Source organism: Hibiscus syriacus, unplaced genomic scaffold, assembly GCF_006381635.1.
Source record: "Hibiscus syriacus cultivar Baekdansim isolate YM2019G1 unplaced genomic scaffold, ASM638163v2 tig00111772_pilon, whole genome shotgun sequence".
Classification (NCBI taxonomy): domain Eukaryota; kingdom Viridiplantae; phylum Streptophyta; class Magnoliopsida; order Malvales; family Malvaceae; genus Hibiscus; species Hibiscus syriacus.
Genome location: NW_024063173.1, coordinates 1,963,212 through 2,032,573, shown reverse-complemented (window position 1 = coordinate 2,032,573; position 69,362 = coordinate 1,963,212). Strand labels below are relative to the sequence as shown.

The 69,362-nt window shown below is 35.2% G+C and overlaps 1 protein-coding gene, 2 non-coding genes and 2 pseudogenes across 3 annotated transcripts; 3 read left to right on the top strand and 2 right to left on the bottom strand.

The window, feature by feature from the left end:
* The first annotated feature begins 9,275 nt into the window (after window positions 1–9,275).
* On the top strand, window positions 9,276–16,641 carry LOC120170088 (annotated as a pseudogene).
* Window positions 16,642–24,113: 7,472 nt separating this feature from the next.
* Window positions 24,114–25,901, bottom strand: LOC120170087 (annotated as a pseudogene).
* On the top strand, window positions 25,859–26,020 carry LOC120170177. The gene has a single exon (XR_005520740.1). It is a non-coding gene; the product is annotated as a U1 spliceosomal RNA (small nuclear RNA).
* A 260-nt stretch (window positions 26,021–26,280) lies between these two features.
* On the bottom strand, window positions 26,281–27,890 carry LOC120170086 (probable glutamate dehydrogenase 3). The gene is made up of 4 exons (XM_039178110.1): window positions 27,885–27,890; window positions 26,774–26,845; window positions 26,507–26,611; window positions 26,281–26,388 (listed from the first exon to the last, which is right to left on the bottom strand). Exons 1-4 carry the CDS (start codon window positions 27,888–27,890, stop codon window positions 26,281–26,283), a joined length of 291 nt encoding a protein of 96 aa, XP_039034041.1.
* LOC120170180 lies at window positions 27,551–27,711 on the top strand. The gene has a single exon (XR_005520743.1). It is a non-coding gene; the product is annotated as a U1 spliceosomal RNA (small nuclear RNA).
* Window positions 27,891–69,362: the final 41,472 nt, after the last annotated feature.

Below are 69,362 nucleotides of genomic sequence, written 5' to 3'. Positions count from 1 at the left end.
AATGTAAAAAATATAAATTATGTTCATACATGTTTATAATTGAATACAAGATGTGGAATAAATGAAGGAGTCAGAATAAATGTCAAGTTAACTCCTAATCAAGGATCTCAGACTTTTGTTGCTAGCCGATATGTTATGGTATGTTTGACACTTTTGATATTTATTGAAAAGTTTATTTTATTTTAAAACTTAATTATTATTTTTAAAATCATGTATCGCAAGGATTATCAAGAACCAAATAGGATGGATTTTTTCAAGGCAACTCATTATTCAAATGACAAAGGATTGACAACATCTGAGACACAAACAAAATATGTAAGACCTTGCAAAAATAAGTATTAACTTTTCTAGGAGAAAATTGTAGAGTTGCAATTAAATCTAGTTGAAGGAGCAAAGCCTAAGACCAATGATGATATAGTAGATGAGGTACGTGGTACGAGATCAGGATACATTTCGGGGCTTGAATATGGGCCAAAGCCTAACAAAAACAAATTCAAGTGTAGATACAATCAAAATTAAAAAGCATTTGAAGAATAAAAAAATATAAACTTAATAACTATAAGTCAAATTTTGAATTGATTCAAACGCAAATGGAGGCCATGAGATATGTTTTGTTATCTACCGGAATTCAAGTGCCATCACTTAAGTTTTCAGGTAAACAATATAGTTAGTTAAATAAAAATTATTATATAATTTTAATTGTAGTAGCTAATTTTAAATATTTAATTTGCAGCAAATTATTCTACAAGTCATATTATGGTGATATTATTTTTAATTTGTTTAATCATTTAATTGTTTTTATATTTATAAAAGTGGAACTATTATGTTTTTTTAGTACAATATTTGTTTAAATTTTACTATTTTGCAATAAGTGAATTATGTTATTTTTTTTGTTTAGATGAGTATAAATAATTATATTTTAATATATATTAATTATTAAAATTGTGATAATTCTTTATTTGCCACCATATTGATGACAATTGTATAAGGTGACATTATGCATAATCATCATTTATAATATTATTAGGTAACAATGTATTACGTCATTAAAAATGTGGCACTCTATCTTTTGGCACATATAAGTGGATTTTAATGCATTATTCATGACAATATAAATTATCAATTACGAAAATTTATATAATTTGGCGACGTAACTGATTATCATGGAATATAAATTATAAACTGACGCTATGCATAATTGTCATTCATAATATTATTCGGTAACATTTATGTTACTTCACTAAAAATGTGAGAATACCTCTTTCGTCACATATATTTGTTGATTTTAATGTATTATTCATGACGATATAAATTATCATTAATGAAATTTTATATAATTTAGTGACGTAACTAGTTGTTCTGAAATATCAATTAAAAAGTGACATTATATATAAACGTTATTCATACTACTATTAGGTGACAATATATTATGTCACTAACAATGTGACAATTTTTTATTCGTTATGTATACAATGAAATTATTGTATTATTGGTGATGATATGATTTTTAATGACGAAAATGTACATCATTTGGTGACAAAATTAATTGTCACTAAAAACAAATTAAAAGGTGACGTTATCCATTATTATCATTACATCTTTAACAATACATTACGAAAATAGATATATCATCACGTTTGACATTTAGTGACACACCTAGGGTGACGATTGTCGTGACATTAACTTTTACGTCACAAAATACAATTAGTGATGTAAATGTAAGTTTTAGTGACAATAACCTAGATGTCACTAATAAAAATATTTGTTGTAGTTATAAAATAGACATATAAAGTCATTTCAAATTCCAAAAATAATTGAAATTATCAAGTAAGATATAAAACATTTTATGCTAAATCAATTATAATCAATGGAAAGTTTAACTTACGCACTTATTTATCACAACCTGCACTTTCGAATTCCTTTATGACATAGCCCAAAGTACATAAATGAGAATGCAAGGTATGCGAGTCACTAATAATGCACTTTTAGTGTCAGTCACTTGTACAAGATACCATCAACACTGTATCAATTGACCAATATCGGGAATACCATAGTACCATCATCACTCTACTATATATTGTATCCTAAGAGAACAATAGTATCGACATCACTCTACTATTTACTCAATGCAGCTGCAATACTCTATGACATGCCAACTATACCATGAACTTTCCGTTTACATACAATGAGCATTTCTATTAATTATCACTTCTTATTCAATTATCATAGATAAAAATATATTGAACGTTTCATACAACAACACAATTGGCAGTTCATATCCTACATATATCACTTCCACATAACATGAATATATCATGAAAATATCATTAACCACTTACCTTTTTGACATGTAAACAATATGTCCATCATATGATAAATATCATAATAATCATGCTAATATAATAGATTTGGCTCTTCTCAAGCCCTTACAATGACATACAATATAAGGGTAAAATAAAATGCATGATTTACCACTCAATTTTCTATTCTAGTAGCTTGCACAATCCTTAAAGAATTATTTTTCGATAATAATCTACACTTTGAAATTTGATTTCATTTATTCCACAAGAAACTATATTCGAATACAAATTCAATCATATAAATTAATCTTTCTAATTCAACTTATACAATTTATAGTAAATTTTCTAATCAAATTTTCATAATATGTTATAATTAAAATCTACTGTCATGTTTTCTAACCTATCATCGGTCAAAAATTCATATCTTTTAGTACAAACATCAAAATTAGTCCTTGTTTGTTTTAAACAAAACTAGATTCAAATAAGAATACAACGACATACCATTCACATTCTAAGCATTTTTATAGAATTTCTGGAGATTTTCTGAATCTACTATCTAGATCATAAAATTGTTTCATTATTTTGCATATTTAGCTTATTCACTAATTCTATTAATCTTCTAAATACAATTTAACATAAATGCATAGATCCAAAAGTCGCATAATATTCAAGAGTCACTTCTTACTATAGTAACTCATTCACTTGGTCATCGCAATCCAATGTTTCCATTTTAATATAAATACACCAGAAACATACACTCACCTCGACACTTTATACATCAATGATTAATATAAATATAGCATCACTACCATATAAATATTGGCATAATATTTTCAAAGAAAACACAACTTCTTCCAACCCGAGATCATGAGTTGGATAATTCCGCTCATGAGTTTTAGATTGCCTTGAAGTGTATGACACAATCTTTCCCTTATGCATTAATACACATCCCAAACCATAATGGGACACATCACTATAAGTAGTATAATATTTTCCTAGTTCGATTTATACTAACACAAGAGATTCACATGGTAATGCACTTGGTCTTATGAAACCCGGTCTAACAATTCTTATAATTGGACTTTTAACTCCTAGAGTTCTGTAGGAGTCATTCTGTACGGAGCCATTGACGCATTACTTGGTAAAACTTCGATTCTAAATTCTAATTCTCTATCTGTTAGTAACTTTAGTAGTTCATCCAAAAACACAAATGGATACTCACAAACAATTAGAATACTTTTTAACTTTACTTTCCAAACTTAAGCATATACTACATTACCTAAATAAGCTTGACAGCCTTGTAGCAATAACTTCTTAGCAGTTACTGACAAGATCACATTAGATAGAGAACTTGATCTTTCACCGACTACTATGATCTCAGAACCTTTTAGTTCTTTCAAAGTTAGTCACTTTAAGCGATAATCCATAATAGTATGGTAAATAAATAACCAATCCATACCTAAATCACTTCAAACTTTTTGAAAGATAATACAATCAAGCTTACTAGAAAATTTGATCCCTTGGATCTTTAATAGGAACCACCTACCAACATTATTTACCCCCGTACTCAAATCTAAAACATATACAATAAATTTAAAATAATGAGAAACATCAAATCATACAAGCATTGTATCAATAATCATGACATTCTAGTGACATATATACATTTACTAACTCAAAAGAAACTCATTTTAGGTCGAGAACCAGCTAAACATATAACTATGATACTAATAAATGTAACACCCACTTTCTATATATGTCACCGAACACGAGTCAGAGATATCACATGCATGAAACTTACAAAACTTTACTTCTTGAAAATCAATAAAAATGTTTCTTTAAAACTATGGTTGTTAAACAATAAATCATAATTCATTAAATCACTAAAATCACATTTCTAATTGTTAGACATTCAAACTAAGTCTATTTTAATGAAGCAACCTAGCAGTTCACAACTACAAAGTGTAACCAATATAATTGCTTAAAATAAAATTCATTCGAATACCTGTTTAATCTAGTTTTACCAGATTATTAACCTACAATTCATTTTTTAATACTAAACACACATTAATAAGTCTATTTATCCAAGAATATAACCAATATCTATCATCACCAACGTAAGCTAGCTTATAACTTATTGCAAATTATGCCTGAGCAAAGTTTATATCAAATACTAATAACATATACATGCCAACTAGTAAATCAAATAAATTAGATGTATGTCATTATTGAAATTATATGCATGCTTCTCGATAGGTAATATGTCAAGCACTCCTTACTCCTATCATTTCTCTTTACCTACGCATGAAAATCATCATACGCCAAGTATATACTTAGTGAATCATAATCAATAATTCAAGTAAAATAATAATAATAATAATAATAATAATAATAATAATAATAATAATAATAATAATAATAATAATAATAATAATATGAAACATATCATATGATGCTATACGAATATATAAAATAGACTTATAAAGTCATTTCAAATTCCAAAGATACCAAAAATCATCAAGTCATATATAAAACATTTATGCTAAATCAATTATAATCAATGGAAAGTTTAACTTTCACACTTATCTGTCACAACCTGCACTTTTTGAATTCATTTACAACATAGTCTAAAGTATGTAAAAGAGAATAGAAGGTATGCGAGTCACTAATAATACACTTTTAAAGTTAGTCACTTGTACAAGATACCATCAACACTGTATCAATGTACCAATAGTCATGAATACCAATAGTCACTCTACTATGTACTCAATGCATCTGCTAATACTCTATGGCATGCCAACTATACCATGAACTCTCAACGTAAATACATTGTGAATTTCCATTTTTGATCACATGCTATTCAATTATCAAAGATTACAATATATTGAACGTTTGATACAACAACACAATTGACGATTCATATCTTACATATTTCTTTTCCAAATAACATGAACATATATTGAAAATGTCATTAGCCACTTACGTTTGTTTACATGTAAAAAATATGTCCATCATATGATAAATATCATAATAATTATGTCAATATAATATATTTAACTCTTTTCATGCCTTTACCATGACATATAACATAAAGGTAACATAAAATGCATGACTTACCACTCATTTCTCTATTATGGCATCTTAAAATACCCCTAAAGAATTATTATTTTTTGGTATTAATATGCACATTGAAATTTGTTTTCAATTGTTCCATAAAAAACTAGATTCAAATACGAATTCAACTGTATAAATTAATCTTTCTAATTCAATTTTATATTCATTTTTATTAATCCTTGTTAGATCAATTTTCTTTTTAAATTAACCCCTAACTTATAAGTTTATATTCGATTATTTAGTCATTTTATTTGGTAGTTGTTTTTAATTTTGCCTTTAATTTTAAATATCTTTACATTTAGTCCAATTTTAGATTTTAATTATTAAACCTTTTGATTTAGATTTAGAATATTTTAGTACTAATATAGATTACTTAGATTTTAGATATAGTCCTTAAATTTAGACTCCTTTAAATTTGATCCCTAAACTTTTAATTTAAGAGAATTTTTTATTTGGTCCTCGCCTATGCTCGAGGTTCTGTATTAATTATTCGATACTCCATAATTATTTAAAATCAATTAGGATTAATATTATAGCCTCCATCTTAGGCCTAATTTCACCTTTAGTCAATAAATTAGGAGAATTCTTAATTTGGTCCTCGTTTTTGCTCGAGGTTCCACTTTAATTATTCGAATTACAATATTGATTAAAATTAATTTAAGTTAATATTAGAGCCTCCACTTTAGATTAAATTTTAATTTAGTCTCTTTAATTTAGGGATTAATATGAGTTGGCCCTCGCCTAAATGCTCAAGGCACCATATCGATTATTTGATTCAATAACTGGATAAAATCAAGTAGGATTAATATTAGAGCCTAAATTTTAAAGGTTTATGCCTCTAGGTTCTTTAATTATTCATAATTTGACACTTTAAGCTAGAGAAAGCCTTAATCTACCCTTAGCTTAATTAGAGTTAATAATAAACTATTTGGTTGCATCAAGTTTTAAAACTTAAGGCAATGTTCACTTATTAGGGAGTTAATAATATATCTCCCGCAAGTATGCTTAGGGGGTGACTATTGGTGATTCCCAAAATAGGTCGACATCATTTTCAAGACCGCATCATAACTTATAAAATCTCGAGGTAATATTCAATTATTGAGCACATAAATGATCTCCCACATTCATGCTAAGGGGAGAATGCTATTGGCTTTAATAAACAAATACCCTTTTAACTTTGCATCCGTAATGATTTTTAAATTAGATAAAGTTCAAACTCAAAATTTTTGATTCTAAATAAAGGGTAATCAAGTAGATACAAATTTTTGGGCATTGTGGGGATCCTAATCCTTTCCCAGAAGTAACTGACTTTCGAACCTATTTTATGGTTTTCGCATATCCAAAAACTTGGTATTTTGATAAAAATAAAATGTTTTATTAAAATCACTCAGTTTTTTGGTGTCCCAATTGCACCGTAAAATGATTGGTGTTGACTCCTCACATTTAAAAAACTTTTAAAAAAATCCTAAGTTGTACCAAGTTTTTCCCTATCCGGGCGAAAAACAGTGTTGACAGCTTGACGACTCTGGTGGGGACATATTGTTTTTTAAAACAACTTGAGAGTCGAGCAACGAGTTGGTTACCCTATATTTAGGATTCTAGAAATTATGAGCTCGATCTTATTTAATTTACAGTTCATTATGTTATTTCAAGGAAAAAAAGAAAAAAGATTTTCTCTTTGGTTAATGGTTACAGTTCAGTAAATATTTAGGATTGTTGCATATCATAGATCTAAACCTGAGCTCAATCTCAATTTATTTAAGTAAGGGGAAACATCACACTTCATGGGGAATATTGGGTTTCCTCGTGTGGGTGTGACAAATTAACCCTAGAAAGTATCCTAAGTTGCCTGTCCGGATATCAGTTTTGAGGAACACTTTTAGCGGTGTGAGCTCCTAAGCAAAATCCGATTTGCAAGTCTGTAATGGGCCAGAATCGAAGTCAACCTTAGTAGGTTGTAAAGGTGGCTTGTGAACCCTTTGTTATAACCCAACCTCATGCATAGAATTTAGTAGACCTACACTACTGGAGCCATATGGATAACCTAGGAGAACTAAAGCACATGCAATTATGAGTCTTAATTTCCTTTGAATGCTTTATTTTTTTGTCTCAGCTTTGAGTCATATTTAATTATTTTTGCTAAGATTAATTTTCTTTGAATAACCATTTCAACTAACTTGATACTTTTTGTCTGGTTTCTTCTATCTTGATTTCCTTTCATATTGTCTTGTGCTTTGTTGTTTTTTGCATAAACATGACATATCCTTCAGAGGTATTAATCCCTGAAATAATTGATCTTTTAGAAGGTTCTTGAAAAATAATGTCTTTCATTGGGTTAGTTAGAATTTCAAAGATTCTTTACATAGTTTGAGTAGCGCCAAGAGATAGTCTACCTACTAAAGAAACAAGCCAAACATTTTCCTGCTGAGGTAACAAGTTGGACTCAAGATGATTCAACGCTGAAGCCAGCAGTTGAAGGTCACGAACCAAGTCAAAAATTTCTAAAAGTAGGAGAAGAAGTAGAAGCATTGAAGGTTTTTCAATATCTGATGAAAGACGATGTAGTTCCCAAACTTTCGTAGGAGCTGGACTACTTGAAGGTAGACCAAATTTTCACTTCCCCAGTTTACCTAGATATTGTCGGTTTCTCAAGAATTTTTCAAGGAACAATTACTTTTAGGAGCAATTCCTTTGTTGCATTTGCATCTCACATTTTCTAATCCCATTTATTTATTTTTGCATTCATATGTGCATTTTTGCATTCACATCTATACATCATACATTGCATAATATACATTACATCTCAAATATACATTAATCACGGGTCCTGGGAGTAACTTGTAAGAGAATCTCGTGATATAAGTTTTTAGGTAAATTGAAGTTACCCTATTCGTACTTAGAAAAGGATTGAGAGCTAAGGACGTGATGTTAGCGTCATCTGAAGTTCGAGGCACATCATTGAGATCTTTAGGGCACCGATGAGCAAGGTCCAAATTTGTTTGACTTAGGGGAATTGACCTTTAACGCGTAATGAGATATTTTGGTGCCAATTAAGAAGAAATTGTTCTATCCACTGTAAAACCTTATTGCACTGACATTTGTCCTGTTTGAACGTGTTTGTGTTTTTCTTTATTTTATTAAAATAGCTTGATGGTTGAACTTATGTCATTTTTCAAGTTTATGAGCAATAAATCAAGTTTTAATCTTGTAATTCTTTGAATATCAAATAAATTAAAGGTTCTTTTACTACTTCAATAATTATAGATCTTTTGCAAGTGGCTAGATTAGACCTTTCGTATCTCATCCAAAGCCAAAAGTACAATCACTTGATTATTTACCTTGGCATTACCTCTATATGAGATTCCAAAGTCATACACTTACCTTTTTCGAGACACATAATTCATACTTTTACCTTATTGAGTATAGGCGATCTTTTTATAACACTACCTTTCTCCATATATACTATAAAATGCATTTCCCGTATAAGTTTCGATACACGAGTCACATATGCCACATAACTTTTGAAGTAATTTTTTCTTTGTTTTAAATCGTAACATATGTTAATTTAATAATAAAGCATTCATTAAACTTTAGTATGTAACCAAAACTTAAAGTTAAAACATTTTATCTTTTTACATCATCATAAGTCAAATATTGTTCAGAGCATTATCATAATTCTATTACATTCCAGCTAATATAATATCAAAAGTAGACATAGTTGTCGTACAGTTACTAATGAGGCGACTCTTGATTTGCGATGTCAGTTGCACTCCTTACTTCGATCGCTATGACCTACGTGTGAAATCAACACACGCTAAGTATTTACTTAGTGAGGCAATACTAATAATGAGGTGAAATCAATATATAAGTCTGTAATAGTTATCAAAATACAAATTAATTATTGCAACTCAGTATATGTTTCATGGGGTGCACAATTAGTGCCGATACGGTCGTTCATAGACTTATTATGAATTCTGTGGGTTGCACACTTAGTGTCGAAATGGTCGTTCATAAACTTATTATGAATTCTATGAGTTGCACACTTAGTGCTGATAGTACACATAATACAAATATAAAAATGCAACATATGCATTTAATAACATGGACCTATTATTCTCAATGTACATAATAAATGCACTCACCTGATTTTCCCCACTATTATGCATAGATGTAGTCCGACTATTCTGCTACTTTATCCTTGCCTTTTTATTTGCTTGACTCGGGAGCTTGGTTACAATTTACATAAGCATCCATTATTACACATACTATACAAATGTTAGTATACTCTCTAACATTTATACTTTAATACTACTAAAAGTACTATTATGTTCAATTTTTTATTAAAATTCACCCTATCCAAAAATTTCCAGACTCAATAGTATAGGTACCTCTACTATGGTATCGATACTTTTATACTATTGTAACAATACTCCCTTCAGTATCGATACCATTTTTGCATTCTGGAATCCATGGTATCGATACCTTCCTATTAGTATTGATACCCATAGTAGTATCGATACTAATTGCATCAGTATCGATACTGTTCATCCTATTTCCTCAAATTTACACCTATAGTATCGGTACTGTTCTTCTAGTACCGATACCCTTACCTAAATTTTCCATTTTCCATTTCAATATTTACCCAAATTTCGTTTAAATCTCTTATTTTTACCTCCAACAATACCATTAAACTCATCACTACTAAACCCAACTAATTTTCCTTCAATAATCTTCCTATAACATCTAAAATCTTTAAAGAACACTCCAAACCAAGAATCACACTACTTTTCCATACATGTTTTTAATCACATCCAAGGCTTCTAATATCTCCTCTACTTATTTGACAAGTCAAATTTACTTGTAAACCTCAATAAAACTCATATTTCATCCTATCACTCAAAAACCCATTTTCTTCAATCTCAAATAATTCACTAATCACTTAGTTTTAATTATCCTTGAACTCTTCTTAAACCTCTATATCACTTATGGTTTCAAAACCATTCCATAAACTAAAGGAAAAACCAACTTGAAGAAAACTTACCTTTGGCTATGGGAAAGCACGGGCAACAGGGAAGAAGAAGAAGAAGAAGAAGAAGAAGAAGAAGAAGAAAAATAACTTAGCTTTTAACTTTTCCCCTTTTTCTCTTAAATACCCCTAATAAAATGAATTTTAAATCCATTTCCCTCTAAAGGACCAAAATGGCCTTTCATTCATTCATTCTTACTAATGGGTCTTAATTAAATCATTTCTTATACTTTACCATTTATTCAATTTAATCCTCTAAATTTTAAATCCTTTAAATATAGTCGTTGACTCGATATTTGGGGTATTACAATTCTCTCCCCTAAGAAAATTCGTCCTCGAATTTAAAGAAGTACCTGATACAACAAGGTGTGAAAACTGTTTCCTCATGTCATCCTCTCTTTCCCAAGTAGATTCATCTACTTTGTGGTATTTTCAAAGCACTTAACTAAAAGAATCTTCTTGTTACGCAGTTCCTTGTTTTCTCTAGCCAAGATCCGTACTGGTTATTCCTTTTTAAAATCTCATAAGGTCCAATGAATCTCGGACTCAACTTTCCTCTGCGCCCAAACCGCAATATTTTCTTCTAGTGTGATACTTTCATAAATACCTTGTCTCCTACTTGAAATTCAATCTATTTTTTCTTTAGACCAACATAAGATTTCTGTCGATCAGAGGTTATCTTCATATAGTTTTGGATAATTTTCATCTTCTCCTCTGTTTATTTCATCAAATCCCGGCCAACTAAGTCTCGATCTTTTAATTCAAATCAATTTAAAGGTGTTCTGTTGTTTCTCCCATACAAGGCTTCATACGGAGCCATCATAATACTCGATTGGTAACTGTTATTATAAGCAAATTCCACTAAGGGAAAATACTTTTTCCATGATCCTTTGAACTCAATTACACATGCCATTAGCATATCCTCCAATACCTAAATAGTTTCCTCTGACTGCCCATCTGTCTGCGGATGAAAGGATGTATTAAAATTCAATCAAGTACCCAATGTCGTGTGCAAAGAATTCCTGAATCTTAAAGTAAACGTTGGGTCCTGATTGGACAATATCGATATAGGCACTCCATGCTTCCAAACTATCTCTTTTATATACAATTCCGCATATTTATCCATCGAGTAATTTACCCGTACTGGAAAAAAGTGAGTTGTCTTGGTCAATCTATCCACAATTACCCATATAAAGTCCTTTTTACTAGAGGTCGAAGGTAGCCCTGAAACAAAATCCATTGTAACTCGCTCCCACTTCCACTTAGGAATAGATATCGGTTACAGTAATCTAGAAGACACTTGATGTTCAGCTTTCACTTGCTGACATGTCAGGCATTTTGTAACGAACTCTGATACAATTATTTTTATGCCAGGTCACCAATAACGACTCTGTATATCCTGATACATTTTATTCCCGTCTGGATGCATAATCAAGGGACTATAATGTGCCTCGCAAAGAATTTATTTCTTCAGTTTATAATTATCGAAAATACAAATTCTTCCACGATAATATAAACATCCATCATTCCTCATTTCGAAGTCTTTAGCCTCACATTTTTCTACTTTCGCAATTCCTACCAAGCATTTTAAATCTTTACGTTGCAGCTCTTTTACCCGATCAAACAACATCAGTTTTAACTTAAGCTCAGTAATAAAGGCACCATCTTCCTTAAAAGATATATGCGCATCCAAAGCCCGTAGAGTGACAAAAGTCTTTCGGCTAAGTGCATATGCTACCACATTAGCCTTCCCAGGATGATAATCGATGATCAAATCATAATCTTTTAAAAGCTTAATCCATATTCTCTGTCTCAAATTCAGTTCTTTTTGAGTCAGCAAGTACTTTAAACTCTTATGATCCGTATAAATATGGCACCGCTCATCGTACAGATAATGATGCCAAATTTTCAAAGCTAACATTACCGCTGTCAATTTTTAAATCATGTGTTGGGTAATTTCTCTCGTGATTTTTCAGTTGTCTTGAGGAATAAGCCAAAACTTTTCCATCTTACATTAGCACACATCCCAATCCATTATGGGATGCATCACTGAAAACAACGTAGTCTTTACCCGACTCAGGTTGTATAAGCAATGAAACCTCTGTTACAATCTTATTTAACATTTAAAAACTTCCTTGACATTTCTCCGACCAAACAAAAGGCACATCTCTCTGTAGCAACTTAGTTAGCGGCAAAACCAACATTGAAAAGTTCTTCATAAACCTCCTATAATAACCAGCAAGCCCAAAGAAACTATGAACTTCTAACATATTTTTTTGGGGGTTGCCAATCCACTATAGCTTGAATCTTTTTGAGATCTACTCTTATGCTCTCTGCGAAGACTATATGGCCAAGGAAATCAACCTTAGTTAACTAGAATTCACACTTGTATAATTTGGCATAGAACTTCTTCTCTCGAAGAGTTTGAAGAATGACCCGAAGATGAGTATCATGCTCCTCTCTTAACTTTGAATATACCGAAATATCATCGATAAGTACCACCACAAATTGATCCATATGAGGTTGAAATACTGGGTTCATGAAATCCATAAATACTTCAAGAGCATTAGTCAATCCAAATGGCATTACCACAAATTCGTAATGTCCATACCGAGTCCGAAAAGCTGTTTTTGAAATATCACCCTCTTTAATCTTTAATTGGTGGTACCCCGACCTCAGGTCTATCTTAGAGAACATTGTTACCCCTTTCACTTGATCAAACATATCATCAATCCTCAGAAGAGGATTTTATTATTTATGGTTACTTTATTTAACTGACGATAGTAAATGCATAATAGTAGTATTGACCCATCCTTCTTTTTCACAAGAAGAAACACTGGGTCTAATAAATCCCTTATTAAGTAGCTCTTGCAATTGGGCTTTTAATTCTCTTAACTCTGTTGGAGCCATTCAATACAGAGCTATCGAAACAGGTTTGATACCCAGGTAAACCTCAATCTTGAATTCCACCTCTCGATCTGGAGGTAAACTTGGTAATTCTTTCGAAAAAATATCTGGAAACTCCCTAACCATTGGAATATCATTTAATTTCACTTCCACTACTCGAATATCTATTACGTTATCTAGAAAAGCTATAAACCATTTTGACATCATTTTCTTTGCAGTCATGGCTGATATCACATTGGATGGTGATTTCACTTTTTTGCCAATCACTACGATTTCTAAGTCTTCTGCATCCATAAAAAATAATTGCTTATTGCGACAATCAACCTATATATGAAGTGGAGACAACCAATCCATTCCCAAAATGATTTAAAACTCATCGAAGGGAAACTCCATCAAGTTTGCTGGGAATACAACCCCTTGAATCTTTGTCGGGCATTTTCTACATACCCGAGTTACTCTCGCACTGTGACCCATAGGGTTACCGCTATCATTTCACTACAAATATGTTCTAAAATAATTCCTCTTCATTAGTTCATCAAAACAAACACAGGTTCATCAAAAAGATGGAATGTACCAGTTAAAATCTTTGGGTCATCCCGTGTTGGGATCGTCGGCGCACCCCATGGCACAACGGATACAAAACTCGACGGTCTCACCAGTGATCCAAGTACATAAAACCGAAATCGAGGATGCAAATACTTACAATGGGTTTCTTGAAAAACAACAAAGACAACAACGAGAAGTGATGATCACGAACGGTTCGAATCGTAAGCCTCCACGAAAACATGTCTTGGCCTCTACTTAGTTCACCCGATTGAGAGAAGAATTTTCTTTTCCTCAAAATCTGTTTTGAGGAAATGGCTGAAGGTCGTTCAATCTAAAAAGGTTTCTGCTTTTTAATGCTATTATTTCACCTTTTTTTGTTGGAAAATCAAAATTAATTTGTTAGTAGTAATACACGAATGTTGATACTTTAGGATTTGCCGTTGAAGTGAAGGGCGCTAGAAATTTAGAGAAATTTAAGGAGTACGTAGTTGGTAGAACCAGCGAGGCTACCTTTGACGATGTGTTTGAGAAAAAAATTACCATCTTTAGGTATCTTGGAGGTTGTGATCCAACAGGCGAGGTTTTCTTCTAATTCTACGTCCACAATTATTTTTTTCTTTTTGGTATATTATTATGTTAGGTGTTTTTAATTAAGTGATGAATTCGTTGGTTGTTACTTTTGTTATGTTATTGATTGTGGATTTAGGTTTTATTGACTTTTTGTAGAATCTCCAACTGAGTCATAAGAAAGAAGCTGCAAAGTAGTGTGATTGTACCTTATTGGATGTTGAGAATGCGCTTTCCAAGTTTACTTGGGCTAAAGAAGTGCATAAGAAGATGGTTAAGTTGAAAGAGGAAGGGAAACCAATGCCAAAGAACTTTCCTGAGGTAGGTTTGCCGCTGTTTTGCTTTTTTTTTTGGTTATATTTTTTACCTATTATATGTTGAATGATTAAATTGTATGAACTATTGTCTTGATGCTCATCGTTCAACTTGTCCGGTCTTAAATTCTCTAAGTTAATGCATCATTTTCTTCCTGCTGTTGCCTGGTGGATATATGATATTGAATGTAGTAGGATAAGCTATTTGAAAGAGATAAAGAAGCTATTTGTGCGAGAGGGTATGTGAGTTGCTATTGTTTCTCGTTATCATTCACATTATCTGAATAAAAAAGATGATTATGTATTGTTGTTGCTCGGATTAGGGTGTGAATTTTAGATATTTATATTTGTCTGACACAAGGATGTTGTTAATCATTTATGTTTTTCATGTATTTGGAGTAGCCTTTGAGGGCTGTATCCCCCTATTCATTCTAGATGCTACGGACATGACTACTTTATGGAAAATGAAAAGTCGGAGGAACATAGTTATAGTTTGCTCCTTTTGAAAGTTTTCTGATGCATTAAATCTTTTTTCATACCCTTAAGTTTTTAAGGTGTTTGATCTGCTGAACTGCATAATACTCTTTTGGTTCAATGACTGATTGTTTAGAAGAAAAAGATGTATGTCTTTATTAATTTTTCGATTGTTGAATTTCACATTCGAATTCAAAAGAATGTTTATTCTACAGTTAAAACATCACTAACGAGTATTGACTTATGGGAACTGCATAATACTCTTTTGGTTCAATGCCTGATTGCTTAAAAGAAAGAGATGGCCACCTTCATTTATTCTTCCGATTGCAGAATTTCACATTTGAGTTCGGATGAATATTTCTCCTACAGTTAAAATATCACCAACTGAGTATTTAATTATACGAAATTCCACGTGTTCTATTTTTTCTTTTACAGGTACAAAAGCTAATGGGATAAACACCATTGGATCTTGCCAAGTATAATATGGCAAAGAGTGGCCAAATGATCTGAAATGCTCCTTGTCTATGTGGTTCCAAGAAGAGATGCAAAAGGTACTTTGGCTCACTATTATTCCTCTGTTTTTGGCCACAAAACTTTAATCTCTAGGCTTTTATAATCATAAATTGTCAGATAAGTCAGTTAAATATCATTTATATATACTTTATGTTGCTATTTTGAACCTTAGCTAGCTCTTTTCAAGCAAATTATATTTCATAATAGGAAGATTCTTTTCCTTTCCAGAACCTTTTGGGTGTTCACTTTTGCTCTCTAGATATGTGAATTTTCCTTTTTTCCGAGCTAAACTTTCCTATGTTCCACTATGCCAACATTCTTCTCTTCCTGTGCAGACTTTAATAGAAGGTTTTTCCTGCCAGAGATCAGGCTTTAGATCTTGAAATTTGTTTACCTTTCTTCTTGCTCGACAATTATATAAGACCTTGTGAACAATATCAACAAACTAGAAAGTATGAGCACAACTTATAGATCATTTTCTTTGTGCTCGTCTATGATCATATATTTTGTAAGATCTGCATAACAAATGTCTTTTTCAGTCGTTAATACCTTAACCTGTACCATCTTTTTCTTCCCCTCAATATTTTTAAATTAGTGTCTCCCATTAAGATTAAGTCTTTGTACCCAAGTATTTATGACTCCCGGTAATCGTTTTATCCTCTATTGCGACTATGCTCAAAGCTTCCCTTAGATAGGCCGATTTCTAATCATAACTAAACTCGTATGTTTGTATTTAAATCCTACACTTATCTAGAGTCCGAGTAACAGTTGATATCATCTAGATTCTGGAATATTTTTCATAAATTCTCATATCTTAATAATTTGTTATGTTGTTTCTGGTGGTTTTGTCCTGAGAAGGTGTTGTGGCAAAGATTCATAGATTCAAAGAGAAAAGGGATAAGAAGTGAAGCATACACAAATCCTTGAAGCAATGTTATAAAGAACTGCCATGCAGTTGCCGGTGACATTATTCTACGATTCACTTGGAAATTCATGTTCTCAAACGGCCAACATTGCCCTCTAAGGAGTTTTTGCATCAGAATAAGAGGTTGCTCACGGAAGTAATAATAACAAAGAAAATGATGCATATGTATATATGAAGAAAATGTGAATGGTCCACAGCTTTGATGCCTTACAAATGATAAGTGATTCTTGATTAGTCTGTGGAATGTAGATAGTGTTTTTCATTTGCTTCAATTTCCAAGGCTTAACCCCTCAAGTTTATTCAATATGCTTAACTACTACTAGTACTACTATTATGCTGATATCAGATTTTAATACCTTGAAATTAATATGATTGCTACTATTCCCTTCTTGTTTAGAACCATATAAGAGATAAACAATGCTTACACAATTGTGTTTCTGGTTTATTCATTGAGAAATTTTTTTGCTGCTTAAACCATGATGTTATATATGTTTTGTCATGTGTACTAAAGCACAAATGTAATATCTTCTTCTCCCCTCTTTTTCCAGAGGGCAAAGGAAGCCTGCATTATTTTCTCAAAGCTAAGGGATGTATAACCTCTCTATATGTCGGTGTTTCAGATGATGGAATGCAGTGATCTTCTGTAGCTTATATCTTTAGCATGTTCATTCATCTTACAGATTGTGGTTTGGAAAAGGTAGCATATGTTGTTTCATCTTCTAAGCAAATAAGAGTGACTAAAACTTCTTTAGTGTTTTCACCTTATGTGGTATTACATATAGTTCCATTCAAATACGCATGAAAAAATCATCTCAAATTCCTAGGAGGATATTGGTTTTCTTTATCTTCTCATTATGTTTCTTTAATTGGCAGCTCAATTTTATAATAAAATGTACCTACTCAGTTACTGCTACTGTGATTGTTTCTGTATTTGTGTTTCTATATTGAATGTGCTTATATTTTTTAAGGTTGCTTCGCGAATTTTGTGTTTTTTAGCCACAAAAGTTAATGGTGCTTCACTTTTTCCTTGTAGATATTTGATATCATTGGTTATCTTTATTAATATCTTAAATTATTGCATCAACTTTCCCCTCAAGAATGGATATTTAATGTTGTTTTTGATAAATATAACTAGGAACCTATATTTATTTCTAATTTCTGGTATTTGCTGCTGCATTCCATTAACTATTCCTTTTGTTTCTTTGTTGCAGAAAATTTGCTTGTTTATCCACCAGAACATGTTATCTTTGGGGACTATGTCTATGAGTTATGTGATGAGGAGACGATAAGAAAGATTCTAGGTTTATTCACTCCTAGAAACATGAGAATTGATGTAGTAACAAAATCCTTCAAGCTAAATGGTACCATATTCTGTTCTATTTAGCCATCATATTCTTATTGTAAAATATTGGACCATGTTTCTATGTTCCAAGAGTCTAAGAACAATGACGATCTAATTTGAAGCCATATGGCTTTCTTTATGACACAACTACCAGTTGGTTGGATTGTCCCTTTTACATTGTAAATTCCCATAATTATCATGTTTCTTATGTTATGTTGATTCTGTTTAACTAAAAGGTACTTAATTTCTTTTATTTATACTGATAATTATAGGAAAGCAATTGAGTGCATATACTGATAAATTCCCACAAATGTGTGTCATCTTCATTTATGACGGGGGCTTCAATGACACACAATATAAGTTATACATGTGTGTCATTAATTTATGACACAAAAATGTGTGTCATCTTTATTTATGACGGGGGCTTCAATGATGCTCAATGTGCGTCATAAACGTGTGTCATAAATGCTTGTCATAAATGCGCGTCATAGATTTATAACACACAATTGCGTGTCATCTGAGATTTATGTCAGATGCTTCAATGACGCGTATTTGTGTGTCATCTGCACCCATAGATGGCGTGCAATGAGCGTAATTAATGGGTTTTTTCTAGTAGTGGAGGTACACTTTTAGCAGTGTGATCTCCTAAGCAGAATCCGATTTGCAAGTCTGTATTGGGCCAGAATCAAAGTCAACCTTAGCAGGTTGTAAAGGTGGCTTGGGAACCCTTTACTATAACCCAACCTCATGTATAGAATTTAGTAAACCTACCCCACTAGAGCTATATGGATAACCTAGGAAAACTAAAACGCGTGGAATTAGGATTCTTAACTTCCTTTGAATGCTTTATTTTTTTGTCTCAACTTTGAGTCATATTTAATTATTTTTGCTAAGATTAAATTTCTTTGAATAATCATTTCAACTAACTTGATTCTTTTTGTCTCGTTTCTCCTATCTTGATTTTCTTTCGTCTTGTCTTGTGCTTTGTTTTATTTTTGCATAAACATGACATATCCTTCAAATTTATTAATCCCTAAATAACTGATCTTTAGAAGGTTCTTAAATAACAATGTCTTTCATTGGGTTGGTTAGAATTTCGAACATTCTCTACATAGATTGAGTAGCGTCAAGAGATAGTCTATCTACTAAAGAAACAAGCTAAATGTCTGTATGCTAAGGTAACAAGTTGGACAGAATATGATTTGACGCTGAAGCCAGCAGTTAAAGGTCACAAACCAACTCGAAAATTTCTAAAAGTAGGAGAAGAAGTAGAAGCTTCAAAGGTTTTTCAATATCTGATGAAAGACGATGCAGTTCCCAAACTTTCGTAGGAGCTGGACAACTTGAAGGTAGACCAAATTTTCACTTCCCCAGTTTACCTAGATATTGTCGGTTTCTCAAGAATTTTTCAAGGAACAGTTACTTTTAGGATCAATTCCTTTATTGCATTTGCATCTCGCATTTTACAATCCCATTTATTTATTTTTGCATTCATATGTGCATTTTTGCATTCGCATCTATATATCATACATTGCATAATATACATTATATCTCAAATATACATTAATCATGGGTCCTGGGAGTAACTCGTAAGAGAATCTCATGATATAAGTTTTTAGGTAAATTGAAGTTACCCCATTTGTACTTAGAAAAGGATTGAGAGCTAAGGACGTGATGTTAGCGCCGTCTGAAGTTCGAGGCACATCATTAAGATCTTTGGGGCATCGACGAGCAAGGTCTAAATTTTGTTTGACTTAAGGGTATTGACCTTTAACGCATAATGAGATATTTTGGTGCCAATTAAGAAGAAATTGTTCCATTCACTGTAAAACCTTATTGCATTGACATTGTCCTGTTTGAACGTGTTTGTGTTTTTCTTTATTTTCTTAAAATAGTTTGATGGATGAACTTATGTCATTTTCCAAGTTTATGAGCAATAAATCAAGTTTTAATCTTGTAATTCTTTGAATATCGAATGAATTAAAGTTTCTTTTACTACTTCAATAATTATAGATCTTTTGCAAGTGGCTAGATTAGACCTTTTGTATCTCAACCAAAGCCAAAAGTACAATCACTTGATTCTTTACCTTGACATTACCTCTATTTGAGACTCCAAAGTCATACACTTACCTTTTTCGAGACACGTAATTTGTACTTTTACCTTATCGGGTATAGCCGATCTTTTTATAACACTACCTTTCTCCATATATACTATAAAACCCATTTCTCGTATATGTTTCGATACACGAGTCACATATGCCACATAACTTTTGAAGTAATTTTTTCTTTGTTTTAAATCGTAACATATGTTAATTTAATAATAAAACATTCATTAAACTTTTGTATGTAACCAAAACTTAAAGTTTAAACATTTTATATTTTTACATCATCATAATTCAAATATTTTAGTACTAATATAGATTACTTAGATTTTAGGTATAGTACTTAAATTCAGACTCCTTTAAATTTGATCCCTAAACTTTTAATTTAGGAGAATTTTTGATTTGGTCCTCGCTTATGCTCTATTTTCTATATTAATTATTCCATACGCTATAATTAATTAAAATCAATTAGGATTAATATTAGAGTCTCCATCTTAGGCCTAATTTCACCTTTAGTCAATAAATTAGGAGAATTCTTAATTTGGTCCTCACTTTTGCTCGAGGTTCCACTTTAATTATTCGAATTACAATATTGATTAAAATTAATTTAAGTTAATATTAGAGCATCCACTTTAAATTAAATTTTAATTTAGTCCCTTTAATTTAGGGAGTACTATGAGTTGGCGCTCGCCTAAATGCTCAAGGGACCATATCGATTATTTGATTCAATAACTGGATAAAATCAAGTAGGATTAATATTAGAGCCTAAATTTTAAAGGTTTATGTCTCTAGGTTCTTTAATTATTCATAATTTGACACTTTAAGCTAGAGAAAGCCTTAATCTACCCTTAGCTTACTTAGGGTTAATAATAAACTATTTGGTTGCATCAAGTTTTAAATCTTAAGGCAATGTTCACTTATTAGGGAGTTAATAATATATCTCCCGCAAGTATGCTCAGGGGCTGACTATTGGTGATTCCCAAAATAGGTCGACATTATTTTCAAGACCGCATCATGATTTATAAAATCTCGAGGTAATATTCAATTATTGAGCACATAAATGATCTCCCACATTCATGCTAAGGGGATAATGCTATTGGCTTTAATAAACGAATACCCTTTTAACTTTGCATCCGTAATGATTTTTAAATTAGATAAAGTTCAAACTCAAAATTTTTTATTCTAAATAAAGGGTAATCAACTAGATACAAATTTTTGGGCATTCTGGGGATCCTAATCCTTTCCCACACGTAACTGACTTTCGAACCTATTTTATGGTTTTTATATACCCTAAAATTTGGTATTTTAATAAAAATAAAATGTTTTATTAAAATCACTCAGTTTTTATGGTGTCCCAATTGCACATTAAAATTATTGGTGTTGACTCCTCACATTTAAAAACCTTTTAAAAAACCCTAAGTTGTACCAAGTTTTTCCCTATCAGGGCGAAAAACGGTGTTGACAGCTTGGCGACTCTTGAGGGGACATATTGTTTTTTAAAAGATTTTCTCTCTAGTTAATGCTTATACTTCAGTAAATATTTAGGATTGTTGTATATCATAGCTCTAAACCTGAGCTCAATCCCGATTTATTTAAGTAAGGGGAAACGTCACACTTCATGGGGAATATTGGGTTTCCTCGTGTGGGTGTGACAAATTAACCCTAGAAAGCATCCTAAGTTGTCTGTCCGGATATCAGTTTCGAGGCACACTTTTAGCGGTGTGATCTCCTAGGCAAAATTCGATTTGAAAGTCTGTAATGAGCCAGAATCGAAGTCTACCTTAGTAGGTTGTAAAGGTGGCTTGGGAACCCTTTCCTATAACCCAGCCTCATGCATAGAATTTAGTAAACCTACACCGCTAGAGCCATATGGATAACTTAGGAGAACTAAAGCGCATGAAATTAGGAGTCTTAATTTCCTTTGAATGCTTTATTTTTTTGTCTTAGCTTTGAGTCGTATTTAATTATTTTTGCTAAGATTAATTTTATTTGTATAATCATTTCAACTAACTTGATTCTTTTTGTCTGGTTTCTCCTATCTTGATTTCCTTTCGTATTGTCTTGTTCTTTTTTTTTTTTGCATAAACATGACATATCATTCAGAGGTATTAATCCCTTAAATAACTGATCTTTTAGAAGGTTCTTGAAAAACAATGTCTTTCACTGGGTTAGTTAGAATTTCAAAGATTCTTTACATAGATTGAGTAGCGTCAAGAGATAGTCTATCTACTAAAGAAACAAGCCAAACGTCTGCCTCCTGAGGTAACAAGTTGGACTCAATATCATTCGATGCTGAAGCTAGCAGTTGAAGGTCACGAACCAGCTCAAAAATTTCTAAAAGTAGGAGAAGAAGTAGAAGCTTCGAAGGTTTTTCAATATCTGATGAAAGACGATGCAGTTCCCAAACTTTCGTAGGAGCTGGACAACTTGAAGGTAAACCAAATTTTCACTTCCCCACTTTACCTAGATATTGTCGGTTTCTCAATAATTTTTCAAGGAACTGTTACTTTTAGGAGCAATTCCTTTGTTGCATTTGCATCTCGTATTTTGCAATCCCATTTATTTATTTTTGCATTCATATGTACATTTTTGCATTCGCATCTATACATCATACATTGCATAATATACATTACATCTCAAATATACATAAAACACGGGTCTTGGGAGTAACCCATAAGAGAATCTCGTGATATAAGTTTTTAGGTAAATTGAAGTTACCCCATTCTTACTTAGAAAATGATTGAGAGCTAAGGACGTGATGTTAGCGCCGTCTGAAGTTTGAGGCACATCATTGAGATACTTGGGGCACCGATGAGCAAAGTCCAAATTTTGTTTGACTTAGGGGTATTTACCTTTAATGCGTAATGAGATATTTTGGTGCCAATTAAGAAGAAATTGTTCCATCCACTATAAAACCTTATTGCACTGATATTTTCCTGTTTGAATATGTTTGTGTTTTTCTTTATTTTCTTAAAATAGTTTGATGGTTGAACTTATGTCATTTTCCAAGTTTATGAGCAATAAATCAAGTTTTAATCTTGTAATTCTTTGAATATCGAATGAATTAAAGGTTCTTTTACTACTTCAATAATTATAGATATTTGGAAAGTGGCTAGATTAGACCTTTCGTATCTCATCCAAAGAAAAAAGTACAATCACTTGATTCTTTACCTTGACATTACCTGTATTTGAGACTCCAAAGCCATACACTTACCTTTTTCGAGACACATAATTCATACTTTTACCTTATCAGGTATAACCGATCTTTTTATAACACTACCTTTCTCCATATATACTATAAAACTCATTTCCCGTATACATTTCGATACACGAGTCACATATGCCACATAACTTTTGAAGTAATTTTTTTCTTTGTTTTAAATCGTAAGATATGTTAATTTAATAATAAAATATTCATTAAACTTTAGTATGTAACCAAAACTTAAAGTTCAAACATTTTATCTTTTTTACATCATCATAAGTCAAATATATTTCAGAGCATTATCATAATTCTATTACATGCCAACTAATAATATCAAAAGTAGATATACCCGTCGTACAGTTACTGATGAGGCAACTCTTGATTTGCGATGTCAGTTGCACTCCTTACTCTGATCGCTATGACCTACGCGTGAAATCAACACACGCTAAATAGTTACTTAGTGAGACAATACTAATAATGAGGTGAAATCAAATTTTAAGTCTGTAATAGTTATCAAAATACAAATTAATTATTGAATCTCAGTATATGTTTCATGGGTGCACAATTAGTGTTGATACGGTCGTTCATAAACTTATTATGAATTTCGTGAGTTAAACACTTAGTGTCGATACGGTCTTTCATAAATTTATTATTAATTCCGTGGGTTACACACTTAGTGTCGATACAGTCGTTCATAAACTTATTATTAATTTCGTGGGTTGCATAATTAGTGTCGATACGGTCGTTCATAAACTTATTATGAATTCCGTGGGTTGCACACTTAATGCTGATAGTACACATAATGCTGATATAAAAATGCAACATATGCATTTAATAACATGCACCTATTATTCTAAATGTACATAATAAATGCACTCACATGATTTGCCTCATTATTATGCACAGAAGTAGTCCGACTATTATGTGACTTTATCCTTGTCTTTTTGTTTGCTTGACTCGAGAGCTTGGTTACGATCTACATAAGCATCCATTATTACACATACCATACAAATGTTAGTGTACTCTCTAACATTAGGAGTATCACTTACAGGAACAATCTTCCCACCCTTGTCATGGATGAGGCTAGCAGCACAGGAACCAACGTTTCCGAAACCCCTAAATGGAATTTCTGATACCTTTCAAGTGTATCTGTGTCGGAATTTAAATTTGTTTGGCATCGAACGTGCACATGTATTACTAATTTTTTGTCCAGAGATGGCCTTTACATGGTCATTAAGAAGGGCCTATGTGGCAAAGATGACTCCTCTGACGGTAGCTGCATCTCTGCCAAGTGATAACAACTTGAATCAGAAAGAGAAGTTACGAAGTCAATGCCCTATCTTAATTTGGATATACTTTCAGTCGATTTTCCGGTCACTACAACAGGTGAATAGCCATGGAATTTGGAGTAATCATCTAATATCCATGCCATTGTCTGTTTAACCAAGAGAAACATACCATCATTGATTTCAAAATTCACTTTTTGATCGCTAAAACCAACTAGGTAGAATGAAAACTGAGAGGAATGGCATATTTGAAGCATATGTATGTTGCACCTGTGGACTAGCACTCATATCAGGTGCTGGAAAATCTGTGTGAACCCCAATCGGGCCATTGTTCTTCTGGGTGAAAACTCAAAGGACCACCATGGCTCCAAGAGCTCAAAGGACTGTTCTCCTTTCAGAGCTCATCGAAGAAGGCATTGCATGATGGATAGCTCCAACATGAGTCTATAACCATTCGCAACTGCCATGAATGCCAATCCGATTCCGTTATTACTACTCTTTGGCTCGACCAGGACAATCTTCATCATGTAGGAAGAATAATGGATAACTGGAGATAAGAATAGCAGAAGACAATGTATAATTTCAGTTGCAAAAGTGATCCAACCCTAACATGAAAATTTCCGAATACTAACCTCACCCTCTGCATATAAACTCTAGTATCCCATGACCGAATGTTATGCGACATGGTTTCTGATCATATACCTGTCGTTGAAAGTGGGACAAGGTTCCATTGACTCTAAGTTCGCTGCAATTTGAGCCCCACATCCATCTACAACGTTGTTTAGATTACTAATGGTGTTTTACCAACCAACTGTTCATTTCAAACCAAACACGATTATCAATGAAAGCAAATGTTTTGTTAAATTAAATACAAATAAAAATCCATTAAAGATGAAAATCAACTTACTTCAGTGGCATCTTTAGCAATGGAATTCTAATCTGACCATTCGAAAGAGATTCGATGTCTGATATCTAACTTAGTTAATATGACCATTCGAAATCGAGTCATGTCGATTTACAACCATTTTTTATCAGTGAGATAAAGAAGCAAGGAAACGGATTCTAATCTGTTTAGGAGTCTCATACATTCCTTGTAAATCTGTTTAGGAGTTTCATTCAGCCTCACCAGTCACCAGGGAAATGGAGAATTATGATGAACCACTTATCCCATATCGATGAACAAAGAGGAATAACCACGAGTTGGGGCTAATAAATAAGAGACACCTAGCTATATTGCAACATACTTACCTGGACGGGGTCAATGGGTAATCATCAATATCCATGGCCTAGGCTAGTGACCTCCATTGCACTTTGGAGGGGTGCTCGCCTAAGGTCTCCCCCAAGTGGGAGAGCCTACGTCATAATTTGTGGTAGTGGGGGCTTGCGTTCGCGCAGCCCCCGTTCAATTTTAGTTTCAGTAGTTAACCTTGTATCTGGTACTTTTTTTTTATTATCTTCGAAGTTTTTAGTCATGTATGTCTTTAGCTTATTGTTCGCCTTGTCATACCAGAAGATGCCTTGAATGTTCTTAAGCAGAAAAAATAGCTTCAGAACCGTTAGGTTTTCCTCCTTAATGCAGGTGAATGGCCATGGAATTTTAGTACTCATCTAATACCACCGATCCATTTATTTCGAAATACACTTTTCTAACTCTAGAACCAATTAGGTAGAAGGTAAATTGATAGGAATGATATATTTGAAGCATATATTGGAGACTGCAGTCTTCCATGTCATTAGTTGTGCTAAAGCATTCACTTCATCTGGCTCAACCTATACACAGATTATTTCAAGGATGATCGAAATCCATAGTTAATAAAGATGACAGATCTTTTACTTTCACTCTTTCAAGCTTGTTGCAGATGACTGCAGAGAGCCAAACGAAAACGACCTCAGGGGTGATATCCGATCCTACATTTATGGGCCTTGTAGCATTGTCATGCTGAATCCCGAACCCATCAAAAGTTGCCAAATTGCTCCGTATGGTGCATTCGACCTGCAAAATATGTTCGAAATCAAGAGTATCTGCAGATTAGAGTAGAGTAAATCCACCAGAGACCAGCACTGCTAGATAAACGAGTAGTTGATTTCAAGAGGAATATCTAAACAATCTTTAAGAAAATGAGACAAACGGAGAAACAAGGAGAGATTTGACCACCTTAATTTCCCTGAAAGGGATGAGCGAACTTTTTTCAAGCTTAGAGTCCAAATCAAGAAGGTTGGTTGCTCGCTGCTAAAGCATGCATTGTTTGTTCAGTTTATATAAATTATATCAAAAGTTCAATAACATCAATATAGTCCCTTTGATTTATGTCATCATGCATTAAGATCTGAATAGCTGGAAATCTTATCTGCATCTTAGTACTGACTCATAGCACAATCATTGGGGGGGGGGTTAGTAAGAAAGATTAAGAAGCAATTAAGCAAATATAAAGATTTAATAAATTGTACTTGTAACTTTGCTGCAATTCGAGCCACAAATCCATCTACAACTTTGTTTAGATTACTAATGGTGTTTTACCAATCAACTGTTCATTTCAAACCAAACAAGATTATCAATGACAGCAATTGTTTTCTTAAACTAAACCAAGTAAAAATCCATCAAAGAAGATGAGAAACAGCTTACTTCAATGGCATCTTTGGCAATGAAATTCTAATCTGACCATTCGAAAGAGAGTCCATGTTTGATATCTAACTTAGTTCATATGACTATTCGAAAGAGAGTCATGTCGATTTAAAACCATTTTTGATCGGTGAGATATAAAACAGATTATAATCTGTTTATGAGTTTCATATACTCTTTAGCTTCATTCAGCCTCAGCAGTCACCAGGGAAGTTTAGAATAATGATGAAGCACTAATCCCATATCGAGTAAGACAGAGGAAGAACCACAAGCTGGGGATTATAAATAAGAGGCACATAGCCATATTGCAACATACTTACCTGGACGGGGTCGATGGATGATCAACAAGATCTATGGCCTAGGCTAGTGTCCTCCATTGCACTTAGGAGGGGTTCTCGCCTAAGGTCTCCCCAAGTGGGACAGCCTACGTCATAATTTCTAGAAGTGGGGACCTGCGTTCGCGCAGCCCCTGTCCAACTTTAGTTTCAACATTTTTGAATTTTCTAGCCATTTATTTCTATAGCTTACTGCTCTCCTTATTATACCAGAAGTTGCCATGTTGCTTCAGAATCGTAATTGACATAATAATTGGCCTGTAAAGGCCTGTAATATTCATGCCATTGTATGTTTAACCAAGAAAAATTACCTTCATCGATTTCGAAATCTGCTTTTCGAACGCTAGGACCAGCTCTGTAGAAGGAAGACTGATAGGAATGTGTTGACGAAAACGGGTAAAGAAAATGAAAGAACACGAGAATTTTACGAGGTTCGGCAATGTGCTTACGTCCTCGGTGCCTAGGCGGCGCTAGAATTTTATTCAATGATATTTTAGGTCTAAGTTACATCTCTATTTATAATAGAAAACCCTGGTACATAATTACAAAATTAACCCTGTACCGTACCGCGGGGGCTACGCCCCCGCACCCCCAACCCACATAATTCGTAACCCCACAACGAGACTTTTTATGAGCCATACATAACAAATCTCCACCTTGGCGAATATCCTGCCCCTTGGAAACTTCAATGTGGGTTGGGTTACCTTGCTTCTTTAACAACTCGAAACATTCAACAAGTCCAAGCAATGCTTGAACTTGTCTGTCGTAACTGGCTTGGTGAACATATCAGCGGCATTCTCATCAGTATGTACCTTCTGAAACAAAACCTCTCCAGATGCAACCAACTCTCTGATCTTGTGGAACCTTACATCAATATGTTTAGTTCTAGCACGATACACCTGATTCTTAGCCAAGTGAATAGCACTTTGATTATCACAAAGCAACTGAACTCCACCTTGTTGAACACCCAACTCCTTCACTAAACCAGTAAGCCATAAAGCTTCTTTTGCAGCTTCAGCCGCTGCCATGTATTCAGCTTCAGTTGTAGATAGTGCCACGACAGATTGAACAGTAGACTTCCAGCAATTAGGCCCTCCACCAAGAGTAAACACATACCCTGTCGTAGATCTTCTATTATCCAAGTCACCTGCATAATCTGAATCCACATATCCTACAACCAAAGGATTATCCCGTTGACTCCCAAAAACAATTCCATGTCCCACAGTACCCTTTAAGTACCGAAAGATCCACTTGACTGCATCCCAATGTTGCTTACCAGGTTTAGACATGTACTTACAAACTTGACTAACAGCATGAGCTAAATCAGGACGAGTACATACCATCGCATACATCAAGCAGCCAACAACATTAGAATACGGAACCTTTGCCATATTTTCAGCTTCCTTATCTGTCTTAGGGCACTGTTCTGATGAGAGCTTAAAGTGATTCGCCAATGGAGTGCTAACTGGTTTCGCGCTGCTCATCGCAAACCTTTCTAGCATTTTCTCAACATAACCCCGTTGAGATAGCCGCAGTTTCCTTGAGTCTCTGTCCCTGCAAATTTCCATTCCAAGAATTTTCTTTGCAGCACCTAAATCTTTCATATCAAATTCCCGACTCAATAAAGTTTTCAAACCGATAACATCATCCATGTTCTTCGCAGCAATCAACATATCATCAACATACAGTAATAGAAAAATAAAAGAACCATCATCAAGGCTCTTAACATAGACACAACAATCATACTCACATCGATTGTAGCCAATCTTGATCATATAGGAGTCAAACCGTTTATACCACTGTCTCGGAGACTGTTTTAACCCGTACAAAGATTTCTTCAATCTGCAAACTAAATGCTCGTTTCCAGGTTGAGTGAAACCTTCAGGTTGCCGCATGTAGATCTGCTCCTCTAAATCACCATGCAAAAAAGCAGTTTTAACATCCATCTGCTCTAAATGCAAATCCCAACTAGCCACCAATGCAAGTACTGCTCGGATTGAAGTGTGCCTGACCACACGAGAAAAGATTTCATCATAATCAACTCCTTTCTGCTGTGAAAAACCCTTCGCTACCAAACGAGCCTTGAACTTCTCCCCCTCTTTTTCTGTTACTGCTGGTTTCTTCTTATACACCCATTTGCAACCAATCGGCTTCTTACCCTCAGGAAGGGGAACTAACTCCCATGTGCGATTGTGATTCAAAGACTCCATCTCCTCAACCATGGCTGCCATCCACTTGTCGTTTTCCTGACTAGTAACGGCATCATGAAAAGTAACTGGATCATCACTGCTAACAGTAAGTGCAAAAGATACCAAGTCTTCAAAACCCAATCTGTTCGGAGGCTTTATATTCATCCGTCTCACCCTGTCTCTGGCGAGACTATAATCCTGCAAATCATCCGTAGTGGAACCACCAGAAGTCGGTTGAGAAGTTTCTGGTTTCTCAACTGGAAACTGCTCGAAATCTACCACTGTCGTGTCTTGCTTCTGCTGCAACATAGACTGTTCATCAAAAACGACATCTCTACTAATCACAACTTTCTTCGCAACTGGATCCCAGAACTTGAATCCTTTGACACCTTTCTTGTAACCCAGAAAAATGCACTCCTTCGATTTTGCATCAAGTTTGGATCTCTCATCAGCAGGTACATGCACATAAGTAGGACAACCAAAAATCCTTGGCGATCTGTTGATAAGGTAACACGCCATGTTAACAGCCTCAGCCCAGAAGTGTTTGGGAAGCCCCGCATTCAACCGCAAACATCTGGCTCTTTCATTCAACGACCTGTTCATTCGTTCCGCAACACCATTCTGTTGTGGTGTCTTGCGCACTGTAAAATGCCTCTGAATCCCATGCTCCTTACAGAATTGTAGGAACTGTGAATTTGTGTACTCTGTACCATTGTCAGACCGCAAACACTTGATTTTTCATCCTGTTTGGTTTTCTACCTCAGCTTTCCACAGCTTGAACTTCTCAAAAACTTCAGATTTCTGTTTCAAAAAATACACCCAAACTTTCCGTGAAAAATCATCAATAAAAGTAACATAGTACCTAGATCCACCCAAAGACGATGTCGTGGAAGGCCCCCATACATCAGAATGCACATAATCAAGAATCCCTTGAGTTGTGTGCTTCGTAGTCTTGAAACAGACTTTAGTCTGTTTACCAAGAACACAATACTTGCAAAAATCGAGCTTACAGCTTTTGACACCATGCAACAAGTTTCTCTTGTGTAATTCTGCCATACCACGTTCACTAAGATGAGCAAGGCGCATATGCCACAATTTTGTCGTATCATCACAGGACTCAACAGAGTGAACTCCACCTGCAACGGTACTCTCTAACAATCTGTAGATATTCCCTGCAGTCATCTTGCCTTTCATCACAGTCAATGCTCCTTTAACAATCCGAATGGTTTCCCTATCCTCGTCAGCCTTAGGGATAAAACCATTCTTGTGCAAAGTGCCCAAGGAAATCAAATTCTTCTTCAAGTCTGGGATATGTCAAACACCACTCAACGTCCGAACGGAGCCATCGTGCATCTTAATTCTGACATCACCAATACCAACAATATTGCAACATCGATCACCACCCAAATAAACCGAACCAGAATTAACCGGCCTGTATGTCGAAAATCATTCCCTATTTGGCGTGATGTGATAAGAACATCCAGAATCAAGAATCCAAGCATCCGTCAATTGTGTCGTTGAAATAGAAAGCATATCACCCTCACTGCAATCAGAAGTATCATCCTCGACCACGTTCACAGACTTGGATGAGCCATCACGCTTCTCATCAGTCTGCTTTTTCAACTTCGGACAGTCTCGCTTCATATGTCCCGCCTCCTTGCACTTGTAACAGTGAATCGTCTTCTTATCCCTGAATTTGGATCTGGAATTCCGCTTCCCAGACCCTGCCTTCTCTGGCTTCCGTCCACGATATCGATTACCCTTGACATATAAGCTATCGGCTTGAGAGCTTTCCCCTGCATTCTGCTTTCGCTGGTTGTGAGCCAACAAGGCTGCAGTAATCTCCTCAACGTTGATAGTCTCTTTCCCATATGTAAGAGTAGTCACCATGTGTTCGTAAGAGGAAGGTAACGAACACAACAGAATCATCGCTATGTCTTCATCCTCAATTTTCACATCAAGCCGAGCCAGATCAGAAACGATTTGATTGAAGACATTCACGTGTTGCGCCAAATCGTGATCGTCCTGCATCTTCAGCCCATACAGCCGCTGCTTCAGATACAGTTTTGTCGTTAAGGATTTGGACATAAACTGACTTTCCAACTTCCTCCAAATTTCGTCTGGAGACGATAGATGCATGACGTGATACATGACCTCGTCCGCCAAGCATAATCGTATGGTTCCTGCCGCTCGCTGCTGCAATTCTTCCCAATCTTCCTCATCCATCGACGCCGGCTTTGTAGGTCGCAAAGCCTTCAAGATCCCTTGCTGCGCCAATAGATCCTTCACCCTCGTTTGCCATAATCCGAAGTTACCCTGACCATCGAATTTCGCGACTTCGAATTTTGCTCCTGACATCTGATACCAATTGTTGACGAAAACGGGTAAAGAAAATGAAAGAACACGAGAATTTTACGAGGTTCGGCAATGTGCTTACGTCCTCGGTGCCTAGGCGGCGCTAGAATTTTATTCAATGATATTTTAGGTCTAAGTTACATCTCTATTTATAATAGAAAACCCTGGTACATAATTACAAAATTAACCCTGTACCGTACCGCGGGGGCTACGCCCCCGCACCCCCAACCCACATAATTCGTAACCCCACAACGAGACTTTTAATGAGCCATACATAACAGAATGACATATTTGAAGCATATATATGTTGCACCTGTGGACTTGTACTCATATCAGGTGCTGGAACATCTGTGTGAATCCCAATCAGGTCATGTATCTTCTTGGAGAAAACTCGAGAAAGCCGTTCTAGCACGGATATACTAACTCTACCGGATCACATCCTATCCCCCCCTTTAGCACCATCGTATTATTGGATATCGGCGACTGCAGTCTTCCATGTCATTAGGTATGCTAAAAGCATTCAGTTGATCTGGCTCAACGGCGACTGCAGTCTTCCATGTCATTAGGTGTGCTAAAGCATTCACTTGATATGGCTCAACCAATACACAGATTATTCGGAGGATGATCAAAATCCATAGTAAATAAAGATAACATATCTTTTTTACTCTAACTCTTTCAAGCATGTTGCAGAAGACTGCAAAGAGCAAAACGAAAATGACCTCCGGGTGATATCTGATTCCTCCTTTCATGAGTCCTGTTGCATTGTCATATTAAACCTTGAAACCCAAAGATCTAAATAACATTCCACTATCAGAATAGCGGTCGTTATATAGCGGAGACCAGTATTACTGGATAAATGAGTAGTTGATTTGCAAATGAATGTCCAAACAATCTAAATAGCTGTTTGCTTAAAATTTCTGTTGGTTGCTGCCAGTGAATTCATTGTTGTTCTTAGGGAAAGATTCAGAAACTAAGATATCAGAAAATGATTATCAAATATATATAAAAATTATATATTCTTTGGATAAAGTAGGATATCATGGGGGGAAATTATAAAAAAAATCTAACTCTTAAAATTAAAAATATCTAATCATAAAGGGTTAAAGTCTACTGGAAGTTCCTCTACTACATTAAAAAACCATTTTAGTCCCTTTACTAATAAAATAGACATTTTAGTCCTTGTACGTTTGAAAAGTGAATATTTTGATCTAAAATTAGTTTAACAAAGATATTGAGTTTAAATATTACTTAGATTTCTATCAATTTAAAAATCAAGTGAATTGATCATTCTAAGAAAAATATAATTTCGTCCATATATAATTCCATCCAATCGTTGAAACAGGTGAATAGCAATGGAATTTGGAGTACTCGTCTAATATTCATGCCATTGTCTGTTTAACCAAGAGAAACATACCATCATTGATTTCGAAATTCACGTTTTGATCTCTAAAATCAACTAGGTAGAAGAAAAACTGAGTGGAATGGCATATTTGAAGCATATGTATGTTGCACCTGTGGACTAGTACTCATATCAGGTGCTGGAAAATCTATGTGAACCCCAATCAGGCATGTATCTTCTGGGTGAAAACTTGAAGGACCACCATGGCTCAAAGAGCTCAAAGGACTGTTCTCCTTTCAGAGCTCATCGAAGAAGGCGTTGCATGATGGATAGCTTGGCGAATGATAAGAATAGCATAAGACAATGTATAATTTCAGTTGCAAAAGTGATCCAACCCTAACATGAAAATTTCCGAATACTAACCTCACCTTCTGCATATAAACTCTAGTATCCCATGATCGAATGTTATGCGACATGGTTTCTGATCATATACCTGTCATTGAAAGTGGGACAAGGTTCCATTGACTCTAAGTTCGCTGCAATTTGAGCCCCACATCCAGGAACGTGGTTTACACAGGATATCATTTTTTACTAATAAAATAATGAACAGGCTGCCTTAATAAAACCAAAAATTCTCCCTTGCTTTTGTTCTTAACAAATCTGAAGATACTAATTTTTATCCATTTTTTTTATTATTATTCAATATTATTAATATTATTTTATTTATTATATTTTTATTAATAAATATTATTACAAACAGGCCCATTACAACAAATCCTGGAGCCAATGACCCAATTCAGGTCCAACTAGAACCGGCCCAGATCTGGAGACCCAACCCAGATGGCTCCAGACAAAACCCTAGGGTATCATTACCCTAGGGCCACGCGGCCGCCGCAGCTGCTCCCACCATCTCCACCGCTGCCACGTCTTGTCGAAGGCTTTCAGAAGAGCAACTCCAGCCGCACACGTCTCCCCCAAACGGTGAGTCACCACTGGAAGTCCGGTGACTCACCGAAGAACCCCTTTTGAACCGGTCCGAAGCCATCACCGGTGGTGGCTATAAAAGCCACCGAGCCCCTGCCAACAAAGAAAAGGGAGGAAGAATCGGAGATAACCAAAACAGAGGAGCAACCAACACACAAACAGAAAGCCACGGCAAGAACAGTGAACCAAACAGAGAGCAGAATACGAGAACAAATCGACACCCAATAATCAGAAAGAAGAGGAAAATGAGCATCTTACCATCATAAAAGCCTCCAAACCGTTTGGAACCACCGGAATCGTTGTAAAACCGAAGGTAAAACCTTCGATTTATTTTAGATCTAGAACGATCTAAAGCATTTTAGGACGAGCGGAGGCCATATTCGGCCTTAGGACGAGCGCCGTTGGTGGTGGCCGGCCGACGACAGAAAACTAGAGAGAGGCGAGAGAGTTTTTCTTCTCTCTCAGCTAGAGAGAGAAGAGGAAAGATGAAAGTGAGAAGCTGGCCCTTAAGGGCCGACCTTAAGGGATTTTTAAACCCTTCCCCAAACGACACCGTTTTGGGGAAGGGGTATATCAGTAATTTCTCGCGTGGGTAAACTATACCCGCTACCACCACAGTTTTGTAACTTTTCATTTTGGTCACTGAAATCAAATCTTGAACCTTTTAATTCGGTCTTTCGATTTTATTTAGTTTATAATTTAGTCCTAGCATGTATACTTATATATATTTAGGGTAAATACCGTATTTAGTCCTTACAACATTAATAACTTTTATTTTGACCTCTAATTAATTAATTAAGAACTAATTACATTAGTAACACCTAGTTTTCATAATATTTCAAACTAGAGCTTTTAATCTTGATATGTCATAATTTAGTCACCAATTTTAATTATAAGTTTTATTACTTTTTATATTTAATTTAAATTTTATTTATTTTACTCATTGTTTATTTATATTTTAATTTTATATGTTTAAATTATTATTTTCATAATTATTATTATCTTATTCTTATAAATATATATCTACATTCTTTTAAATAATAATGTTTATTTATTTTCAATATCAAAGAAAAAGGGCAGTCTTAATACAACTGGAAGTCATATTCTGGTATTTTAAAATTAAATATTATAAAAAATTATAATTTAATTTTATTTAAATTATTATATTGTTAATATTTATTAATATCGAAGAAAAGAGCTGTCTTAAGGCACCTAGAAGTCCTTTTCTGATATTTCTAAATAAATAAATATTTTATTAAAATAATAGAATTATAAATTAAATATATTTAAATTTTTTTTATTTCCAATAATAGAGATAATTTATAATTAAAAAGTACCAATTTTGGGCGTTGTAGGGGTGCTAATCCTTCCCTAAACGTAACCGACCACGAATCCCTTTTTATTATTAAAAATAACGAATTTTTGGTTAAAATACAGATCAGTTCATCTTTTAACTGAGGTTTTCTTAAAACTCTTTTAAAAGATAATTTTTAGGTATTCGACCTACCTGACCTAAAAGGCCGATGGCGACTCCCAAATTATTTTATTTATTCATATCACTTTTCTCGCCAAGTAAAAAAAATTTCGTGCCTGGACGAAAACTGGTTACGATAGCTTGGCGACTCCGCTGGGGATCCGGTCATGCTTTGAAATTAATTATAAATTGTCTCTATTAATTAGAAATTAAAAAAATTCATTTATTTAATTTTTAATTCTTTTATTTCAAAATTTTTTATTACATACTATTTTCATATATTTATCATTAATATTTTTTCAAGTATTAATTTTCATTATTTATTTGTTTATTAGAAGTTTGAATATTTCTCCTCACACACAACACTTGCATTGCATAACATAAAGCTCTATAATTGAGTTTGTCCCTTTTTAAGTGGGAGTGAAAGCGACGTCTTCCTGAGAATTTATTCTCCGTGTCAGACCTAGCAAGTAACTTTCGGGGTTCATATGCTCTATGTCTTCGTGAGAATTTATTCTCCGTGTCAGACATAGAGAAGTGTATCCCCTCGAATTGAACTCGATCCGCTAAAGTCTGTAGTGGACTAGGATTGAGGGTTTGACAGCCCAAGGGGGCATCAACAAGGACAGTTCGAGTACCTTTACTCTTAGAACTGAAGCCCTACATATATTAAACCTAAAAACTCTTCCGATCTGAACCCATGACAAAATTTTGTCTAAAATAGGTTTACACAAAGGTGAAATAAGTTCTAGCTTTTATTTTATTTCCTTTTTCCTGAATAAATGCATACGAACTAGAAATCATGCGGTTAGGCTAATTTTTCCAAACAAAGCATGAACTAGAAAGCATGAGGTTAGGATTTATACCTTGATAAATAGATTTTTTCATTAGTTGGTACTAACTATTTTATTTTTTCTCATTTCTTTTGTTTGCATTTCATGATCATGGCATAACCAAAAGGTGTTTACTAGAAAGACTGTTCATCGTATTGGAAAGAAATCGTAAATGGACAAAAAGTTTTATGATCAAACAAAATATGATGCGGCCAAGAAAAGACATCCTGAGGAAACTCCAAGGATAGAAGCAAGCTATGCACCCAAAGATCGTATGCCCATTGAAGAGCAAAAGGAGATACGAGAAATAAGAGAGCAAATGACCAGGATGATGGATATAATATCTTTTTTGGAAAAAGGAAAAGAAATTCCTACACGGAAAGAGAAAGAGCTCAATGAACTTAACCCTGCAATGTCAGATACGCAAGGGACTTCGGATCTTAACCAACTTGAGAAATTACAGTCAGTCATCATTCGTATTCATAAATCGTCTGGAGATACCAAAGAAATGGTGACCACTATAAAAGCTCACAGGGATGAGAAAAAATCATGTAATCTGAAATCATCAAAGTTTAGTCTGCTCCCTACGTCTAAAACTCAGGATCAATCCAAGATAAAATGTGGTTCTCATTTTGATGTTATCCCTATATCATATAAAGAGTTATATGAGAAGCTACTTGAAGCGCGAGAAGTGGCTCCATACTGCATAAAATCGTTCCAATCTCCGTATCTGAATTGGTATGACATCAACGTTTGTGGTGAATATCATGTTGGAGTTCAAGGACATACTGTCAACAATTGTCTTACTTTCAAACATCGAGTCCAAAGTCTTTTGGATCAGGGAATCTTGCAGTTTATGATAAATGATCAAACTAGTTTGGCAACTGAAGATCTTGCCAGATTAACACCAAATGTATTCAAATGTAAGAGCATTAGTAAGGACGTCCAGAAGAAAAAAGATTTGCTGAGGTTCGAAGCTCAAATACGTCAGTTGAAGGATCAAAACAAGGAATTGAGCACCAAAATAGAAAACATGCCGGAAGATTTCCAGAAGGTCAGTCAAGCCTTTCGAAATGCTGGCATAGGAAACACCCCAGAAGAGTGGATCACGGGCACCAAACTGAAAAAGAATTGTAACATACATAAAGGTCAATCCAAGAAGTTTTGTCATGATTCAAGAGTTGCAGAAGAAAGACGCAATACAACTGCCATTGAATTGGGAAAATGTCAAGCCAAAAATCAAATGTTGAATAGTGCTATGACCAACATGGAAGCATCATATCATATCTATCAGCATGAGATTGATACTGAATTAAAAGCCACTATTGACAAGAACAAGACATTAAAGAAATGCTTAGATGATTATGGGAATCTTGTACGACAACTTCTTGAACATAAAGATTCTCTCACAAGAAAAATGAGCAACATTGTTCACAACTCCCAGAATTGACACGGAAGATGAAGGAAAAGGACAATATCATGAAGGAAGTTGCTGTTCAAGCAAACAATGTGGCTCATAAGCTGGTGGACTTAGCTGGTTTCACGAGAGAATTAAAGCAGATAGATAACTCCACACCTGAGTATGAGTGGAAGTTAGTTTGGCTTTTAAAGGAAATAGAGAAGTTAGGAGTGAAAGCTATCCCTTATATGTAAAGTTTTGTTTGATGTACCGAAACTTTTTGTGTTCAATAAAATCTGTTCTAAGATGATCACTCTTGAGTAAACACCTTTTCATACATGCATTTTCATTTTGCATCTTTGCATTTTTCATTTTGCATTTATACTTTTATGTTTGCTTTTGTATTGCATAATTTACATTTTTATGGTTACATTCACATTTTTATATTTGCATTTTTACGTTCGTATTCATATTTTCATTTTTTGCATTTGTATCTTTACATAATTGCATTTTGTTTCAAGTTATTTTACATGCATTTAATCATGAAAACCTGGGAATAATTCGTGGAGGATCCCTGACAGAATTTTTGAAATCAAAATGGAATTAACTTGGTCTTCCTAAACAAGGACAAGAACAATGAATGAGATTTTAGCAAGGGTTGGTAGAATTGAGAAACTGCAAGAGCAACTTATCAAGATTCAACAAGGGATTTGATTCTTACTTGTAGCAAGAACGCTTAGCACAATACAAGAAAAATGCCTAAAGAAACTGAGGATAGGCTAGCCAAAGTTGAGATAAAGCAGAAAGAGACGCAAGAAGAATTGAGAAGCAAGTTGGTACAAGTTGCAGCTAATATCGAAAATTCTCAGATCAATCTACTGAACAAGTTGGAAGAAGTGATTGAGAAGCATTTGACCACTGGGAAAATTCTTGTTGAAAACCCACACATCCTCTTAGTATTACATCTATTCACATTCCGGGGCACACTTCTGCGCATCAGGAAACCCAAGCACCAGTTCATTTTAATGTTAAAGACCCACAATATCAAGCTGAAGCTTCATTCCCCGCTGATTGTCCTATTGCTTCTGAGTTAAAGTCAGATAAATTTTGTAATGAGGTCCTTGACTCAAATGAATTAGTTGAAAAGTAAAAACTCATCCAAAGATTGAAAAATGTAGAAGAGGGGATAAAATCTAAAGAGATGGCTGAGTCATTTTATAGGTTTGAAGCCAAAGAGTTAAGTTTGGTCCCTGACCTAATTATCCCACCAAAGTTCAAGGTTCCAGATTTCGAGAAGTATAATGGGACCACATGCCCTTCATCTCATATCACCATGTACTGTCGTCGCATGACTGGCTATGTGAAGAATGAAAAGTTGTTGATCCACTGTTTTCAAGACAGTTTATCTGGACCTGCTTCCAAATGGTATAATCAGCTAAAACATACTCAAATACATTCTTGGAAAGACTTAACTCAAGCCTTTTTGAGTCAATACAAGCACATGACTGATATGGCCCATGATCGAACAACGTTACAAAACATGAATATGAAGTGCAATGAGAACTTTCGACAATATTCACAACGATGGAGGAACGTTGCTTCTCAAGTGCATCCACCATTGACAGAAAGGGAATTCACTACTTTGTTCATCAGTACATTGAAATCTCCCTATATAATCACATGATAGGGGCTGCCACTAATAATTTCTCTGATATCATCATGTGTGGAGAAATGATTGAAATAGCTATCAAGAATGGCAAGATAAGAGGCTTCGATAGTACTGACATTAAGAGAAAGAGCTCAAAGAACTTAACCCTGCAATGTGAGATACGCAAGGGACTTCGGATCTTAACCAACTTGAGAAATTACAGTCAGTCATCATTCGTATTTACAAATCGTCTAGAGATACCAAAGAAATGGTGACCACTATAAAAGCTCCCAGGGATGAGAAGAAATCATGTAATCTGAAATCATCAAAGTTTAGTCTGCTCCCTACGTCTAAAACTCAGGATCAATCCAAGACAAAAGGTGGTTCTCATTTTGATGTTATCCCTATATCATATAAAGAATTATATGAGAAGCTACTTGAAGCACGAGAAGTGGCTCCATACTGCATAAAATCGTTCCAATCTCCGTATCCGAATTGGTATGACATCAACTTTTGTGGTGAATGTCATGTCGGAGTTCAAGGACATACTGTCAACAATTGTCTTACTTTCAAACATCGAGTCCAAAGTCTTTTGGATCAGGGAATCTTGCAGTTTATGATAAATGATCAAACTAGTTTGGTAACTTAAGATCTTGCTAGATTAACACCAAATGTATTCAAAGGTAAGAGCATTAGTAAGGACGTCCAGAAGAAAAAAGATTTGCTGAGGTTCGAAGCTCAAATACGTCATTTGAAGGATCAAAACAAGGAATTGAGCACCAAAATAGAAAACATGCAGGAAGATTTCCAGAAGGTCAGTCAAGCCTTTCGAAATGCTGGCATAGGAAATACCCCAGAAGAGTGGATCACGGGGGTCACCAAACTGAAAAAGAATTGTAACATACATAAAGGTCAAGCCAAGAAGTTTTGTCATGATTCAAGAGTTGCAGAAGAAAGACACAATACAACTACCATTGAATTGGGAAAATGTCAAGCCAAAAATCAAATGTTGAATAGTGCTATGACCAACATGGAAGCATCATATCATATCCATCAGCATGTGATTGATACTGAATTAAAAGCCACTATTGACAAGAACAAGACATTAAAGAAATGCTTAGATGATTATGGGAATCTTGTACGGCAACTTCTTGAACATAAAGATTCTCTCACAAGAAAAAATGAGCAACATTGTTCACAACTCCCAGAATTGACACGGAAGATGAAGGAAAAGGACAATATCATGAAGGAAGTTGCTGTTCAAGCAAACAATGTGGCTCATAAGCTGGTGGACTAAGCTGGCTTCACGAGAGAATTAAAGTAGATAGATAACTCCACACCTGAGTATGAGTGGAAGTTAGTTTGGCTTTTAAAGGAAATAGAGAAGTTAGGAGTGAAAGCTATCCCTTATATGTAAAGTTTTGTTTGATGTACCGAAACTTTTTGTGTTCAATGAAATCTGTTCTAAGATGATCACTCTTGAGTAAACACCTTTTCATACATGCATTTTCATTTTGCATCTTTGCATTTTTCATTTTGCATTTATACTTTTATGTTTGCTTTTGTATTGCATAATTTACATTTTTATGGTTACATTCACATTTTTATATTTGCATTTTTTCATATTTGCATTTTTATGTTCGTATTCATATTTACATTTTTTGCATTTGCATCTTTACATAATTGCATTTTGTTTCAAGTTATTTTACATGCATTTAATCATGAAAACCTGGGAATAATTCGTGGAGGATCCCTGACAGAATTTTTGAAATCAAAATGGAACTAACTTGGTCTTCCTAAATAAGGACAAGAACCATGAATGAGATTTTAGCAAGGGTTGGTAGAATTGAGAAACTGCAAGTGCAACTTATCAAGATTCAACAAGGGATTTGATTCTAACTTGTAGCAAGAACGCTTAGCACAATACAAGAAAAATGCCTAAAGAAACTGAGTATAGGCTAGCCAAAGTTGAGATAAAGCAGAAAAAGACGCAAGAAGAATTGAGAAGCAAGTTGGTACAAGTTGCAGCTAATATCGAAAATTCTTAGATCAATCTACTGAACAAGTTGGAAGAAGTGATTGAGAAGCATTTGACCATTGGGAAAAGTCTTGTTGAAAACCCCACACATCCTCTTAGTATTACATCTATTCACATTCCGGGGCACACTTCTGCGCATCAGGAAACCCAAGCACCAGTTCATTTCAATGTTAAAGACCCACAATATCAAGCTGAAGCTTCATTCCCCGCTGATTGTCCTATTGCTTCTGAGTTAAAGTCAGTTAAATTTTGTAATGAGGTCCTTGACTCAAATGAATTAGTTGAAAAGAAAAAACTCATCCAAAGATTGAAAAATGTAGAAGAGGGGATAAAATCTAAAGAGATGGTTGAGTCATTTTATGGGTTTGAAGCCAAAGAGTTAAGTTTGGTCCCTGACCTAATTATCCCACCAAAGTTCAAGGTTCTAGATTTCGAGAAGTATAATGGGACCACATGCCCTTCATCTCATATCACCATGTACTGTCGTCGCATGACTGGCTATGTGAAGAATGAAAAGTTGTTGATCCACTGTTTTCAAAACAGTTTATCTGGACCTGCTTCCAAATGGTATAATCAGCTAAAACATACTCAAATACGTTCTTGGAAAGACTTAGCTCAAGCCTTTTTGAGTCAATACAAGCACATGACTGATATGGCCCATGATCGAACAACGTTACAAAACATGAATATGAAGTGCAATGAGAACTTTCGACAATATTCACAACGATGGAGGAACGTTGCTTCTCAAGTGCATCCACCATTGACAGAAAGGGAATTCACTACTTTGTTCATCAGTACATTGAAATATCCCTATATTAATCACATGATAGGGGCTGCCACTAATAATTTCTCTGATATCATCATGTGTGGAGAAATGATTGAAATAGCTATCAAGAATGGCAAGATAAGAGGCTTCGATAGTACTGACATTGAGAGAAAATCTGAGATCAATACAGTGAGATCTTATTCAACTAATCATGGGACCAAATCTTATAGAATGACCCGAGAGAAAGCTCATATTGATGAAATTCCAATGACATATGAAGAATTGCTCCCATTACTAGTTCAGCGGAATCTTGTGACTCCAGTTCAGTCTAAACCAAACAAACCCCCATTTCCTGAAGGGTATGAAGTTAATACATTATGTACCTACTATAAGGGAAGTACGAGGCATACTACTGAGAATTGTGGGGCATTAAAACGCAAGGTTCGGAATTTAATTGAATCAGGGGCATGGTAGTACTTTTCTATTTTCAGCATCTTGTTTGAACTTGTTTTTTTTTCGTTCCTTTCTCCGCTTTTGTGCAATAAATAAATATGTGTTGCTTTTATGGTTATGAGCAAGGAATCAAGTTTTAATCTTGAGATTATTGAGTATCAAGTAGATGAAATATTCTTTTAATTTTTCAAGAGTTATAGATCTATTGGCAAGTGGTAAAATTATATCTTCCATATCCCATCCAATGCCAATTACTTGACCTTTACCAAAACCAAATCCTGACACTACATTTATCTGAGACTCTGAAGAAGTGTCTCTACATGTTTTTGAGACACCAACTCTAGATGTTTATTTTTCGGGTAGAGTTGATCGATTCATGATACTACCTTCTACCATATACATGACTTTAAAAGTCACACATTTATCCTTCCAAACACAAAACCATCATAAACCAAAAAACCTCAAAAGAACCAAACTTTCAATTATCCGTGAATCTTACTACAAGAAGAGACGAGATGAGGCATCATGGACCAACTCATTGAAGATAATTTTGAGTGATTAGGGCATACTCAAAGAAGAAGGGGAAAATGATTGATTGAAATAAATATATCATGCATTAATTACATTTTTCATGTAAGTAAAATTGATCTTGAATATTCATCCCCCTGGAGATATCTTTTTTTACAAGGACTTCTATGAGATGACTGAACTTCGCGCACAGATCAAGTACGCCAACTCAGTGTCATATCGCCCAAAGATGAATGGGGCATTTGCAGTAACAAATAAGAACCTTAAGAGGATCATTGCAAAGACCACTAAAGCTTACAAGGATGACACGAGAAGCTACCTTTTGCCTTATATGCATATTGAATTACTGTGCGAACATCTACTAGGGCAACACCTTATTGTTTAGTCTATAGAATGGAAGCAATATTACCAACTGAAGTTGAGATCCCGTTATTTTGTATCCTAAAGGAAGAAAAATTGGAGAAGACTGAATGTATCCAATTTCGATTTGATCAATTAAACCTTATTGATAGGAACCAATTGAAAGCTATTTGCCATAGACAGATGTATCAGAAATGGTTGATGAAAGGTCACAAACAGAAAGTACATCTAAGAGAGTTCCAAAAGTGTGATCTAGTATTGCCTTTACATAAAGATTTCCGTGGGAAATAGAGGCCTTTTCCCGAGAAGCGTTGATCTTGGCAAAAATGGATAGGAAAGTTCTGAAAAACCAAATAAACTCGGATTTGTCAAGAGATATTATGCTTGAAAAATAAAAATGACAAAAGGAAAAGGAGGTGTTCAAAGAAATTGAAGTATTATGCTCCTTCAACAAAGACAGCAAAAAAAATCAAGATAGGTGACTCATGGAGCCTCAAGTTACAAGATGGATCAAGTACAATTAATTCGATGATTCATATTCAACAAGAAGAGCAAGAAATGATGAAGATATAAGAAAATGGAAATGAATCCAAAATTTGGCAGTCTAGAGGGATCCAGATGATGAAAAATCCCCAACAAGACAGATCCAAGTCAAGCAAAGCAAGATTGAAGGCATATAAAGAGAGCATCTTCAGAATTCATTCCGCCTCTCAAGATTGATTTTTATTTGCAAAAATTGGTTTTTAAAATCTTTAATGCATGATATGAAAAATGATAAAGGGGGGTTCAAGATGTAAATTTTTAAATAAACATCTTAGAACCAAAGGAGGATTCGAGTTGAAAACCTAAAAAGGCGGCTCGAATAATGAATGGTGCAACAACTACATAGAGATGATCTTAAACTCTTAATAAAGCACCACACATCCCAAAGATGTGCATGAGAGTCTGGAAACAAGAAGTATCTCCATCAGATGAGCATAACAACCCTTCCTTCAAGATAGTGGAAGCTCGAAGAAGACATATATGCTTAACCAACCTGAGAGACCTTACTTTACCAGAATCCACCTACACCTTAAATCAGTCAATAATTTTGACACTTGCCATAGGAATATGATTTTTGAATGATTTAAAAGAGTAGTTGATTTATTTGATATTCATTAATTTCATGTCTTATGATTTGATTCTATTGTGAACCTATAATAGGCAACACTTTGCAAAATTCTTTCATTCTTCAATAAAGAAAAGAGAAAAAACATTTTCAAACTGAACAGTCTCAAACGAGGAAGGTCCTTGAAGAAATTGTTGTCTATTCTACCTCAATTGTAGAAAAAAAATGCACCAGAATGATGAAACACTTCACATTTTTGAAAGCAAGTGGTCCAAGAAGCCAGAAAGTATGGAGAATTGAACTTGTGACATTCCCCTATGACATTATTAGCAGCTCATCAAGAAAGATTATCGTTTATCTCATGCTGAGGGCGATAAGCATCACCAGACATATTATTTTCTCCAACCATTAATTCATGTTCTCTAGAAGATTACATCATAGAGCTATGAACAAGTCACTACCTGCACTCTGGTTATACCGTGATGCTGGCTCAAGTCTTGATACATCATTGCTACTTCTTCTATGTCGGTCATTTTCTTTGTCAAGATGATATCCATTATGTCCTTCAGAAGATTGTTGAATTTGAATTTGAGGACTTATGGCACAGAATAAGACATTGGAACAAAATCTACCCTTATAGGCCTTTTATATAGGGTAACATTGGTTACAGGATTCCAAAAGTTGAAGATTACCAGTTTTACTGTCAACTAAACCGTTCCATGATTCGAAAAGAGTGGGGTATTTTAGAGCAGCAGAAGAGACAGTCACTGTGGCATTCATTGCAAGGAAATGCACCAACAAAAATCGTCTAGCTCATCCTGATGATGTTTATTTCTTCCAGTAAGGTTGTTACGCTGGATGCCACTGACAACAAGGTCGAATTCGACAAAACTACTCATCAATTGCTCCAACCGATCATCATTCAGTTCTTGCACATCTATTTTCAAAGGTATGCCAAGACAGTAGAAGGCAACCTCTGCATGATCCCAGAGAAAAGAGACATGACATGGAAACCTGGAAGTATTTCCACCTCATCAGGTTCAAATGGAAAGGCTTTATGCCTTCCAACTCATACTGGATTCCATTTTTGGCACTCATCAAGAACATACTTCTGGACACTCCAACAGTTTAACTTTGTTCTTGGAGCCCAGGAAGGCCACCATTTTTTGTCAATAGAAAAGCATCATGTATGGCACATGAAGGAAGTAGAATAAGAGGAAATCTGTTCTCAATTAGCAGATTATGAACATAGCCCCTTTTCAGTACAGCAGCATTGAAAATACTTTGAATCTACAAATTCTGGCTCTACATTAGTACTATGACATTTCAGTCCAAACACCAACTGGATCAAGTGACACTTTCTCGTAGTAGAAATAAGGAGGCCCAATAGCATCTTCTGGAAGTGTTCTTTGAGTTATCTGATCTGGTCATTGGATGTAGAAGATGAACTGTATGATCGTCTTCATTAAGAAGCTTCTTTTCAAGCTTCCTCTGCTTCTTCCTTCTCCAAAAATCATAGCTCGAGTTTTGTCTTTTCTTGTAATTAGAGTTATTGCATAACGACTTCTTATCTTCTCCTAAAAGAAGTGCGTCAGCAGCCTTAGCCATTTGAGCAGCACATATAAAATCTGTCAACTCTGTAATTGATGAATCTGGACCACATCTCTCCATGGCTATTGAAGCCTCAGCCTCTGAGAATCTCATTTTTGTCAAGTATAACAGTTTACTCTCCTCATCAGAATCAAAATTCAGGATTTCCTCGGTATCAGAAAGAACTATCAATATCTGTGAAATCATCCTGAAAGATCACTTCATAATCAGATGAGTTTGTTATCAGAATCAACATGTTTATGGGTGTGGATTTTTCAAGAGCCTGTACTACTGTATATGTAGTCTTGCTATTGCACCAAATTACTGTTCACATAAATTGGTTTCTCTCCCACAGAAAAGTATATTTCAGAGATGACCTTCACTGAAAGATGATAAGTCACTGTGTCAACCTGGAATGAATGATTGAATACTTCTTAAGTTTATGACAACATAAAGAGAATTTCTCCAGTTACTTGACAACACTGATGTTTCATGACACCAGGAGAAGAGTATTCAAGATAAATAGATTTGGGGCACGAATAAAGCCACAAGTACCTACAACAGTGTATTGTCAAAGTTAGACCTCGTGGGGATCATGATATTCAAGTTAAACAGACATTGAGAGTAAACCAGAAGCAGAATATTGGGGCATCTCGAAAGCCCATTTTAGACAGAAATGTTTTATGTGGGACATCTTGAGGGCTCATTTCCACCAGAAATAGAATATTGGGGCATTTTGAAGGCTCACAACAATATGAATATTTGGGCATTCTTGGAGGCTCATCTCAATAAGAAGTAATGTTGAGCATACTTTTAGCATCTGTATCAGCAAATGTTGGGGCATTTTAAAGGTTCCTTCAGACAGATCCATGTGGGGCATTTTGAAGGCTCAGATTAACAAGAAGCAAATGTTGGGGCATGCTGAAAGCCCATTTCAATCAGAATCAAGAATGTCGATGCATTCTGCACGCTTGTATTAGCCCATGTTGGGGCATGCTGAAGGCACATATCATCCTGTGTCAAGATCATTGACTTGAAAAAATATTTCCAATGAGACAGAAAGATATGAAGAATGAAAATGGTGAAACAGTGACAGTCGAGCTGACTATACATAATTGCTTCGTTCATCAGGCAGTTACATTATGATCATGTTGTTGAACAAATGTTTACTCAGCAAGTATGTTTTCAAATACCTAATCTTCTTAACCGTATGTCACATGATAGTATATTATTTGTTAAGCTATATTACGGTTGCATGAATAAAGATGATCCCCAGGCAGACTACTCGATCCAGGGTTCAGTTCCTCAAGATCTCAGCTTTGAATTTTGCATTCTGTGTGTCGGTGACAATTGAAAATATTTCTTTGAGATTCCTGGCAGTTAGTTTCAACCATACTATTGGGATTATGAAGCTGTTTTTCACATCAGTTTTTGCTTACTTGATAACATTGAAGAGAGAAGCTCGACTTACATATATTAACATTTCCCGTTGTTACTGGGGTCATTATTGCTAGCCAGGCTGAACTGAGTTTTTATCTATTTTGGGTTATCACGTGCGTTTCATCCCCAGCAGTAAGAATTTCATGAACCTTTTTCTGTACATGGATCCTACAGTTGATGTGTTTCTACTTCCTACAAAGATCATTATAGAAGAAAACGTGATCAGTATCACATTTGTCTTTGCCCGAGATGATATCAAGATCAGTTAGTGTCTCCTATTCAATTTAACACTAGCATATCTTGTGAATTTGACCAACTTTTTGGTCATACCAACATTACACTTGAATCCCCATTAAGTTTTGTTCTCAAGTGGTCTTTTGACATCATACAAAAACTTTGAACACCATGAAAAGAGCTTCAATGATTGAGAAATCTTAGCAGAAACCATAAGAAAGAATGAATGTGTTGTCAAATGTTTTACATCCAAGCAGAAGCCATATGAGATGATGAATGTGTTATCAAATGTTTTACGACCCAGTGAGTATGGTGTTGAACCAATGTTGTTATCATATGGTTTTCCTTTATTGATCCAAGATGAAATCTGTCTTCTTTAACCCCAAGATTAGAAGTGAGATATGATGAAGATTTATTTCCACAGAAGGGAAGCAGAAATTTTAACAACAAGAAACTAGAGCCGACTAAGGATGAATGACAGATTGTTGTTAAGAATATCGACATGACATGGTCCAAGTTGCCTTGTTCGAGAACCAATTAAATGTGGAGACATGAAAGGAATTGAGATAAATTCTCCTTGTGATGTGTTTCAAGAGTCAAATCAGAACATACTCTACTCCCTTAATTAATCCCCGCTGAGTCAGACATATCTACATCTACACTCTTCAAAGATGATAGATTCTCTCTTCAAAGATGATAGATTCTCTTTTTAAAAGATGACAGATTTTCTTTTCAAAGATGAAAGCTTTATCGGATTTCTGCACTAATCCCTGCAAAAAAAATTGGTTTTATCCAAGATAAAATGGGACATCAAGGTCATAGTTCTGACTACGACAAGAGTTCCACAAATGAAACAATTCTTCTGAGACTTTCATGAAGCAAAGAAGACATAAAGATACAAGTTGATCAGATGATTCTGCAGAAATGCAAGCTTGATAGCATAAGTTGCTACACTGATATCCAGAGGTAACCCTGGCAATAAATGATGAACTGAAGGAAGATCGAGTTCACCACTTTGAAGTCAAATGAAGATTGCATCAACATTCATGCATTCATAAGAATATCATTTACACAATAGACAATGCATTACATTGATACATCTGAGTGCATTCAAACATGAAGTTTTACAGATCTTCGGAAGAACGAAGAAGGTAAAAAATACCTTACAAGAAGAAGGTATTCAAAACCAAAAATACAGGAATCACGCAAACATCTGAAGAAGAGATGGACGCAATCCACAAGAATGAGCATTATCTTGAGATTGGGGCATGTTACCCAATCAACATGTTATTTCAAAAACATAATGAGAAAACGATTTCCATAGTTTCTCATTTTATCTTTTCTAAAATGAAATTGTTGGAAAGTAAGAAAACGATTTTCTTAGTTTTTTTACTTAGTAAACTATTTCCAACAACCTTATCTTGAGATTGGGGCATGTTACCCAATCAACAGGTTATCTTGAAACATAATGAAAAAATGATTTCCAAAGTTTCTCATTCAATCTTTTCTGAAAATGAAATTGTTGAAAAGTAAGAAAACGATTTTCTTAGTTTTTTACTTAGTAAACATTTTCCCTCGAAACAACAATTTATCTCACTTGAGATTGTTTTCCTTAAAAAAAACTTTGTCTCGCTCGAGACAGTTTCACTTGAAATAGCAATTTATCTCACTTGAGATTGTTTTCCTTAAAACAAAATTTGTCTCGCTCGAGACAGTTTCACTTGAAAATGCAATTTATCTCACTTGAGATTGTTTTTCTTAAAACAAAATTTGTCTCGCTCGAGACAGTTTCACTTGAAATAGCAATTTATCTCACTTGAGATTGTTTTCCTTAAAACAAACTTTGTCTCGCTCGAGATAGTTTCACTCGAAATAGCAATTTATCTCACTTGAGATTGTTTTTCTTAAAACAAAATTTGTCTCGCTTGAGACAGTTTCACTCGAAAAAGAAATTTCCATCACTCGATGGATCAACTTTTCCAGAGAAAGTTCATAATGAGAAGAACTCATCTGAAGAAGGAAGAAGAAGTTCATAATGAGAAGAGCTTGTTCAACTTTTTGCTCGAATTCATCACTTGATTGATCAACTTTTCCAGAGAAAGTTCATAATAAGAAGAACTCATCTGAAGAAGGAAGAAAAAGTTCATAATGAGAAGAGCTTGTTCAACTTTTTGCTCGAATTCATCACTTGATGGATCAACTTTTCCAGAGAGAGTTCATAATGAGAAGAACTCATCTGAAGAAGGAAGAAGAAGTTCATAATGAGAAGAACTTGTTCAATCTTTTGCATGATTCTATCACAGAAGGAGATAGATCAGCATCAACATTTCCAGATTACATCACATAAGGAGATGAATTGTCATCCCCAGTGAAAGAGTTCATAAAGAGAAGAATTTATTCAACATTACCATCATAATCAAGTGAAGTCAAATGAATAAAATTTTTATTATCTTTTTGTCTTTGCTGTATTATTGTTAACACAAGAATGAGCAAAGAGGGGCAGCTGAAGATACTAATTTTTATCCATTTTTTTATTATTATTCAATATTATTAATATTATTTTATTTATTATATTTTTATTAATAAATATTATTACAAACAGGCCCATTACAACAAATCCTGGAGCCAATGACCCAATTCAGGTCCAACTAGAACCGGCCCAGATCTGGAGACCCAACCCAGATGGCTCTAGACAAAACCCTAGGGTATCATTACCCTAGGACCACGCGGCCGCCGCAGCTGCTCCCACCATCTCCACCGCTGCCACGTCTTGTCGAAGGCTTTCAGAAGAGCAACTCCAACCGCACACGTCTCCCTCAAACGGTGAGTCACTACTGGAAGTCCGGTGACTCACCGAAGAACCCCTTTTGGACCGGTCCGAAGCCATCACCGGTGGTGGCTATAAAAGCCACCGAGCCCCTGCCAACAAAGAAAAGGGAGGAAGAATCGGAGAAAACCAAAACAGAGGAGCAACCAACACACAAACAGAAAGCCACGGCAAGAACAGTGAACCAAACAGAGAGCAGAATACGAGAACAAATCGACACCCAATAATCAGAAAGAAGAGGAAAATGAGCATCTTACCATCATAAAAGCCTCCAAATCGTTTGGAACCACCGAAATCGTTGTAAAACCGAAGGTAAAACCTTCGATTTATTTTAGATCTAGAACGATCTAAAGCATTTTAGGACGAGCGGAGGCCATATTCGGCCTTAGGAGGTCGAGATCTACACTCTAGGGTAATATGGGAATTCCGGCCACCGGCGGTGGCGATCGACGCCATTGGTGGTGGCCGGCCGGCGATAGAAAATTAGAGAAAGGCGAGAGAGTTTTTCTTCTCTCTCAGCTAGAGAGAGAAGAGGAAAGATGAAAGTGATAAGCTGGCCCTTAAGGGTCGGCCTTAAGGGATTTTTAAACCCTTCCCCAAATGATGCCGTTTTGGGGAAGGGGTATATCGGTAATTTCTCGCGTGGGTAAACTATACCCGCTGCCACCACAGTTTTGTAACTTTTCATTTTGGTCACTGAAATCAAATCTTGAACCTTTTAATTCGGTGTTTCGATTTTATTTAGTTTATAATTTAGTCCTTGCATGTATACTTATATATATTTAGGGTAAATACCGTATTTAGTCCTTACAACATTAATAACTTTTATTTTGACCTCTAATTAATTAATTAAGAATTAATTACATTAGTAACACCTAGTTTTCATAATATTTCAATCTAGAGCTTTTAATCTTGATATGTCATAATTTAGTCACCAATTTTAATTATAAGTTTTATTACTTTTTATATTTAATTTAAATTTTATTTATTTTACTCATTGTTTATTTATATTTTAATTTTATATGTTTAAATTATTATTTTCATAATTATTATTATCTTATTCATATAAATATATATCTACATTCTTTTAAATAATAATGTTTATTTATTTTCAATATCAAAGAAAAATGACAGTCTTAATACAATTGGATGTCTTATTCTGGTATTTTAAAATTAAATATTATAAAAATTTATAATTTAATTTTATTTAAATTATTATATTGTTAATATTTATTAATATCGAAGAAAAGAGCTGTCTTAAGACACCTAGAAGTCCTTTTCTGATATTTTTAAATAAATAAATATTTTATTAAAATAATAGGATTATAAATTAAATATATTTGAATTTTTTTTATTTCCAATAATAGAGACAATTTATAATTAAAAAGTACAAATTTTGGGCGTTGTAGGAGTGCTAATCCTTCCCTAAACGTAACCGACCACGAATCCCTTTTTATTATTAAAAAGAACGAATTTTTGGTTAAAACGCAGATCAGTTCATCTTTTAACTGAGGTTTTCTTAAAACTCTTTTAAAAGATAATTTTTAGGTATTCGACCTACCTGACCTAAAAGGCCGATGACGACTCCCAAATTATTTTATTTATTCATATCACTTTTCCCGCCAAGTAAAAAAAATTTCGTGCCAGAACGAGAACCGGTTACGACAAAATCCATTTTGTTTTAAAAAAAGAAAGTTTGGGTTTGTTGGAATCTTCTACGTTCTAATATTGAAGAGAAACTAAGGAAAAAAATGTTTTTTTCGTTGGTTCTAGAGGCGAAATGTGTTCTATGAGATTCTTGTTGGTGTTTTTCTCTGCAATTTTAGCAGGCTATGTCGCATGGAGGACCGTACGTTCATTTCCTGGCACCGACGGCGAAGTTTCAGAGGAGTCCGAGAAGATCGTTGTTCAAGATGCACAAGGATTCAGTTTCAAAAGGGTATGAAAATATTTCCCCTCTTTCCCCCCCCCACCCCCAAAAAAACATGTTTCCTATTCTGGGTTTCTGTTTTTCTTGTTTGGGTCAGGATTTAAATTGCGGTTGATGCTGTGTTTTTATACGTTTATCGTGTTGCAGACATAATAGATGTTATTAGATCGTTGCGGATATCACCGTCGTATAATTACAGTTTCGGACGACACTGTTACCGTTATATAACACTGTTATTCGGACAGATATTTAAATCCCTGGACTTTGGGATTTATTTTTGAGTTTCATATTGTTGGATTTTCAGATGGTTCAGAATGGATTCTGGGTATTTGTGGGCATGGCTAGTGGGAAGTATCTGTGGAGGAATCTTAAGGAACTGAAGAATGATGAAAATGGCAAGACCTCCTAACAGTTTTAACATATTGTGCAAAGTCTGTTAAACTAATTTATTTTTTCTTCTTTTTCTTGTATCAATAATTGTACCATAAGAACATGTGAATCCTTTCTTGTTGTTTTTAGATAATATAAAACTTGAAATATAAAGACATGAAATTTTCACTTATTCTAGATTTGCACCTTGTTATGATTATGAATGCAGTTTATCCAAGTAGAATCTTTGTTAGAACAAGTGAGAAACTGAATTCCCAACAAAATTATTTCTTGAATTGTTAAAAGAATAAATTGAAATTGAAATTCATGGGGTTACGAATATGTCGGCTTTCTGTACTTCTTCATGTCCTCAAAACAGAAAATCAGCAGCACCAGCAAAGTGAGACAGAAAGTAGTGATGCGGCGAATCAAACCAGGAGTATAAATTACTGTTGCTTTAGTGTACAGCTTGTCATACATGAACCCTAGTTCAATAGCCACCACATTAAAAGCATCTTTATCAGACATATTCTCAAAAGAAGATCGACTCTTCTCCCTATCTTTGAAGCTTAGGATGAGATCCACAAACAGGTACTTGAATGTTTGAAACAAGGCGTCGGCTTTGATTATATTCTGTTCATAAGAAGTGGTTCCTGGAGGGGTAGCTACATCCAATTCCTATGGAACATCCTTTACCTCTTCAATCAGCTTGTTTCAGCCTGAATTCATTCATCAACTTGGAATAGTTCGAACCTGGGTCTGGATCTGGAGAAGTGAGCATCGAATCTCGAAGTTGATCATTGCTTGCTTGCCAAAGAGTCCAAGTCTTCTCTCCGTACTTAATTGACCCCACCACAATCATTGGAATGCTTAGCCACGAAAGACAGCTATCTGACAACCAGGCCATGAAGAAGATATATCCAGTCAAAACTGCCTGTACTATCAGTCCCCAACAATGCCTTAATCACAACTGATTGTCTTCTAAGGAATAAGGTGTAGTTGTGTCTGGGCCACCCAAGTGCAGCAGCAAAAAAGGTGCCCAAAATGCTGTAAGTTTTGTTTTCAAGTCAACCTCACCTCTTTTATCATATATATCTCCCAGGTTGTTTGGTAATATGCCAAGGGCAATGGTTGCAACAGAGTCAGCCAACAAGTAGGAACACCAAAAAATGGCACTAAGCTTTGCTTTCTGAATGTATTTTCTTCTGCTGCCGACGACAATGGGAATTATTTGGACCAGAAGGCTAGTTAAAACCATTGATCGAAGCTCCCAATCCTTCCATATCTTAATTAGCTTTGGCGTAACTAGCTCCACTGCACCCCTCCCCTTCCTCATTATAATCAAGCCGGTAATAACTGCAATTGTTTACATAACATCTTCATCAAACCACAATTGGTATGAAACTCAAGTAATATCTTCTGAAGAAAAAAACGCACAGAAAGGATTAATGTCAATCTTTTTTTAGTCTTTAGAAGTTGCATAACAAGAAATTGATTAGAGGTTCATGTGAAGTTGCATATATTTACCAATTACTGATTATCTCCTATTTTGCTGGGATTTTTCATTTTTTGTAAAACATAATGATTATCTCAACAGGAACAGAAGACACTGCATTTGAAACATCATGATAAAAGAAGATTGAAGTAGTTACTTACCAGCAATAATCATCGAAATACCAATGCTGTTTCTCTTCCTGATAACTCCTGTCAGCCCTGGTATTTTGAGTTGCTCTTTAAACTGCAGTTTTCGACCTTAAGAAAGCTTTAATAGTTTCGTTACCAGTAATGGTACCTTACACAACTTTACTCTAGATATTGTATTGCATGTGCTTGAGAATCAATATGCTTTGAGATAGGGAGCTAAGTTACACTAGATTCTTTGTCTTTAATTAAACTGAAAGGAAAGGAAAGGAAAGGATTCCTTTCTTTAACTAGGGGATTTCCTGAATGTGTACCTATTGGGTTCCTAACAGAGAAAGCATAATGATACTAAGGAAAGGATCTTGACATTTAAGGATTGTTTTTTGATAAATCCAATCCAATACCATTAACTGTGGGTAAGTGCTTGAGTAAACGATATGTTCTTTTATTGTCTAATTTTATCAATCTAGTCAAGGAAATAGGGACCCTTGTAAAGATTAGGGAGATAATCCTTAGGCTGATTCCTAGATGTATTAACTGGGAGGTTGACAAATTAGCTAAAGAAGTGATTGGGTGAATTATAGGGCACTTATGGGTGTTCTAATTGTATTAGAGGGCTATAGTTTTGGTATTGTACACGGAACGGTGTCTTTCTTTGGGTTTTTAATAAATCAGAGGTACTCTTTTCCTCCTTCCGCTATTTGTTCCTTTCCCTTGCGGTATGAGACAACTATGAAGGAGGTTTTTAATGAGACCTGATACTTCTATAAAAAAAAAGAAGGAAAATTGTCTAATTTAAACGTCTTCATAGCCACCTTCCTAAAAGAACATAACATAATGCATAAAATTTAGAAAGTCCAGATTGGTTCACTAGTTTCATGCTGAAGATCAACTTAGATGAGTATGTCTTAAAGTAAATTCGAATCAAACTGAAACCACATTTCCTGATATATCTCCACAAAAGAAGAAATTGGCTATTTAAGTTAGCAAGTGATGAGCGTTCAGAATCGGTAGTATTTGCTCGTTAATTCTTCGATCTTATGGATTTATTGCTGCTGATTTGGTTGTGTTATGCTTGTTTTCGTGCAGGGTCTTACTTTCCAGACGTAGTGGTAAAACGGGCGCATTCTACATTTTTTTTTATTATTTGGCCACGGCTGGAGACATGGGCATGACTCGGTCTGACGTGGCAGTTTCTAGAAGGTTCAGTCAGCGGAAGTTTCTAGAAGATCTAGTCAGCGCACCTTCTGGAAGATGGACAACGGGCAGAGTTGCATTAGGAGACTTATTTAAAGTTTGAATTTAGAAAAAAATAATTATCTTTAGAATTATTTTATTTTAATTTCTTTGTTTATCTCTAAGTTTTTTAGAGTCTATAAATACACTCTTGGGGTAAGCCTAAACACACAACTCAGGTTACAATCTTTTTCTCCTTTCTAGTTATAAAAATTCTCTCTTTATTTTGTTTTTCAAGTTTTTCAGTTTTTCTCTTTATTTTAAAGCTTTGTTTTTAAATATGCTAAGTATGACTTTTGTCATGCTTAGCTAATTTTCTCATAAGCTGAGAGTTGAAGCGATGAATCAGTTCCAACGGGAGAATTGAAACAGGCCCTTAATAACTTCGGAATATCTTTCTCAATCTCTGTGCTTATTTTTCAAAATCAAAACAGTTTTCAAAATCAAAGATTGACTTTGGTCAAGAGGTTGTTGCGATTAAATGTGTGGGAGGAAGGATCGGCTTATTGAAAGCACGTTCGAATTCCTGGGAATACACTTGGCGAGGTAGTCTTGCCAAGAGGGAATTGAGATCGGAATTAGTGGTTATTGAAGCAACAATATGAGTCGGTCTTAACAAACTTAAACGGTAATTGATCTACGAAAATTGATGTTGATTAGATCAGTTTTCGAAGCCGGAATCAAAGATTGCCTTGGGTATTCGGTATACAAAATAGAGTCACGAGGCTTGCTCTTGTAGCAAAGTAACTGACGTAAATCCCGAAGGGAAAATCTAATTCGATGATCTAAAGGAAATTGAGTCAAAGCGAAGCTTGAGTTTCTTTTTTACCATATTCAATTTTGAACGTTACACTCTTTATTTTCTTATTTTCACTTAAAATTTCCTTTTATTTAATCTCTTTTTATTATTTAGTAGTATTTTACCAAAACCCCTACTACTTTTCGCCTGGTTAAAACCATTCAAATAGAAATTTGGAATTTTACCAAGTCCTTGAGGATTGACCCTTACTGCTCCTTACTACGAATATCCTTATTTATTAATTGAGAAGAAGAAATTTATTTTGACATCAAAACGACAACTGTGAAATTGGTGTCGTTGCCGGGGAACTCGCTAAAATTACTAATTTTTGTTTGCTTTTGATTTATGACCAAGAAAAATTCGGGCGAATTATTGGAGTATGACCCGAAAATCGAAGCAGAGGAGACTTCACGCACAGACGCTTCGGGAAAGAAGGAGACAACAATCAGATCCAAATTCTAATTCAGAATCAATTTTGGGTGAATCCGTTAATACAAAACCAATTCCGATGGCCGATCCCACTATCAGAGAGTTAGCCGCGACACCCAGTGAACAAGATCATTTATGCATTGATTTTCCCCAATACGAAACTCCATACCAGTTAAAAACTAGCCTTATTAATCTTCTCCCTACCTTCCGTGGATTACCCAACGAGAATCCACATAAACATCTCACGGAATTTCACATGGTCTGCTCCAGCATGAGACCACAGGGAGTAATTGAGGATCAAATCAAACTTAGAGCCTTTCCTTTTTCTTTAGCCGATTCATATAAGGAATTTTATTTACCCCCAAATTCTATTAGTACATGGGCTCAAATGACTCATATTTTTCTTAACAGGTTTTTCCCTACGGCGAAAACAAGCGAGTTACAAAGAATAATACTTGGAATCAAGCAACTTGATGGAGAGTCACTCTATGACTACTGGAGAGATTTAAATAATTATGTGCTAGTTGCCCACAACATGGGTTAACCGAACAAACACTCCTTCAATATTTCTATGAAGGATTAACTCCCCTGGAAATGAAGATGATCGATGCTGCCAGTGGAGGAGCTTTAGTGAACATGACTCCTACTGAGGCTATGAATTTAATTTCCACAATGGCCGCAAATTCCCAACAATTTCACACAAATAATGAACCTCCTCGAAGGGTTAATGAGATAAGTTCATCTTCTTTAGAAAGTAAGATAGATAAATTAACTGAAGTAGTCAACTCTCTTGTTGCAGGAAAGACAGGACCAAACAAATTATGTGGAATATGTGCATTACCTGATCATCCAACAGACGATTGTCCACTGATCCAAGATGACACATCAGCTCAAGTCAATGCAGTCTAGAACTTTCCAGGACCTCCCCAAAGAGCTTATAATCCCTACGACAATATTTATAACCTAGGATGGAGGGATCATCTGAATTTCAGTTATGCACAAAACTCAAAGCCGGATCAAGGTTATCAAGCGAGACCACCTCCACCACCCCTACAGTCACATAATACATCGTTAGAGTCAATTATTGAATGATTAGCTCTTTCCCAAGAAAAGTTCCAGATTCATACTGAAGCCCACTTCCAAGAGATAGACAAGAAGATAAGCCAACTGGTTCAAACCATAGGATGCTTGGAATCACAAGGTAAACTTCTATCTCAAACCGAGGTAAACCCAAGGGAGAATGTCAGTGTCATCACTCTTCGGAGTGGTATAGAAGTGGCGCCATCTATTCCATCAGATGAAGCAATCCAAAAGGGTAAGAAGACTGTTGATTCATGATCCAGAAGAAGAATGACGAAGAAAAAATAGATCCAACGCCATCTCCCTATGACATGCCACCACCTTTTCCATCGAGGTTAGTGAAAAGGAATAAACAAGCTGAGGAAAAGTAAATACTAGACGTATTTCAGAAGATGGATATCAACATACCTCTCCTTGAGGTTATCCAAAAGGTTTCAAGTTATTCTCGGTTTTTTAGGACCTTTGTACATCAAAGAGGAAGTTTACAGGGGTTAAGAAGGTGAATTTGGGAGAACATGTCTCAGCTGTCTTCCAACGAAAGTTACTACCGAAGCTGAAAGACCAAAGTAATGTGTGACCTTGGCGCCTCTATTAATGTAATGCCTCCATCTGTTTACAAAATGATTACTAATGAGCCTTTGAAGGATATAAAGATCTCAATTTAGCTTGCCGACAGATCGGTGATCTATCCAGAAGGACTCTTAGAGAATGTACTGGTGGAGGTAAACAACTTAATATTTCCCGCTGACTTTTATTTAATTAACATGGAGAATGATCGCACAAGCACATCTAATGATATCCTATTGGGGCGTCCTTTCCTAAGTACTGCACACACGTAGATTGACGTAAGAATAGTGATTTAAACATAGAATTGGATGGCGATGTCGTTAAATTTGATGTGTATAAGGAAATGAGATATCCTGACAAAGTGGAAAGTAAAAATTTTGTTGATATAATTTATCCTTTTGCTGACGAATTTTTAAAGACTAATTTTTCTTTTGATCTATGTAGGGAGCTAGAAGATCATGATGAGAACATATATTCTGAATATGCCGAATTAAATTTAATTTCCTCTAAGTCTAAAGTTTTTCCCTCTATTTTGCAGGCGCCTGAAGTTGAACTGAATCTGTTGTCGGATTACTTGAAGTATGCCTTCCTCGAGGAAAATAACACCTTACCAGTAATTATATCAAAAAGATTATCCGAGGAGGAAGAAAAAGATTTAATAACGATTTTACGCACACGCAAGGAGGCTATAGGATGGATCATCACCGACATAAAAGGGTTGAGTACATCCACATGTATGCAAAAAATTAAAACCGAAGAAGGCACAAAATCGACACGTGAAGGCCAACGCTGGTTAAATCCACCGATGATAGAAGTTGTAAAAAAGGAGATACAAAAACTCCTTGATCCAGATATTATATATCCAATTTTGGATAGTAAATGGGTAAGTCCGATACATGTAGTTCTTGAAAAAACATGAGTTACTGTGATCGAAAATTATAAGGGAGAATTTGTACAGACACAAGTTCAGAATGGATGAAGAGTCTACATCGATTACAGGAAGTTAAATTCATTAACCTGAAAAAACCATTTTTCTCTTCCATTCAAAGATCAAATGATAGAAAGATTAGCCGGTAAAACTCACTATTGTTGTCTTGATGGATTTTTAGGTTTCTTCCAAATTCCAGTAGCACTTGAAGATCAAGAAAAGACTACATTCACATGCCCTTTCGACACTTTCACTTACCGACGGATGCCTTTCAGAATGCTCCTGCCACGTTCCAAAGGTGTATGGTTAGTATTTTTTCTGATTATATTGAGAAAGGTATTGAAGTCTTCATGGATGACTTTGTTGTTTAGGGTAACTCATTTAATGAGTGTTTATTAAACTTGACAAATATGTTGTGTCAGTGCCTAGAATTTAACCTTGTTTTGAATTATGAAAAGTGTTATTTTATGGTTGATAAATGTTTAATTCTAGGCCATATTGTTTCTTCTAAAGGAATTGTGGTAGACAAGGAAAAAGCCGATATAATACGTTCATTTCCTTACCCCACTACGGTGAGGGAAATTAGTTCTTTCCTTGGCCATGCAGGTTTTTACCGTATATTCATTAAGGATTTTTCCAAGGTAGCACAACCATTATGCAAGTTGTTACAGAATGATAAAACCTTCAATTTTTACCAACAATGCAGAGAATCATTTGACGTTTTAATGGAAAAGTTGGTTTCGACACCTATAGTCCAACCGCCAAATTAGGATTTTCCCTTCGAAGTCATGTGTGATGCTTCGGATGGAAGTGTTGGAGCCGTGCTCAGACAAAGGATCGGGAAAGAGCCTCACGTTATCGCCTATGCATCTCGTACCTTAGATTCCTCACAACGAAATTATTCAACAACCAAAAAAGAATTATTTACTATTATTTTTGCATTAGATAAATTTAGATCATATCTTCTTGGCACTAAAGTTGTTGTTTTCTCTGATCATGCAACATTGAAGTAGTTGCTTAGCAAAAAAGAGGTGAAACCACGACTAATCCAATAGATCTTACTCCTCTAAGAATTTGATTTGAAAATCAAGGATAAAAAAGGATGTGAGAATTTGGTGGCTGATCACTTAAGCCGGCTTTCAATCTCTACAGTTGATCTTCCTGTTCGTGAGGAATTCCCAGAGGAAAGCTTGATGATGGCGTAGAAATCATTGCCTTGGTTTGCAGATATAGTTAATTACTTAGCCACAGGTAAATTACCATCTGATCTGTCGAGAACCGAAGTAAATCGTATTAAAAGAGAATCTTGTTTTTTCATTTGGGATGATCCGTATCTTTGGAAATATTGTTCAGACTAGGCAATTTGACAATGTGTTGCTGAAAGCTAGGTAATCTCAATTTTAAATTTTTTTTCATTCTTATTCATGTGGTGGACATTTCAGACCGAAGCAGACTGCTCATTAAGTTTTGCAATGCGGTTTCTTTTGGCCTCATATTTTTCGTGATGCTTACTTATTTTGCAAAACCTCTGATAATTGCCAACGTGTAAGTAATTTGACTCGAAGAAACGAAATGCCTCTTAATCCTATTCATATATGTGAAATATTGGATTTTTGGGGGACTCAACAATATGGGTCATTTTGTTTATTCCTTTGTTAATTGTTATATAATTCTTGCGGTTGACTATGTTTCGAAGTGGGTAGAAGCTAAAGACACTCGAAACAACGATGCCAAAACTACTGTTCAATTTCTAATGAATTGTATTTTCCTAGGTTTGACACACTGATAGCGATATTAAGCGACCACAACACACACTTCATTAATCGGGTAATTGATGCACTTATGAGAAAGCATGGAGTAAATCACAGGATTGCCATGACTTATCATCCGTAAACGAACGGACAAGAAGAAATATCAAACCATGAAATAAAGACAATTCTCGAGAAAATTGATTGATGCTTTATGGGCTTATTGAACTACATATAAATGAGCTATCGACATGTCGCCATATCGCCTTGTATTCGGTAAGCCATGTCATTTGCAGTCGAGCTGGAACACAAGGCATATTGGGATGTAAAACAATGTAATATGGAATTGGAAGCGGCCAGCGAAACACAGAAGTTACATATACAAGAACTTGAGGAAATCCGGAGAGATGCTTACAACAATGCCAGGATATATAAAGACAAAACAAAAGAATTCCATGATCGAAAAATTGCTTTTAAATCTTTTTCTATCGGACAAAAAGTTCTTCTTTTTAATTCAAAGTTAAAACTTTTTGCAGGTAAACTTCGATCGAAATGAAGTGGACCTTATACGGTAACTGAATTTTTTTTCATGGCGCAGTCAAACTAGAAGATGATTCGTGTACTCGATTTAAAGTCAATGGACACAAAATAAAACCGTATTATGTGAATAGCCAAATTTGCTTAATTGAAGATCTCGCCTTAGAAGAACCTGTAGTCTGAATCAGGTCGTCGAGCTAACGACGTTAAACAAAAATACTTCATGGGAGCCAACCCATTGTTTTTAATTCCGTTATATTTTTATTTTTATTTTTATATTTCGATTGAGCATGTTTCATTTAATTATTATTATTATTTTGCAAGAACCAAGTGTTTTTAGTAAAACTTAAACGATGTAGATTTGTGAAATTATCATTCGAACAATTCCAATTTTGGAACCCCAAGAGCAGTGTAAATAACGCAGAATAGTGGAACAACAGAAAAAACCCGTGCATACCATTTCATTAAACAACGCACGTTAGTGTAACCTTTTAGAGACTGGCGCACGTTAGCAAAGCCCACATGAAAATTTTCCCCCTTTTTTGTTATATTTATGTCGCCTGCCTCACCCTATAATCTCTTTCTTTTACTTTGACAATGGACTCCACCCCCATCCCTATCTCTATCACTTCCCATTTTAATTTTAACTCCCATTTATTTTAATCAATAAAAATTCACTCAAACTCAAACACCCCCACGCACGGTAGCAATAAAATAAACCAACCTCCCTTTTATCTTTTCCAAACCGATTACTTGTCCCCAAACAACGATTCCATCATTTCTTCTTGTCCTCATTATCGCCGGCATTACCAAACCACTACATCCTTGCTAACGTGATTCAACCCGTCCACTCCACGATGGTGCGCACAAGAAACAAATCAGGCGACACCGCCGCTCCTCCGCCCACCGTCCTTGGTGGACGTTGTTGCCTCAATGTACCGACGTTTGTTGCCATACCAAGTGACTCCAACTTCGTTCCACTGCCATCCCCTGTTCGCCCAACGCGAGGCCGTGGCCACGCACCAAATGCTCCATCTTCGCCGTATCATTCGACATTTACGCTGACCGCCTCGTTACGCACCGAGCTGAGCACCTCTCACCGTCTGTCACCACCGCGCTCCCCATATCCATCATTCCAGTCAATGCCGATAGTAGGAACGTCATCCTCTCATCCGTAACCAACAGACTTACCATCGTATTCAATGCATTCGACGACTTCAGACGACGCTCCACAGGTAAACTCTACTCCTGTTTCGGTTCAACCTTTGCTAATGTACTATCCAATTTATGGTTTTACAGAGGATTTCAACGCCGATTTTCCACCATGGACCCCTCTCCTGTGACATCAAGCTCTAAGCCACAACCCGGGTAACATGTTTGGCCGACCTGTTCCTCTAGCCCGGATGATGACCCTGCTCCTGAAAGTCCACCGCCTGCCCACGAAAATCTCGAGCGTAACCGACGGGGTCAGTCTTATACTGTCTCTGCCGAAGAAACTCTGCACGGTTACTTGCAGTTCTCGGATGAGGAATTGATACGTTTTGAGTCAGTAAGACAACGTCCATTTCGTGTAGGTAAATATATTCCGACTCAAACTTTAGAAACCTTGCATTTACGTGAATCTGTCCATAGGTATTTTGCTGCAATTGGTTGGACTTTATATCCGATGATTAATTATGGCACGTTTTATGAACTTGTCTTTAAATTTTACGCCACTTTTAATTTCTCGCTGAATTGTCTTATTAATGTTAATTCGTTAGATGTCGTTACATTTCGATTATGTGGACACTATTTTTCAATGTCTATTTTTGAATTTAATCTTGCTATGGGGTTCATGACGGATATCACGAATCCTGCGTATCTGACTGCTTTGCTTGAGATTCCGTAGGACTTCCACGTTGATATGGCCTATGAGAAACTTACCGGCTTGGCTAGCTATATGTTTAACACCCGTTCGACTCGAGCTTATCTAATCCATGACCTAGCCTTGCGCTACATACACTTACTGGAACCCCGAGCGCACCATACTTTGTTCCATCTGGTGTCCTCACTCCTCGCAACGAGCAAGTTTTTGTTCACCGTAATACACCACAACCGCCACCTGCAGCATCTCGCCCGGACATGCAGTCACAAATGGATTAAGTCCACATTCGTCTCCAGACCATTGAGATGAACATTACCGAAATTCTTTCATATCTTCGTCCTAGCATCTCCCACCAAGGCTGTGGCCATGGTCGTGGTCCACATTAAATCCAGGGAGTACTATATTCATTCTCTAGTACTTTAATCTTATGTTTTGAGGCAAAACGCTTTAAGTGAGGGGGAGTAGAGTGTAGGTTTAATTTCCCTTTGCTTATTTTTATGTTTTGATGCTAGTATGTGTTGATTGGATTTGCAGAAATTTCATTGAATTTCTTTGTCTTGTTGAATATTTTTGGTATGCCATGATTGTTTGGGAACACATAATTGTTTAGGTTAGGATATTCTTGATAGTGGATAGCATGAATTGTGAACAAGTTGGTATTTTTGTGATATTCCATGATTTTGTTGGTTGAAATGTGCTTAGCTCAATGCATGAAAACAATTTGGTGAGATTTGAGCCTTTACGAGTATATCATTTTCGCTCTCATTTTGTTGGATTGAGTGTGTCGAATTTGACATTGGTATTCTAGAACATGCATTTTAAATACTGTCGAGATTGCACACGAACATGATGCTTAAAAATGATTTGGGCACCTTAGGATTAACCATTTCGTTTCCCCCACTAAAATTGCCTACCCATTCATTTTCCCTTAGTTAACCACTTTTGAGCCTATTCCTATTTATTTGTTTTCACCATATTAATAAACCCGAGCCTTTTCATTTTATCACTCTTTTCTACCCTTTTCAGGGCAAGTGAATAGTTAATCCAATGTATGATCCATGAAAAAAAAAGAGAAACAGCAAGCAATTCGAAAAAAAGATGTTCGAAAAAAGGAGAAAAGACATGAAAAAAAGGAAAACAAAGAAACAAAAATGTGAAAAAAAGAAATACATTTCGAAAAGAATTTTGTTGTTTGATAGTTTGTCTTTTTGTCTTGTTGTGCTTAATGTTTTGATGGAGTTGAACTTGTTATTGTTACTTCCTTACCTTGAATTCTAGCCATATTATTTAGCCTTTTCCCCACCTTTACCTAAGCCCCGTTACAACTAATCAAAGACCCTTTGATTTATGCATCTTGTTCTTATTAGTAGTGGAGATTTGTTTTACTTGCAGGCTTATGGTAATATTGTGTCGGTTCTGACATTGAGCGTTTCCATACCCCAAACACATTGAGTGGTTTGAGTGAATCCCAGTAAGGTGTTGAGTTATAAGCATTGCGATTTATGAATGAATGAATGGATGTTGCAATTGCATTTGACTTTTCCAATTGGTGATGTTCAATTGATTGATGTCTTGACTTGAATAATTATTATGGTCTCTACCTTGCTTCCTTGGATATGAAACTTGACAAAGAAATGTAAATTGAATTTTTGACTTATTTGATTATATCATACTTGAGGACAAGCATGAAATAAGTGAGGGGGAATTTTATGAGTGTTTAAAATTGGTAGTATTTGCTCGTTAATTCTTCGATCTTATGAATTTATTTATGTTGATTTGGTTGTGTTATGCTTGTTTTCGTGCTGGGTCTTACTTTCTAGACTTAGTGGCAAAATGGGCGCATTATATTTTTTTTTTATTATTTGGTCAAGGCTGGAGGTATGGGCACGGCTCTGGGCATGACACAGTCTGACGTGACAGTTTTTAGAAGGTCCAGTTAGCGGCACTTTCTAGAAGATCTAGTCAGTGCGCCTTCTAGAAGATGGACGACAGGCAGAGTTGCATTAGGAGACTTATTTAAAGTTTTAATTTAGAAAAAACAATTATCTTTAGGATTATTTTATTTTAATTTCTTTGTTTATCTCTAGGTTTTTAGAGGCTATAAATACTCTTTTGGGGTAAGCCTAAACACACAACTCATATTACAATCTTTTTCTCTTTTCTAGTTTTATAAAAATTCTCTCTTTATTTTGTTTTTCAAGTTTTCGATTTTTCTCTTTATTTTAAAGCTTTGTTTTTAAATATGCTAAGTATGACTTTTTTCATGCTTACCTAATTTTCTCATAAGCCGAGAGCTGAAACGATGACTTAATTCCAACGGGAGAATTGAAACAGACCCTTAATAACTTCGGAATATCTCTCTCAATCTCTGCGCTTATTTTTCAAAATCAAAATAGTTTTCAAAATCAAATATTGACTTTAGTCAAGAGGTTGTTGCGATTAAATGTGTGGGAGGAAGGATCGACTTATTGAAAGCACATTCGAATTCCTGAGAACGCACTTGGCGAGATATAGTCTTGCCAAAAGGGAATTGAGATTGGAATTATTGGTTATTGAAGCAACAATCTGAGTCGGTCTTAACGAACTTAAACGGTAATTGATCTACGACAATTGATGTTGATTAGATCAGTTTCCGAAGCCAAAATCAAAGATTGCTTTGGGAATTCGGTATAAAAAATAGAGTCACGGGGATTGCCCTTGTAAACAAAATAACCGACGTGAATCCCGAAGGGAAAATCTAATTCGACGATATAAAGGAAATTGAGTCAAAGCGAGGATTGAGGCTATTTTTTTACCATATTCAATTTTCAATGTTACACTATTTATTTTCTTATTTTCACTTAAAATTGTGTTTTATTTAATCTCTTTTTATTACTTAGTCGTATTTTACCAAAACCCCCTACTACTTTTCGCCTTGTTAAAACCATTCAAACAGAAATTTGGAATTTTACCAAGTCCTTGAGGATCGACCCTTACTTCTCTTTACTACGAATTTCCTTATTTATTATTTGAGAAGAAGAAATTTATTTTGACATCAAAACGGCAGCTGTCAGCAAGCAACTATACATGGTCAAATAGCAAACTTGAAAATTAAAAAGAAACTGTTAACATTTTTCTTAATTTTGTGAGCCACCCTTGATGCTTGATTGCTTGATCGACCCAACCATGGCCGTTCAAGACTTGATGACTGATTTGTGACACAATCTTAAGTGAATTGTGGATTCACATGCTGGGCAGTAGTTAAACCAGTGGTCTGGATTTCTTTCCTTCTTACAAGCTTCTCAATAAGTTTTATCCAAAGAACTTTTATCAAGAGGATCATAGGTGAGCCTGAGAGGATGCTTATCGTACTCGTACGAAATGGTCTGTGGTAGCAAAATGCTACTGAGTGAAGTTGCAATCAAAGCATCTGTAGCTAGTAGAACAGCCAAAATTACCACAACCAGAACATCTAAACTCATAATTGCAAGACAATGGCTTCATTACAAGATTGAGAGTATGTGAATGGGATTCATGGTTAACAATGATTGGTAGGTATTCACCTTTCATGTTGGTTTGAAACAGGGGATTGTGGCAACTATCTGAGAACTCTTTGCCTTTGTATTCACATATCCTGTCATTACAAGAATTTTCTGTATTTATTTTCTTTTATGAAGTTAACAATTTAAAGAATCTGAAAATCATAAAAAGAGAATGTGGCTACAGACTGAGCAGAAGCAACATGCTTGAGTAGTGCAATTCAACCTGCAACGAAAAGGGCATGACAATTTATATAACTCTAAGCAAAGAAACTGCGTCACCCTGATAAAGTATACCGATTAAGAATTGAACGGCAGAAGATCTACTTACTACTTTCTTTCTGATTTAGAGTTCCAGGGAAACCGAAACCAAAACTCAGTCTCTTCCTCAGAAGTCGACATCCTGCAGGCTGCAAGGACCGAGATAATATTGAAATTGAAACGTGAAAGAATGGATTGTGTAACTACGTATACATTACCAAAACAAGGATATTTTCAATACTCATACCTTCTTCAATGATGGCCTCTCATTAGTAAGTATCCTTGAGCTGGAACTCTTCAATGTGAACAGCCTATGAAGTAAACGGACGTAATTAGTCTAGGAAAATACAGGCTTAAGGACTCGTTTTACAGCAACAAATTCAATTATTTGCATCCACTGTGGTTTCACCAGTCGTCCTCTCATATATAAATGAAAACAGTATTCAAAAGATTCTTATTATTACTTTTTAATCAAACACCTACAGAAGATTTAGTAATTTGAAAAATGAATCTTCAGGCAATTAGTTGGCTGCTTCTGCCATATCTTTTTCCAGTTTCCCTCACCTATGATGGTCAGTTCATCTAAGCAAGGGAATGCCACCTACAAAATTCACTTTATTGTGTCAATAACCGGAGGTAATATTAATGAAACTGAGTATAAAACAATGGAATTTACAACTAAAAATTACTAGAGAAAACAGCATCCACGACACGAACAGGGCAATCAAATATTTAAGGAAAAAGAAGATACAGAGAAAGGTAAGGGAGTATCACCTTTTGATCGAAGAGAGTCGGAGAGGGAATCTCCGAATTGATTCCTTTTGCACTGGAGACGAATGTTCTAGTGTAGGACAACTTTCTATACTAAGACTTGTCAACAAGGGGAATTCAAAGTAATTTCCATGGCAGAATCTAGTCAGTTTAGGAAGGTCTTTGAGCAATAGGAATTCTAGTACACGAAACTTCTGGTTCATCATTTCTTCTTTGGCTAATCCTTCCAAAAAGATCACATTTTCCACATTCTCACAGTTTTCGACGGTTAGCTTCTTGAGATGCACAAAACTTTTAACCATAGAGGACGAGAATAGGCAGGTCAAATTATGACAGCCCCTAATAGTCAAGCATGTTAAATTTTGGGCATAAGAATGTGTGGCCAGAAGCTTGTGTTTCCATGCTCGCTGAATGCTGATTGAAGAAAGCTCCAAATCCTCCAAGCCCGGGAATACCTGCATACAATATATATAGTCTTGAATGCATGGAGAAAAGTTTCACTTTTTGATGGATGTGAAAAGTTTCACTATTCATCAACTACATTAT

Excerpts from the sequence above, each read along its gene's own strand:
- LOC120170086 (XM_039178110.1), bottom strand. Across the intron at positions 26,612-26,773 it reads TCCCTTTCAGGGAAATTAAG|GTCGAATGCACCATACGGAG; the intron begins GTGGTCAAATCT and ends CATATTTTGCAG. Across the intron at positions 26,389-26,506 it reads GATCGGATATCACCCCTGAG|GTTGAGCCAGATGAAGTGAA; the intron begins GTCGTTTTCGTT and ends ATCTGTGTATAG.